Below are 71,694 nucleotides of genomic sequence, written 5' to 3' on the forward strand. Positions count from 1 at the left end.
GCCTCCCTCCTCGCTGGCCAGCAGGGAGGGAGGGAGGGAGAGGAGCTGCTTCCTTTGAAACCCGGGACATTTAAGGGACATCATCAATAAGGAACAGCAGCGGGACACGGCGCTGGGATAAGGGAGTTTCCCGCCAAATAAGGGACGGTTGACAGCTATGAGCAGAACCCCACATTTTGTTGTCAAAAGTGGCAGATATCACTGGTTTGTTTGCTTGTTGGTTTCCCCCGAAGGACTTCTCGCCCCCAAACCTGACCTTGTTTCCTGGCTGGAAGAAGTAGAAGAACCATTTGTGCCGATCTCAGAGGAAGGGAAGCGATGGGACCTGCTTAGGTGTGTGGTGACAACCTTTTCAGATGCCAAATTATATAATTTAGGTGCTAGAATTGATGGTTTGATAATTTACTTTATTTCTGCGTTCCAAAATCTTATTGCTGTATTTTTCCGTCTATGACACACCCCCATATATAAGACGCCCCTCGCCGCCAACAACCGCCATTTGACTGCCCCCTCGCCACGGCGACAGCCTATCAACAGCAGCCCTTGCCGCATGCACCAATCAACATCCCCATTGTCGCTGACAACCTCCTGCTCGCGGCAACAACCAATCACCAGTCCACCCTCAGCACTATCCGTGTATAAGACGCCCCCAAATTTTTGACATTATTTTTTAGGGGGAAAACCTAGTCTTATACATGGAAAAATACGGTAATTTCAAATACACTCCAGTCAAAATAACAATCCCTTATACAACAACTGTAATATTAACGACTTCCATTTATATTGGACATTAAATGATTTATAAAGTGACCAATTAGTTTTTCTAAGAAGTGTTATCCTTGCATGTGAAAGCCATTCTTTCCTGTGGTTTAATATTGAATATTCTGTTCTGTTTCCCATGTAATAAATATATCTTTTGCATGCCTGACCTTCGTATTAGGGTTTTATGTCTCTCTTTTTTTTAATGGCTATCTCCTTTTTTCTAAATTTCCCGTTGGTTTTCAAAGGCCTCTGGCATGCTTCCTTGCTGTGATGCTTTAATAAATATTCCAAACCCATTTTGTGAGTAGCATTGGGGCTCATTTCTTGTTCCAGCCTTTGGACCCCCAGAGGTGTGAGTGGGGAGGGGAGAGACCCACAGGGCTGCAGACACAACATATATTTAAAGCATGTAGCTTCCCCCAAAGAAATCTGGGAAATGTGCCTTACAGTTCCCCGCACCCAGAGCAAACTATGGAATATTAAGGGTATTCTCATTCTCATTCTCATTCTCATTCAGCCTTCATTGGCATAATTTAGACAATAAACTCAGAAAGGGGGGGGAACCAACCATACAACATTGGCAACCCAGACATATTAAACACATAAGACATATACAAGACTCAGGAGCCACCATCAAGTAAAATTAAGTGGTTTTAGATTTGACTTTCGAAATCTCGGCTAAATATCCTGAAACAATTTCAGTTGTTTCAGGAATATCATTCCTCAACAGATACTGGATTACAGATTCTTTGCAAGTAGGTACTTTGAGCTTCAAAGGAGTCGCCGGTAGAATGTCAAAGAGAGGGCAGTACAAAATTATATGGTACAGTGGTACCTCAGGTTGAGGCATCTGAATATAGACTGTATTTTTAATCAAGGCTTATATTGGCTTATATCTTGATCAGGTTCCTAAATTAAATGGGCTTAAATTCACAAATGTTTCATGCCAGGCAGAAGACCAGCTGCCTAAGTACTTTGGCAAGATGTTAATTCTCCTGGACAAGGGGGCCCCCTGATTTATAGCAGAAAACAATTCTCAAAGTCATAAAAAGGGAATTACAGGCTAAGAGCAAGGTTACACAGACCCAACATAATTAAGGGTTGGTAAATAGAAAAATAAAACCATTAAACTTGAGCCATATCTTCCTAAGGTTAAAGGCCAAGAGCAAATAGAAAAGAAAGCAACAGGCTGGAGAAGGGGGGAGTGTAAACAGGGGAAGAGGCTTTTTTTCCCTATTTTATTTTGAGGCTGTAAACTGTTCCTTCCTTTTACTTTGAGAAGGTTTATCCTTCTAAAAAGGCTACCTATGTTATGTATTAAATATATTGGCTTAAATGTAATTATGCAAAGGATTTAAGAAATGCTAGATTCTTATTTCATATAGTTGTAAGAGTTGTATTTATCCTGAAATTAAGTCAGCCACCAGCCTAGCCCCCCTGCCAGACAGGAGACGCCAGCGAGCACTCCTGATATATAGTTGTCAGGCATTTGTTTAGAAACCTTCAAATGAAGGAGATCTTTCAATGTTGATGTGAACTCAAGATCCTTGACATATGTTTAAGATAAAAATTTAAAATTATTAACCATCTGTTTTGGAGGGCAAGGAGGGCAAGAGGTGATCTGGTAATTAAGATTCCTTGTTGAGACAAATGTAAGATATATGACTACTTATTTGTCATTTATAGATAGAAGAATATATAGCTTTTTGTATCCCATAAAAGGCAATAGGAAATGGGTGTATCTTTTAGGATTGGATATAGCAGACAGCCAATAGGAATTTCAACCAGGCTGATTGGACAGAGGCAGCCAAAGGAGGAGCAAGGGAGCTGGGCTGAGGGAATATAAGTGCTGGCCATAATGGCAGGAGGCCAGGCCAGAGCTTGGTAACCATATACCACTGTGCCTCTCATTTATTTGTCTGACAAATAAATTATTATTTTAATTTCTCTGTTGCTGCGTTGAATATTTCATTCCAGCTAAGCGTTAACCACAAGCAGGGTGCTACAAGGTTACATACGCTTCAGGTTACAGACTCCGCTAACACAGAAATAGTGCTTCAGGTTAAGAAATTTGCTTCAGGATGAGAACAGAAATTGTGCTCCAGTGGCGCAGCAGCAGCAGGAGGCCCCATTAGCTAAAGTTGTACTTCAGGTTAAGAACAGTTTCAGGTTAAGAACGGATCTCCAGAATGAATTAAGTACTTAACCCGAGGTACCACTGTATATTACAGTGCTCCCCCCCCCTTAAAATATGTTTAGGGGTAGTCTAATTTTGACTCAAGAAAATCACCCTTTTATGGTTCAAACCAGGAAAAATAAGCAGAGTAAATGGATAAAAGTATAAAGATTCACAAAATGTTTAGGGGTATGCGTACCCCTGCACACCCCTAGAAAAAAGCACTCTTATATTGTATCTGGTGTATTCATATGACAAGAGCAAAGTCTATTCTGGAAGTGTGGTTTTTTTTTTGTTTTTTTTTAACTTCCAGACAGTACAAATGAGTGGAATGCATTTAAACTGGCTAACAAAAAGCCCCCTCTCTAATAGGAAGGGAAATCTAAAGTATAAAAATTGTTGGGTACCATTCCGTGAGGAGGCTACGTAAGCAGATAAAAAATACAGAGTAGTCAGTTGGATAAAGTTTTTGAAATTCATGATCTAACAGGCTCTGCTTAATGCGAGAGAAAATATGTAACTCATCCAGTAAAAGGAGACTATTGCAATCCCTATTTGTTTGAGTTTAAAGGTAATTGCAGATAACCATGTAAAATGACGCAAAGATCTCAGTAAATAAGTCAGTAAGCTTTCTGAGGCTGTACTGAAAATGAATTTTTAACCAGTACAGTGGTACCTCTGGTTAAGAACTTAATTCGTTCTGGAGGTCTATTCTTAACCTGAAACTGTTCTTAACCTGAGGTACCACTTTAGCTAATGGGGCCTCCTGCTGCCGCCACGCGATTTCTGTTCTCATCCTGAAGCAAAGTTCTTAACCCGAGGTACTATTTCTGGGTTAGCGGAGTCTGTAACCTGAAGCGTCTGTAACCCGAGGTACCACTGTATTTAAATGAAGGGTATGTTTTTATGTAAATGAAACCCTCAGCTCAGATGCTCAATGTCAGAGATTCAGGCATTTCTGCTACAGTGGAACCTTGGTTGTCGAACGTAATCTGTTCTGGAAGACAGTTCAACAACCAAAAATATACGACAACCGAGGCTCAATTGCCAGTCAGCAAAATCCTTTGAAAAATGGATAAAAAATGGAGAAATGCGCCTCAAAAACAGAACCATTCACTTCCGGGTTGTTGGCGTTCGGGTTCCGAATTGTTCAGCTTCTGAAGCGTTTGACAACCGAGGTTCCACTGTACTAGGAGGCCGAGCAACCCAGAGAGGTTTGCAGATGACTCCACCATCTCTGCCATCAGTGATTTTGGAGAAACCACTCGAAGCATCCATCGTGCCAAGCTACTTCAATTGCTTTTGTTTGGTTTGCTGATGGCAAACAGCTGAAAGTCTGTAAATTTTGATAATCTTCTCCTTCTTTGGCGATCACTTGCATCCAAGTAAGATTGTCTTCCATAAACATGGTTTTAGCAGTGAGTCCGTAAGTGACTGTGGAGGCCAGTTCTGGATCCACATATCCTTCCACAGTGGGGACATAGGTTTCCGGGCAGGAGTTTCTCCCTTTCGTCCTGACACCTTTTGGCTGTTCTCCAGTTGGAGCGCTCTCATTGTGGTGTAGTGGTTAAAAGCGGTCGACTCGTAATCTGGTGAACCGGGTTCGCGTCTCCGCTCCTCCACATGCAGCTGCTGGGTGATCTTGGGCTAGTCACACTTCTCTGAAGTCTCTCAGCCCCACTCACCTCACAGAGTGTTTGTTGTGGGGGAGGAAGGAAAGGAGAATGTTAGCCACTTTGAGACTCCCTAGGGTAGTGATAAAGCGGGATATCAAATCCAAACTCCTCCTCCTCCTCCTCCTCCTCCTCCTCTTCTTCTTCTTCTTCTTCTTCTTCTTCTTCTTCTTCTTCTCAGGCCAGTGTTTCCCAGCTGTAGGTGTTTATACAACAATCTCCTCTCTCCCCCTGACTTGGGAGAGGCATGACAAGGGCAGAGCAAAGGGAAGCGACACACAGGCGTAGTCTCTGACTGGAGTGGGGAGATAGATGGCTGTGGGAAGGTGGGGATCTTTAATCCTGGCAACTAATTTCAAAGAGTAAGATCTACGTTTCTCCCTTTCGTCCTGAGTTTGAGCATCTTCAAAGTTCATGACACTTTTGGTAAAGGCTGCTCTCCGATTGGAGCGCTCGCAGGCCAGTGTTTCCCAATTGTCAGTGTTTATACTACTTTGAGAGAGAGAGATTTGCTTCGGATAATAAACCTGATTTGCAATGGGGGTTGAATCATTTTGATTGCCACTGTATACAAATGTCAACAACAACGGTCTTAATCCTGGCATGGTCAGGTCCAGTTGTGACCGACTCTGGGGTTGCGGCGCTCATCTCGCTTTATTGGCCAAGGGAGCCAGCATACAGCTTCTGGGTCATGTGGCCAGCATGACTAAGCCGCTTCTGGCAAACCAGAGCAGCGCACAGAAACGCCGTTTACCTTCCCGCCAGAGCAGTACCTATTTATCTACTTGCACTTTGATGTGCTTTCAAACTGCTAGGTTGGCAGGAGCTGGGACCGAGCAATGGGAGCTCACCCCATCGCAGGGATTCGAACCGCCGACCTTCTGATCTGCAAGTCGTAGGCTCTGTGGTTTAACCCACAGCGCCACCCGCATCCCTCCTTAGAGACCAACTAAGTTTGTTATTGGTATGAGCTTTCATGTGCATGTACACTTCTTCAGATACCAAGGATATCTTCAGTGTGCATGCACATGAAAGCTCATACCAATAACAAATTTAGTTGGTCTCTAAGGTGCTAGGTATCCAAAGATCTGTGCATGCACACAAAAGCTCATACTAATAACAAACTTAGTTGGTCTCTAAGGTGCTACTGGAAGGAATTTTTTTGTTTGTTTGTTTTGACTATGGCAGACCAACACGACTACCTCCCAGTAACTAGAACTAAGAAATGAAGCCAGGCTGCTGCCCGAGGCCATCTCAAATATTCTCTTGCGATTCCTTTGAGCCGCCAACAAGGCAAAACTCCCATCTGTCAAATGCAAAAAAAAAAAAAGGGGGGGGGGGAAGCAGAGATCTGTCCTGGCAAGGGTTAAAAAGGCAATGAACTCGATTCCTAGAGAGGAGAGGGATTTGGGGACGAGGTCTTTGCCAAAGCGCCTCCTTCCGAAGCGCCTTCCTGCCTGCCTCTCCCTCCCCAGGGTGGCCTTGACTCGCCTTTGCAGCTGCCTCGAGGCGCCTCCTGCCATCCGGTGAGCTCCCCCTTTTGCGCATGGGGAGGGGGCAAAGGGGGGGCCCGGGGGTGGGATCGAGACAAAGGGAGGGGGCCCGGGAGGGGGCCTGCAGCCGATCCGGCCGGGATCTGTCACAGAAAGCCACCCGATCTGGGGAGGGAGGGGGAGATCCTTTCCCTGCCTTCCTGCGCGCAAAAGCGCAAAGCTAGCAGGCCATCCGGGAAGCGAAGCCTCCTTTGTGCTCCGGAGAGAGAGAGAGAATGGATTCTCCCCCCCACATTTTGGCCTGAGAATCCAGACAGGAGAATCCCCTCCAATGAAAATAGGGACGTCCTATTCTATTATTATTATTATTATTATTATTATTATTATTATTATTATTATTATTATTATTATACCCCACCCATCTGACTGCGCTACCCCAGCCACTCTGGGCGGCCTCCAACAAACACACATACACACACACAAATATTTTATAATAATAAAACATTAAACGTTTTTTAAAAATTCCCTATACAGGGATGTCTTCTAAGTTACTTATTTCCTTGCCTCGGGGGTCACATAATTCTGCACCCACCAACATTTCTCTGATGATAATAGGGACGTCCTATTCAATAATAATTATTATTTTATTTTATTTTCATACCCTGCCCATCTGACTGCGTTGCCCCAGCCACTCTGGGCGGCCTCCAACATAGATATAAAATATAAAAATATTTTATAGTAATAAAACATTAAACTTTTTTAAAAAATTCCCTATACAGGGATGTCTTCTAAAGGTTATATAGTTACTTATCTCCTTGGCTCAGGGTTCACGTAACCCCACCAACATTTCTGATGATAATAGGGACGTCCTATTCAGTAATAATTATTATTTTATTTTATTTTTATACCCCACCCATCTGACTGCGTTGCCCCAGCCACTCTGGGCGGCCTCCAACATATATACACATATATACATATACACACACACATATATATAATATTTTATAATAATAAAATATTAAACTTTTTTAAAAAATTCCCTATATGGAGATGTCTTCTGAAGGTTGTATAGTTACTTATCTCCTTGGCTCGGGGGTCGCATAACTCCACACCCACCAACGTTTCCCTGATGATAATAGGGACGTCCTATTCAATAATTTTTATTTTATTTTATTTTTATACCTCACCCATCTGACTGCGTTGCCCCAGCCACTCTGACCGGCTTCCAACATACAACAAAAAATATATTAAAATGTTTTATAATAATAAAACATTTAAAAAATTTAAAACTTCCCTGTACAGGGCTGCTTTCAGATGTCTTCTAAAGATTGTATAGTTACTTATCTCCTCAGCTTGGGGGTTGGATAACTCCAACATTTCTCCAATGGAAATAGGGACATCCTAAGGAAAAGCGGGACATTCTGGGATCAAATCAGAAACCTTGCAGGCTTCTGCAAATCCTGGACTGTCCCTGGATAATAGGGTCCCTTGGAGGGTCTGCAAGAGGAGGGGATCTTTGCAGACAAATCAAAACCAGCAGGTTTTTTTCATCTAAAGCCGTGGCTCTCAAAGCTGCCAGAATCCAAATTTGTTTGAGGGTTTCTTTCTCTTTTTTTCTTGACACTCTCTTTTATTTTAATTGTTTTTATTAAATATTTCCTTGGGTTGCAGAAGTACATACACCGTCTCTATTTTCAGATCATAAAGTCCTTTCTACAGATCAGTTATATTCGATGTGGGCCTTTAATGTATTTTTTATTTTTATTTTTAAAAATGCTTTTATTTTTGCTTGTTTCTAGTTGAAATAGCAACAGAGAGACCGTTCCATCTTTAATATATCCACAAGAGTCATTTGGTAAGTAGCCTTTGATTCCAGTACCCGGTGCTTTTTTTCTGGAAAAAAGGTGGGGGGACTTGTTTGTTTGTTTGTTTATTGTGGGCCCAGTTGCAGTGCCGCCACTGCCCCCCACCAGTGGCTAAATGTAAGATGTGATTAATAAACTCAAGCAGACAAGGATTTGGTGACAACTTTATTGATTACAGATACAGTGGTGCCTCGCAAGACGAAATTAATCCGTTCCGCGAGTCTCTTCGTCTTGTGGTTTTTTCGTCTTGCGAAGCACGGCTATTGAAGGCTTAGTGGCTATTAACGGCTTGGCGGCTTTAAGAAAAAGGAAACAAACTCGCAAGAACTCGCAAGACTTGCTGCAGTCTTGCGAAGCAAGCCCATAGGGAAATTCGTCTTGCAGAACGACTCAAAAAATGGAAAACCCTTTCGTCTAGCGAGTTTTTCGTCTTGCGAGGCATTCGTCTTGCGGGGCACCACTGTATAGGTGGATTTGGGGCTCAGGTATTTGGGTGTATATCTGTTCCAACACCCCCAGACAAAAGATAACAATTATTTAATTTTCAAAAGCTAAGGGAACTGAGTTCCCCCACATTCCTGCTAAAAACAAACAAACCCTGAGTAATTTCATAAGTACCCTTTGATTTCAGTGCCCCTTTCCCCAAATCACTGTCTGTGACAATGCCTTGGTATCCCAAATCTTCCCTGTCTGGATGAGGTTGTCACAACGCAAACCGTTTTAATTGTGTGGTTCTCAAAGTGTGTGGCAGGACAGGATGCCAAGTGGAGGATGGCAAGATAACAAGGACGATCAAATAAACATTTTAACATTTCTTCTTCTTTTTTGAATAACAAATTTTATTAGTATTTTCCACACAACAACATGAAAAATATCAAAAAATAACAATACACAAAACACAAAAACCAGCATACAATAAACCCCAAATCCATATCTTACAAGTTAATCATATAAACACTAAAAAGAAAAACAAACATTGACTTCCACCAATCCCACAGCACCTCCTTTATCTCTCATTAATGTCTTCCTGTTTTCCTTATCATCTCTATCCTAGCATCTAGATATAAATCCCTCTTTCTTATCCTTTCACTTCACAAGCTTATTCCAGACTCTGCCTGATTTCTGTCCTCGAACCCTGGCTTTTAAGGTATTCATTTAGCCACTCCCATTCCTTTTTCACTTCACTTTTGGGTTTTTGTCTCATTATATCTGTCACTTTGGCTAATTCTAAATATTCCGAAAGCTTACATAACCATTCTCCCCTTGTGGGTAACTGGTTCTCTTTCCAATACTTAGCCACCAGGATTCTTGCTGCAGACGTCGTGTATAAGAAAAATTTAGTTTTGTCTTTTGGAATATCATCATTTAAATTGACATTTTGGAGCGTGATCCACAAAGAAATAAAGAAAATACTAAGAATATCATATAGTAAAAGGCCAGAGGCATTCCTTTTAAGAATTTTAAATTTTAAACATTTTAACATTTCAGTGTGGCATAGTACAGTGTCGAAATGATTTATTTGCAGAATATGGATAGAAATCTTTTCAAAGTCTTTAACTGTAACAGAAAAACTTTCTGCAGTACATAAATATATAATGCAGCAGAAAAGGTTTGAGTGGGGAAAAACATCGGATGTGAAGATGGGAAGTCAATTTATGAAACAATGTAGTCATTTGAGATGCAGATTATTGTGAAAATGTTTGGAAAATTTAATACAAAATTATACACCAAACAGAAAAAAAGAAATATTGCCGAAACCAAAAACTATTAGGAGCTGTTTCTTTTGTTTCTCCCCAATGCATTTCTTATTAATAAAATGTTTGGAGTAGCATGAGGAAATTTTCATACTGAAAATGTGCCCCGGAGCATAGCTGTCAACTTACAGATTTGAAAATAAGGGACCAGCAGCCTCGAAAATAAGGGATCAGCAGCCAAAATAAGGGATCAACAATTACTTTGATAAAATACATATTTTGTTGCACGCAAATGGCTTGAGATACCTATTAGGTCCATAAATTACCATATAGCATATATTCAACACAAAAAAACAGCAACAATTTGTTGTTGACAAAGGACAGCTGGACATAGAAAGGGCCCCATTACCTTCAGTAGCTTATTTAAGGGACATCATCAATAAGGGACAGCAGTGGGACATGGCGCTGGGATAAGGGACTGTCCCGCCAAATAAGGGACGCTTGACAGCTATGCCCCAGAGGAAAAATGTTTTGAGAGCCACTGAAGTAAAGACTCAACTACGCAAGACTTCCTGGTGGAAATGAACTGTTCAGATGGAAATGAATGCAGATTAACCGAGCCATCCGACCCAAGCTAGCCAGGCAGAGGCAACAGGGGAGCATAGGAGTGATGTCATCACCACCTTTTATACCCCACCATTCTGCTCCCATATCCTTTCCCCACAACAGCCCTGTGAGGTAGGCTAGGCAGAAAGGCAGTGGCTGGCCCAAGGTCGCCCAGTGAGCTTCGTGGCTGAGTGGGGATTCGAACCCAGGTCTCCCGGCTCCTAGTCCAACATTCTAACCGCTACACCACACCTGTTCTCGTTGCACGTTGTTGCTTATGCCCATTAGAATGGAGGGAGCTGGGAAGAGAAAGGTGTGGGAAGGTTCAGGGAGGCTGGAGAGGATATATTATTTACAGTGGTACCTCAGGTTACATACACTTCAGGTTACAGACGTTTCAGGTTACAGACTCCGCTAACCCAGAAATAGTACCGCGGGTTAAGAACTTTGCTTCAGGATGAGAACAGAAATCGTGCGGTGGCAGCGGGAGGCCCCATGAGCTAAAGTGGTGCTTCAGGTTAAGAACAGCTTCAGGTTAAGAACGGACCTCCGGAACGAATTAAGTACTTAACCTGAGGGACCACTGTATTAATATCCTTCCTAACTTGTGCTAGCAAGTTCTATAACTTAGCAGAGTTTACATTCCCCTTTTAACGCATAGCAGGCAGCTGGTTGCAGGCTTGTTTAAGCATCTCGGGTGGCGCTGTGGGTTAAACCACAGAGCCTAGGGCTTGCTGATCAGAAAGTCAGTGGTTCGAATCCCTGTGACGGGGTGAGCTCCCGTTGCTCAGTCCCTGCTCCTGCCAACCTAGCAGTTCGAAAGCACGTCAAAGTGCAAGTAGATAAATAGGTACCGCTCCGGCGGGAAGGTAAACGGCGTTGCTCTGGTTCTCCAGAAGTGGCTTAGTCATGCTGGACACATGACCCGGAAGCTGTACGCCAGCTCCCTCGGCCAATAAAGCGAGATGAGTGCCACAACCCCAGAGTTGGTCACGACTAGACCTAACGGTCAGGGGTCCCTTTACCTTTACCTTTATGTAGCTGGTTGATAATCTGATCAACAAAAGATGAAATGTTTTCCTCCCCCCCACCCAGTGTCCTTTGAGGACGTAGCTGTGCATTTCGCAGAAGGGGAGTATCGGCTTTTTTCTGGATCCTGACCAGAGATCTCTGAATCGGGGAGTCATGGAAGAGATCTATAGGACTGCGGCCTTTCAGGGTAAGCAAGCAACCCGTTTAGATCCAAGTACCTATTTTTGAAATTTCTGTATGTGATTAGCTCAGGGGTTCTTAATCCACTGCAGTTAAGTTTGAATGGGCAGCTATCTATTGTGTTCTCTCTGAATATACCTCCTCCAGTTGACCTGACTAGTCTGAATAGGCCGGGCCTTTTGAAATGCAAGTTTCTGATTTGTTCGGTGGGTGAAACAAGTAATTTTCAATGAATATTAAGTGGAAAATACGTCTTGTGTAGTAATTTTTTGAAATCTGTAAATACATTTAAAAAAAAAGTTTTTAAGGATTGTAGGTTTGCCATATTTCAAAAAGTTGTTGACCTTTTCTTGCTAAATCTCCAAATAAATTGAAGTTTTTGAGCTTTTAAAAAGTAAATTCACCAAAAAATCTTCACTTCTGACATGGTTGCCATACATCTGGGTTCCCCCAGACATTTCAGCGATTTCTGGATATTCCACCTGGAAGCTAGTTTCTTTTTTTAAAAAAAAGTTTGTATTTATACTTTTCAAATTTATACATTTCAAAATTTGACTTCCTTCCCCTCTTTCTCCCGTTCTTTAAATTTATTTTTAATATCTTCTGCAGATCCAAATTCATTTAATTTTCTCATTTAATTATCTACTTTCAATATTTACTCTTATGAAACAGCAGATTACAATAATCCTGCCAGTGTTTTTTATCTGTTTGCAATTTATCTGTAAATATTCAATAAACCTTTTCCATTTTTTTATTAAAAGTTTGTTATCTTGATTTCTTATTCTTCCGGTAAGTTTTGACATTTCTGCATATTCCATAAGTTTTTTGTATCCATTTTTCCTTTGTTGGAACTTCTGCTTCATTCCATTTTGGGGCGAGTAGCATTCTTGCTGCTGTAGTTGAATACATAAATAAATTTCTATACAATTTAGGTCAGGCACCCTCAAACTCAGCCCTCCAGATGTTTTGGGACTACAATTCCCATTATCCCTGACCACTAGACCTGTTAGCTAGGGATGATGGGAGTTGTAGTCCCAAAATATCTGGAGGGCCGAATTTGGGGATGCCTGATTTAGGTAGTTCTGTCCCTATAATTCCCAAAAGAAAAGCTTCTGGGTTGTTGTTTTTTAAATAAAAGTTATTTTGAACATCCTTTTCAATTCCTTATATATCATTTCCCAGTAAGCTTCAACCTTGCTACTACGTCAGTGATTTGAGGCTCTATTTCTTCCTCAGGCTCTTATCAGTTTCTCTCTTCATTGCAGAAGGTGATCTATCTGAAACAGAGAATAATGGAGAACAAGATGTGACAGAGAGAGAGGGAAAAGGCTGCTGTACTGGAGAGAAACCATATCGATACATGGAATGTGAGAAGAACTTTGGAGAAAACTCCACCCTCTCTTCTCATCAGGAAATTCACCCGGAGGATGAACCATACCGGTCTTTTGAATGTGGAAGGGACTTTGGAGATGATAGCCTTTCTCCTCCTCCTCCGATAATTCCCACGAAGGAAAAAGCTTACAACTGCAAGGAATGTGGAAAGAGCTTCTCTCGGAAGTTGCGTCTAACTAATCATCAGAGAATTCATACAGGGGAGAAGCCGTTTCAGTGCCTGGAGTGCGGCAAATGTTTCATACACAACTGCAGCCTGTCGTACCACAAGAGGATCCACACCGGCGAGAAACCCTACAAATGCCTGGAGTGTGAGAAAAGCTTCACTCGGAAGATCATTCTCACCAATCATCAGAGAGTTCACACCGGCGAGAAGCCGTACAAATGTTTCGAGTGCGGGAAGAGTTTCACCCGGAAGGTGATCCTGGCAAACCATCAGACGATTCACTCCGGGGAGAAACCGTACAAGTGCCTGGAATGCGGGAAGAGCTTCACTCTGAAGGTGCACCTTACCGCACATGAAAGAATCCACACAGGGGAGAAACCGTATAAATGCCTGGAGTGCGGGAAGAGCTTCAGTCGGAACTCCAACCTCGCTTACCACCGGAAAGTCCACACGGGGGAGAAACCCTATAAATGCCTGGAGTGCGGAAAGGGCTTCAGAAACAGCACGAACCTGACTTACCACCAGGAAATCCACACCGGGGATAAGCCGTATAAGTGTCTGGAGTGCGGGAAGTGCGTCAGACGGGCGGCGGAACTTGTCAACCATAAGAAAATCCACACCCAGGAGAAACCCCATATGTGCTTGCACTGCGGGAAGTGCTTCACTCTGAAGAATTACCTCAGACGTCATCAGAGAATCCACACGGGAGAGAAACGGTACAAATGCTTTGAGTGCGGGAAATGCTTCACGGAGAAGACCACGCTCACGAAACACCACCGAACTCACACAGGGGAGAAACCGTACGAATGCATGGAGTGTGGGAAAACCTTCACGCAGAGCTACTCTCTCAGTCTCCATCAGAGAAGTCACACCTCCATGTTTGGAGTGTGGGAACAGCTTTCTTCACAGCTCCAGCCTTTGTTCCCGCCACAGAATCCGTACAGCGGAGAACCGATATAGGTGCTTGGAAACAGCTTCAAGAAAAGTCTCGCTTTCCCATCAAATACTTCCCGGAACAGAGAAACCGTAGAAATGGTAGCAGAGACCTTACGAAGAAGCAGAAACTTCAGTAATCAAAGGAGACACAGTTCAGGGTTGAGATTATATTAAAGCGTTGGAGTGCGGGAAAAGCTTGGATAAGAATTCTCAAAGGGTAGGATCCATATAAAGGCCAGAAAAATTGAAATCCTTCCACCACATTCATCTTCCCAACTCCCCCACAACCACCAGAAATTTCATGTAGCTATGAGATTTTGACCGTCGGTGCTTTGAAGCTGCAAAGAGCTTCAGAACGTTTCAGCCTTACCTGGTGCTAAAGAGTTCTCGCAGGGAGGAAACCATATAAACGCATGTGAAAACGAGGACTTTGATTTGCAAGATGTCGGTGACCAAACGGGATCCAAGAAGCTAAAAAAAAACCACCTGGAAAGTTTTATTTTAAATACATGCAGCAGAAGAACAATAGGTGTAGTTTTGTTTATGAACCATGGAAGTATAGAAAGGGAGAGCAACTGCAAACTAGATATAATTGAATCTTGGGGAAGGGAAAGATAAAAGGAGCTGTGGGTAACATAAAATACGATGAATAAAAAGGGAAAGCGAAGACTGAAATAAAGTGTATTAAGATAACCTGGTGAAGCGGCTATTACATGTAAAATTTAAATTGTCTGTGACTTCATGGGGGTCACCTAAACTCCCAATGGCCCTCTCTTTAAAACTTACCTAACTGCCCTAGCTACATACCCTCTTAGTTTAAAAGAAGAATATTGCTAGCAATCTAGAATGCAATTCTGTGGGGAAAGGTTCTGGCGGTTTTAGATGCTGATAGTAGATATAGAAATAGAATAAGGAAACTGTATATAATCGAAAGGTTTGTGAACTGAATCCCCCGCCTCAGAGGCCATCTTGTGGGCAGGAGACAGTCTGGTCTTATTTTCCCTGGTGAAGTTTGGAGAGGTCGGCGTGCGAATATCCCAGCATCTCCCCAAAGATCAAATGGGGGAGCAAAATCTGTGGGAATGTGAATTTGGGGAGGCCTCTCCACCTTATGCTTAGGCTGCATATATATGTATATAAAACCGTATATCCGAAACACAGCACTGTCCCCAAGTAGTCTTAATGCTCTTACACATTTTAAAAATGTCTTAAATAATCCTTTTCTAATGTAGACAGAGAGAACTGGATGTCTTCCCCCCCTTAATCTTTGGTGTTTCCTATAGCATGGGTAGGCAAACTAAGGCCCAGGGGCTGGATCCGGCCCAATCGCCTTCTAAATCCGGCCTACAGACGGTCCGGGAATCAGCGTGTTTTTTCATGAGTAAAATGTGTCCTTTTATTTAAAATGCATCTCTGGGTTATTTGTGGGGCAGAGGAATTCGTTCATTATTATTTTTCAAAATATAATCCGGCCCCCCACAAGGTCTGAGGGACAGTGGACCGGCCCCCTGCTGAAAACGTTTGCTGACCCCTGCGTATAGCTTTGCTCTCCTCCCTCCCTCTTTTTTCTCCTTTCCCTCTTTCCTCTCTTATATTCCCGATTCTGCTTGTTCTAGATATTATTTTATTGTATTGTGAAAACTTTAATAAAAATCCATTTTAGAAACTTAATTCTCTTCCACCTTTTTGCCGGGCTTTTTGTTTGTCAATTTTGGTCATTCCTGCTTCAAAATTTGTCTCCCTCTCCTGTGTTTCTTAAGCGATGCCCATGCATGTGGTTACTATTGGATTTTGGGCATTACAGCTGGAGATCAAGGGGAGCATAAGGAATTGTTGAAGTTCACCCTTCCCCTTCCTGTTCCTTGGACTTCCCGTTGCTCAGACGGAGATCTAGTGGCGAGGTGCGATGGCTTTGATACAAATCATTTGGCGCTTTCGGGAGGGCATTCCACAAATGAGGGGCTGCCACTGAAAAGGCCCTGTCAACACCAAGTGGGTGGCACTCCCTAGTGGCACTGATGTGCTCACCTGTCGCTCTTCAGGTGCGAGATGGTTGATATTGGGAAAGGCACCTTTTCAGAAACATGTGTCCCAAGCCGTTTAGGGCTTTATCTTTTCCCCCTTCTTAGGCAATCCCTTGTAGCCAAGTAAGATTGTCTTCCATGAACACAGTCTTAACAGTGAGTCCGTAAGTGACTGTGGAGGTCAATTCTGGATCCACACAGTGGGGACATAGGTTTCCGGGTGGGAGTTGATCCTAGTGAGGGTTTGCAAAGCATGCCTTCCTCTTAGCGCATTTCTCCCTGAGTGATGGGCTGTATTGAGGTGTGAGATGAAGGGATTTCTGGGTGGGGGGAATGGGGGGGCTGAACATTCACAGAAATGCTAAAACAGCTTGGAGTCTTCTCTGCCAGCTTCCTCCTCCTATTTTTGCAGTCTGATACCTCAGAAGAGCACCATCTCTCAGGAAGAACTTCCTGACAGTAAGAGCTGTTTGACAGTGGAATTTGCTGCCAAGGAGTGTGGTGGAGTCTCCTTCTTTGGAGGTCTTTAAGCAGAGGCTTGACAACCATATGTCAGGAGTGCTCTGATGGTGTTTCCTGCTTGGCAGGGGGTTGGACTCGATGGCCCTTGTGCTCTATTCCAACTCTATGATTCTATCTCTGTGCAATACCTGTTTCCTCCTGGAGGTCTGGTGGCAATCTCTCACGGGTGCTTTAGCGGTGGTTCCTGCATCGGAGGGGGTTGGACAAGATGTCCCTTGGGGTCCCTTCCAACTTTAAGATTCTATGATTCTATCCTTAAAATCATGGCACCCAGAACTGGACACACCAAGGCAGAACAGAGTGGAACTAGGACTTCCCTTGATCTGGACACTGTACTTCTGGGGATGCAGCCTAGAATAGCACATTCTAGGGCAAAAGATTCCTGCATTTCGGGGGGGGGGGGTGGACTGGATGTTCCGGCTCTGCAATTCCATGATTCATTGCCCCCTTGGCTCTTTTGCTTTCGGGGGAATGTAAAGAGATATGATACGATAATCTTTATTTTCATTGTCCCATACAGAACAACAGAACTGGGGGAAAAAATCTACATAAGACATTCAAAACCAACAAGCCTGCTAGCCCAGCTATCCCAACCTGGTTAGCCCCCTAAAAACTCTGATACCCCATTTTAAAAATACAATATACAGTGGTACCTCGGGTTACAGATGCTTCAGGTTACAGACTGCGCTAACCCAGAAACAGTACCTCGGGTTAAGAACTTTGCTTCAGGATGAGAACAGAAATCGCGCAGTGGCAGCGGGAGGCCCCATTAGCTAAAGTGGTGCTTCAGGTTAAGAACAATTTCAGGTTAAGAACGGACCTCCAGAACGAATTAAGTTCTTAACCTGAGGTACCACTGTATTCCCATAGAGCAGTGTTTCCCAACCTTGGGCCTCCAGCTGTTTTTGGACTACAACTCCCATCATCCCTAGCTAGCAAGACCAGTGGTCAGGGATGATGGGAATTGTAGTTCAAAAACAGCTGGAGGCCCAAGGTTGGGAAACACTGCTCTAGAGCATAGCTGTCAACTTTTCCCTTTTCTTGCGAGGAATCCTATTTGGAATAAGGGAATTTCCCTTTTAAAAAGGGAAACGTTGACAGCTATGCCATAGAGACTCCTTACACTGTGGTTAAACCACATAGCCTAGGACTTGCTGATCAGAAGGTCGGCGGTTCGAATCCCTGTGACGGGGTGAGCTCCCATTGCTCAGTCCCTGCTCCTGCCAACCTAACAGTTCGAAAGCACGTCAAAGTGCAAGTAGATCAATAGGTACCTCTCCGGCAGGAAGGTAAACGGCGTTTCCATGCGCTGCTCTGGTTCGCCAGAAGCGGCTTAGTCATGCTGGCCACGACCCGGAAGATGTATTCTGGCTCCCACAGCCAGTAAAGTGAGAGGAGCGCCGCAACCCCAGAGTCGACCATGACTGGACCTAACGGTCAGGGGTCCCTTTACCTTTACCTTTACACTGCGTTTAAAACCAAAATCACATTTGGATAGAAACTGTTTCTCAGGTGGCTAGTCCTAGTCTTTATAACCCTGTACCTTCTTCCAGAAGGCAGAAGCTGAAAGAGATCATTTCCGGGGTGCGCACTGTCCTGCGCTATCTCTGCAGCTTTCTTGTGACACCTGGAAGCATAGATTTGATCCATGGTGGGAATACTGCGCCCAATTATTCTCTCCACAATCTTTACAACCCTGGACAGCATTGTTTTTCCCCTGACGGTGCAGCTCCCAAACCACACACACAGACCCTAAGTTAATACACTCTCCACAGTACAATGGTAAAATGCCATCAACAGGTCCTTTGAGAGATTGTTTTTCCAGAGGCTTCTCAGAAAATATAACCTCTGCTGTGCTCTCTTCATCAGGTCTTTGCTGTTTTCTTCCCAGGTTAGGTCATCTCTCAACTCCATTCCCAGAAATCCAAACGCGGAGACCTGTTCCACGCACTTCCCCTCAATAATGAGTGGCTGAATATTCAATTTACATTTCCTGAAGTCCACAATAATCTTTTTTGTTTTCTTTAAGCTGTTTTTCCTGCGCCACTCCCCCAACTGCTCAACTTCCTTCCTATAGGCCGCCTCCCCCTCTTCAGCTGTGATCAAACCAACCACCCTTTTATCATCTGCAAACTTAATGATCTTATTACTGGGGTATTTGGGGAAGAGGGAAGGAGGGAGGTCCTCTCCGCAGTTTGGTGCTGTAAGGGTTAAAGTGAACCGGATGCATGCAGAGGGAGGAGATGTGGGGGAGAGGAGGAGGAGGAGGAGTTAGAGGCGGGCCCCGGAGGGGGTGGGAGATAAAGCACCTCTTTCCAGTCCGCATTCTCACGAGCGGGGCAGGACGCAAAGCAGGAGCCTTTGTCTGACCCGTGTTCTGCAGCAGCAGCATCCGTCTGAACCTGGTGAGTGTCCCTGATTTGGGTCGAAGGGGTTTCCCTGGGCAGTGGGGAGGGTGCACCGGAGGCCTCTGCAGATGATCTAAATTGGGGATACCCCCCCCAAAAAATAAACAACCCCACACCCAAGTCAGGGAGCGGCGCGCCTTGATTTCTTCTTATCTGGGAGGCGGGGATTTTAAAGCCGATCTGCAAGGCTGAGCTGCACCATCAAGTTAACCGGGCACCGACACGCGTCTGCGCCTTCACACGTGACAACAAAGGCGCGAGGCTCCGGTGGGAGCTGAGCGGGTTGCATTGTCAGGAAGGCTCTTAGGGGGTGTCGTGGCGCGCCGCTTCCAGACCTGCAATCCTGCGTCCGTGCAGGTGGGAGGCATGCGAGAGGAAACCAGCCCGACCGGTTCCTTTGTGAAGGCAAAGGCAGCTCCCCGGCCCTGCAAGCGAATGGCCTCGGATCTGCAAGTGCGAAGAGGTTGCCATGGAGACTAATGCGTGGGATGGGGGGGGGAGGGAGAGGGCGCCCTTCTCAGGTGCAGAACAATGGGTCGACGTGGGTGGTCCGTTTAAGGTGAGCTGGGAGATGCTGGAGGGAAGGGCTCCCCCATCCCAAATGCTCAGGGTGCAGAATAATAATAATAATAATAATAATAATAATAATAATAATAATAATAATAATAATAATAATAATAATAATAATAATAAATTAATACAATAATAATAAATTTATTATTTGTACCCCGCCCATCTGGCTGGGTTTCCCCAGCCACTCTGGGCGGCTTCCAACAAAGATGAAAGATACACTAAAATGTCACATATTAAAAGCTTCCCTAAACAGGGCTGCCTTCAGATGTCTTCTGAATGTCAGGTAGTTGTTTATCGCTTTGACATCTGATGGGAGGGCGTTCCACAGGGCGGGCGCCACTACCGAGAAGGCCCTCTGCCTGGTTCCCTGTAACTTGGCTTCTCGCAGCGAGGGAACTCAGCGTCCAGGCAGAACGATGGGGGTGGAGACGCTCCTTCAGATATACTGGACCGAGGCCGTTTAGGGCTTTAAAGGTCAGCACCAACACTTTGAATTGTGCTCGGAAACATACTAGGAACCAATGCAGATCTCTCAGAACCGGTGTTATGTGGTCCCGGCGGCCACTCCCAGTCACCAGTCTAGCTGCCGCATTCTGGATTAGTTGTAGTTTCCGGGTCACCTTCAAAGGTAGCCCCACCTAGAGCGCATTGCAGTAGTCCAAGTGGGAGATAACCAGAGCATGTACCACTCTGGCGAGACAGTCTGCAGGCAGATAGGGTCTCAGCCTGCGTACCAGATGGAGCTGGTAAACAGCTGCCCTGGATACAGATTTGACCTGTGCCTCCATGGACAGCTGTGAGTCCAAAATGACTCCCAGGCATCAGTGTGGAAGGAGAGACGTTGGTCGCCCCTGAAGTTCGGAGCCCCGGGAAAGGGTGGTGATGGGATTTGGCAGGTTTTAAATAACTCTTGCAGTGTTACACAGATTTTGGTTACAACGCCAGATTATAAATTAGATGGATTTACAATATGCAGTTTTAAAAGTTACTGGTTTTCCTGGGGCCACCCTCCTTATGGGAATGTTTCTGTCCAGCGTTTGTAGGGTTAAAGTGGGGCTTAGGAACCATAGATGAAAAAGACAGGATGATTTATTGGGTTGCATTGGAGGAAATACGATTTAAAATTATGATTTATATGGATCGAGAAAGGAAGATTAATTTGATTCGCTGGGGAAATGTCAGGTGAATGTCTGACCAGGAATGGGACATGCAGAGCCGGCGGGAAAAGGAATGAATAGGAAAGTATTAGAAATTAAGGGAAAGTGTTTTACTACGAGCAGCAAAGGAGGGAGGGAAAATAATCCTATTTTTGCGGGGTGGGGGGGAGATGGAAAGTCAATTGCTAAATTGGTGTTAAATTCCGAATTGATTTGTTGGTAATTTGTTTTAGAATTTAGAAAATGAATTGGAAATGAATTGGAAATAAAAGGAACCATAGATGATTACAGTCTTGCATGATACATGAATGTAATGTGTCATGATTGTAATGTAAATGATGAGGCTACATTTTAATATTTTAATGTTTCAATATTTTAATGTCGTATTTTAATTTTGTTTTTAAGTTGTATTCATTCAACTTGTTTTTATTATTGCTTGTTGGCTGCCCTGAGCTCAGCCTTGGCTGGGGAGGGTGGGGTATAAATTATTATTATTATTATTATTATTATTATTATTATTATTATTATTATTACTATTACTATTACTATTATTACTATTATTATTATTATTACTATTATTATTATTACTACTATTATTATTAATGGTAGAATGCAGCTGGCAGGCTTGGAAAAGTGGTGTGCGCTTTCCCAGGCTGATAGGAAAGGGACAAACACTGCAAATCAAAGGGAGAAATAAGCTTTAATCAGCAACGTGGGTTTTATGCAGGTGAAAGATGGAAGAGCAAGAGACGGATGCTGCTGAAGCAGGAAGAGGCACCGATCCCATCAAAAGCGAGAGCAGTGAGGGATTCTGGGAAAGGAACGCACAGGGGATCCTGGGTAAAGAGGACGCCCTCAGCTCAGATGCTCAGCATCAGGATTTCAGGCCGATCTGCTACCAGGAGGCCAAGGGACCTCGAGAGGTTTGCAGCCGACTCCACCGCCTTTGCCGTCAGTGGCTGAAGCCAGAGCGACACACCAAGGCTCAGATGCTGGACCTGGTGATCCTGGAGCAGTTTCTGGCTGTCCTCCCCCCGGAGATGGAGAACTGGGTCAGGGAATGCGGAGCGGAGACCAGTTCCCAGGCGGTGGCCCTGGCCGAAGGTTTCCTCCTGAGTCAGGCAGAGGAGAAGAAGCGGGCAGAGCAGCAGGTGAGAGCATCTCAAGATCTTGTGATGGCCTTCAGGTGTTTTTGAACTAAATCTCTCATTGCCCCTGAGCAACGTTGAGGTGGGAATATTGGCTACTCCTGGTCCAGATAGTCCAAATAGACTCTGAAAGAGAGGGAGGGCAATATTACGGACAAAATGGAGTGACTTCAAATACGGATTCCTGAATAATATGCAGTTGAAAAGGTTGACAACATGGAATAATAATAATAAAATAATAAATTTTATTTATTCCCTGGCCAGAGCTGGGCTCAGGGCGGCTAACACCAATAAAATTACAGTAAAAACATAATAGGACAAAACTAATTTAAAATGCAGGTTAAAATGTAATTTAAAATGCAGCCTCATTTTAAAAATAGCCCATGGATCAAAAACTGTAAGGGGAGGGAAACAGAAGGGTCAGACTGAGTCCAAACCAAAAGCCGGGGGAACAGCTCTGTCTTGCAGGCCCTGCGGAAAGATGTCAGGTCCCGCAGGGCCCTAGTCTCTTGGGACCAGTACTGAAAAGGCCCTGGCCCTAGTTGAGACCAATCTAACCACCTTGCGACTTGGGACCTGGGAAAGGTGGGAAGTCCAGAAATTCAGAGGAATCTCTAAATATGAATATGTATTTTGTATCGTTATGATTTTATATTTGTAAAACCAAATAAAAATTATTTCAAAAAAAGAGATGGAGGGAGGGCACCCCCAAAAACCTCTACTTTCATTCACCAACGTTCTCTGGAAAATCTTCCAAGTACTGTTCATGTTTTCCCCTGTGCCATTCTGTTTTCTAATACATCTCCCCATTCAATGTCCTCCAATCCTCGTCACTATTTCAGGTAAAGGGTCTGCTTGCAGAAATGAGTGATTTCCCCGACGCAGAGAGATCTCTGTTGGATGTCAAAGAGAAGCCACTGGGTAAGGATCCATCGACTGTGTCTCCATATGGTCTCCTTCTGTTGGTTTTGAAAGGGATCCGTGGCCTTTTTTGATCTGGCGAGGGAAGAGACTTCAGTGTGCACGCAGGAAGTAAACAACTACAGTGGTACCTCGGTTTAAGAACAGTCCTGTTTAAGAATGATTCGGTTTACGAACTCCGCAAAACCGGAAGTAGTGTCCTGGCTTGCGAACTTTACCTCGGTCTAAGAACGGAATCTGAACGGTGGAAGGGCACCTCATTAGGGAAAGCGCCCCTCAGTTTAAGAACAGTATTGGTTTAAGAACGGATTTCTGGAATGGATTAAGTTTGTAAACCGAGGCACCACTGTACAGTGGTACCTCAGGTTAAGTACTTAATTCGTTCCGGAGGTCCGTTCTTAACCTGAAACTGTTCTTAACCTGAAGCGCCACTTTAGCTAATGGGGCCTCCCGCTGCTGCCGCGCCGGCAGAGCACGATTTCTGTTCTCATTCTGAAGCAAAGTTCTTAACCCGAGGTACTATTTCTGGGTTACCAGAGTCTGTAACCTGAAGTGTGTGTAACCCGAGGTACCACTGTATCTGACTTTTAGAAGACATCTGAAGGCAGCCCTGTATTGGGAAGTTTTTAATGTTTGATGTTTTATCATGTTTTTAATATTCTGTTGGGAGCTGCCTACAGTGGCTGGGGAAACCCAGCCAGATTGTTGTTGTTGTTGTTGTTGTTTAGTCATTTAGTCGTGTCTGACTCTTCGTGACCCCCTGGACCAGAGCACGCCAGGCACTCCTGTCTTCCACTGTCTCCTGCAGTTTAGTCAAACCCATGCTGGTAGCTTCGAGAACACTGTCCAACCACCTCGTCCTCTGTCGTCCCCTTCTCCTTGTGCCCTCCATCTTTCCCAGCATCAGGGTCTTTTCCAAGGAGTCAGCCTTCTTTTTGGTCCAGCTCTCACTTCCATACATCACTACTGGGAAAACCATAGCTTTAACTATACGGACCTTTGTTGGCCAGGTGGTGTCTCTGCTTTTTAAGATGCTGTCTAGGTTTGTCACTGCTTTTCTCCCAAGAAGCAGGCGTCTTTTAATTTCGTGGCTGCTGTCACCATCTACAGTGATCATGGAGCCCAATAAAGTAAAATCAAATAATAAATTATTATTATTATTATTTAGCAACCGAGTTTTATTCATTTCCTCCACAACAGAGAAGAATGGCTGCCAATGCGCATGTGTGCTTAGACATGCTTTCATTCGCCTCTGAGATAAGCATGAGCCAGTGGCTTCACACAACCTTTGTCTCTCACAGGTGATGGGATGATGTGGAGAAGATCTACTCAGACATCTCTTCTCTGGGGAGGAGAAGGAGCTGCTGCAGAACCAGATCGGGTAGGGCAGGAGTGGGGGAACTTATTCAGAGTGGGGGCTGCATCTACTCTGTGAAAGATTTGGGGTTTCACATGCCACTGGTGGGTGGCACCAGATGTAAAAATGGATGAAGCTAGTTTGTATAAACCAGTGGTGGCGTACCTATGGCACGCGCGCCATTGGCCCATCCGCGCTGTTGTATTGTTGTTTTCTTCTATTTCTGCTCCTGCTCCTTCCCACACTACTGCGTGCGTCCGGTGCTTAAACCCGGAACTCCCCCCCCCCTTTTTTTCCCCTTTTGGTCAGTAGCTGGTGATTATGTTCCGCAATTGGTCTATTTTTCTTTTTTCTTTCCTTTTTCAAAATTTTTATTAATTTTCCAAATTTATAACAAACATAAAAAAAAAACAAAAACAAAAATCCTAACTGTAATTTCACTTTTGTTAACATTTTTAGGTGACATCCTCGAATCCCCCTAGCTGAGGTGTGGTGGTTAAGAGCGGTGGACTTGTAATCTGGGGAACCGGGTTCGCGTCTCTGCTCCTCCACATGCGGCTGCTGGGTGACCTTGGGCCAGTCACACTTCTCTGAAGTCTCTCAGCCCCACTCACCTCACAGAGTGTTTGTTGTGGGGGAGGAAGGGAAAGGAGAATGTGAGCCGCTTTGAGACTCCTTCGGGTAGTGATAAAGCGGGATATCTAATCCAAAGTCCTCCTCCTCCTCCTCCTCCTCCTCCTCCTCCTCCTCCTCCTCTTCTTCTTCTTCTTCTTCTTCTTCTTCTTCTTTGTATATCATTGTAACAGTTTTCCAAAACTAATTTCTCATAAAATTCACTTAATCAATTAACATCTTTCTTTTCAATTTAACTTTAGATATATTATTCTATGGGGACGCGGGTGGCGCTGTGGGTAAAAGCCTCAGCGCGCCTAGGGCTTGCCGATCAAAAGGTCAGCGGTTCGAATCCCCGCGGCGGGGTGCGCTCCCGTTGCTCGGTCCCAGCGCCTGCCAACCTAGCAGTTCGAAAGCACCTCCGGGTGCAAGTAGATAAATAGGGACCGCTTACTGGCGGGAAGGTAAACGGCGTTTCCGTGTGCTGCGCTGGCTCACCAGATGCAGCTTTGTCACGCTGGCCACGTGACCCGGAAGTGTCTCCGGACAGCGCTGGCCCTCGGCCTCTTGAGTGAGATGGGCGCACAACCCTAGAGTCTGTCAAGACTGGCCCGTACGGGCAGGGGTACCTTTACCTTTATATTATTCTAGAACATCATATATTTAAATCCTAAGCCAATCTGGTACTTGCAAGTGTTTCTATTTAAATTATGTTGTAATCTGTTCAGATTGTGCAGATAAAATATCACGGGTAGAATTCTACAGGGTGTGTTGTTAGTGTGTGAAAAGAGTGATCCAAGGAGCCCCAGGTATGCACTTCCAGATGGGGGAGACATCAGGTGCCATCCTGGCACCCGGGCATCTTCACTTGGTCGCAAGTGGCTGGTAGGCAGGTGCAAATAACACTGTATTACCTACAAGGAGAAAATGTTTTCTTTTTCTTTCAGGGTCCAATATCTTTTGAGGACGTGGCTGTGTGGTTCACCGAAGAGGAGTGGGCCTTGCTGGATCCTGACCAGAGGGCTCTGCATAACGAAGTCATGGAGGAGAGTGTTGGGATCCTGGCATCTCTGGGTGAGGCTCCCTCTTGGATCTTCATATATGCTTCATGAGTCAGAATTTATTTATGGAATGAATGGGATGCGGGTGGCGCTGTGGTCTAAACCACTGAGCCTCTTGGGTCGCTGGTTTGAATCCCAGCGACGCAGTGAGCTCCCATTGCTCTGTCCCAGTTCCTACCAACCTAGCAGCTCGAAAGCACACCGGCACAAGTAGATAAATAGGTACCACTGCGGCGGGAAAGTAAACGGCATTTCCGTGCACTCTGGTTTCTGTCACAGTGTTCTGTTGCACCTGAAGCTGTTTAGTCATGCTGGCCACATGACCCGGAAAACTGTCTGTGGACAAACACCGGCTCCCTTGGCCTGAAAGCAAGATGAGCTCCCCAACCTCAAAGTCGCCTTTGACTAGACTTAACCGTCCAGGGGTCCTTTACCTTTATTTCTTTATGGAATGAAATCCACAATTCCAAGGTGGGTCAACGGTGGCTCTCCTGCAGTATCTGAGCTTTCTATTCCTCTGCAATTAACCTTGAATAAGCACGTACCTGTCATTTTCTCCCTCAGTCTTCCACTCATGCCTTTCTAAACCATGGCCTTTGCAAGTGGAAGTGCCAGGTGTCTGTTTTTTGTGTGTGTTTAGGGCTTTGGGAAGGCAAATCCAAAGCTCCCCTCTTTGTTTGTTTTTATATATTAAAACAAATTTCCTAGAATGGGGTGGGAAGGAAGTTTCTGGGAAAGAAGGCTCAGAAACTCCCATGTACAGCTGGATAGACCAGGGTGCGGAAGGAAGATCATTGTAATAATAATAGTAATAATAATTTGTTATTTGTACCCCACCCATCTGGCTGGGTTTCCCCAGCTACTCTGGGCGGCTCCCAACTGAAGATTAAAGACTCGATAAAATATCAAACATTAAAAACTTCCCTAAACAGGGCTGCCTTCAGATGTCTCCTAAAAGTCAAATAGTTGTTTATTTCCTTGACATCTGGTGGGAGGGTGTTCCACAGGGCGGGAACTACCGAGAAGGCCCTCTGTCTGGTTCCCTGTTACCTCACTTCTCGCAGGGAGGGAACCGCCAGAAGGCCCTCGGCGCTGGAGCTCAGTGCCCGGGTTGAAGGAAAGGGGTGGAGATGCTCCTTCAGGTATACTGGGCTGTGGCTGTTTAGGGCTTTCAAGGTCAGCACCAACACTTTGCTGTGCCTGATAGCAACCTATTGTAATTGACAGGTTTGGAGAGGGGGCTGAGGACTCTTAAAATAATTTACTCCATCCGTGCCAGCTGTAGAGGCTCTTCTGTTCCTGCACCCATGATGAGCCGCTGTGCATAACACAGCTAAGCCTTTTCTCCAGGCCACTGTGTTACCCTGGTAACACCAATGCATAGTAAGTAGGTGCACGAATCATAGTTCTCAAACTGGGTTGGGTCGAGTGGGAGTGATTGGCCCAAGACCAGACAATGAGATTCATCCCTGAGTTGGAAGCTGAACTCAGGTTTCTATGGTTCGAAACCAATACTCTGTAGCACACCTGCTGCGTCAGGAGAGCTAGTTAAATGTGTAAAGGTAAAGGGACCCCTGACCATTAGGTCCAGTCGTGGCTGACTCTGGGGTTGCGGCGCTCATCTCGCTTTATTGGCCGAGGGAGCCGGCGTATAGCTTCCGGGTCATGTGGCCAGCAGGACTAAGCCGCTTTTGGTGAACCAGAGCAGCGCACGGAAACACCATTTACCTTCCCGCCGGAGCGTTTCCTATTTATCTACTTGCACTTTGACGTGCTTTCGAACTGCTAGGTGGGCAGGAGCTGGGACCGATCAACGGGAGCTCACCCTGTTGCGGGGATTCGAACCGCCAACCTTCTGATCGGCAAGCCCTAGGCTCCGTGGTTTAGACCACGGCGCCTCCCATGTCCCAATTATATGTGTACTTCCCTCTATATCCACTCAGTTTTGCCTTTATCGTAAGTATGGAAGTTGTTAAGCTAGATAAGGGTCTCTTTCTTTCTTAGGCTCTTATGAGTTTCTCAATTCATTGCAGAATGTGATGAATCGGAAATGAAGAATAAGGAAGAACTACACGGAAAACAGACCCAGGGCCGAGACAGCTGTAGGAAGCGAGAAGAGCAAAGGAGGAAAATCGAAGCAGAAAATAAAAGGAAGATGCTTCTAAAGGACAGTGGCTTTTATGCAACCTCAGTCCAGGAAAAAACAGATGACAGAAAGCAATGTGGTAACTGCCTCGTTCAATGGGAAAGTCTTGGTTCAAAACACCAATGTAAATCCTACTGCAAAAATTACAAAGGGGAGCAACCGCATAGATGCTCTGAGTGTGGAAAAGGGTTCAGAGACAGTTATAGCCTTTCTTGCCATCAGAGAATTCACACAGGAGAGAAACCATATAAATGCTCAGAATGCGGAAGTAGCTTCAGTAGCAAGCAAAGACTCGTTTATCATCAAAGAATTCACACAGGGGAGAAACCGTATCAGTGCCTGGAATGTGGAAAGAGCTTCAGAGAAAAGTTTACCCTTTCTTCTCATCGAAGAATTCACACAGGAGAGAACCAATATGAATGCTTGGAATGTGGAAAGAGCTTCAGTGACAATTCTACCCTTTCTTCTCATCAGATAATTCACAAGGGGGGGAAACCATATAAGTGCTTGGAATGTGGAAAGAGTTTCTCTCAGAAGTTACGTCTAACTATTCACCAAAGAATTCACACAGGGGAGAAGCCATATCAGTGCTTGGAATGTGGAAAGAGCTTCAGAGAAAATTCTAGCCTAGCTTCTCATCAAAGAATTCACACAGAGGAATATAAATGCTTGGAATGTGGAAAGAGCTTCATTAGTCATTCAAAACTTACTCGGCATCAAACCATTCATCCCGGAGAGAAATCATATCAATACTTGGAATGTGGAAAGAGCGTCATGAGTTATCAAGAACTTACTCATCATCAGACAATTCATACAGGGGAGAAACCATATAAATGCTTGGAGTGTGGAAAGAGCTTCAGACATAATTCTACCCTTTCTTCCCACAAAAGGATTCATACAGGGGAGAAACCCTATAAATGCTTAGAGTGTGGAAAGGGCTTTAGTCAGTGCTCCCCTCTCACTCGCCATCAGAGAATTCACACAGGGGAGACACCGTATAAATGCTTAGAGTGTGGCAAGAGCTTCAGTCGGAAGATACAACTCGGTTTTCATCAGAGAATTCACACCGGGGAGAAGCCGTATCAGTGCTTGAAATGTGGAAAGAGCTTCAGAAACAATTCTAGCCTTTCTTCTCATCAGACAATTCACACGGGCGAAAAGCCATATAAATGTTTGGAATGTGGAAAGAGCTTTACTTTAAAGATGAACCTCAATACCCATAAAAGAATTCACACGGGGGAGAAGCCGTATAAATGCTTGCAATGTGGAAAGAGCTTAAGCAGCAAGGACAGACTCGCCGACCATCGAAGAACTCACACTGGTGAGAAACCTTTTAAATGCTCGGAATGTGGGAAAAGCTTCGCTGCGAAGATAAATCTCACTACCCACAAAAGAATTCACACGGGGGAGAAACCCTATAGATGCTTGCACTGTGGAAAGACGTTCGCTCAGAGCCACCATCTCACTTACCATCGCAGAATTCACACTGGGGAGAAGCCGTATAAATGCTTAAAGTGTGGAAAGAGCTTCAGAAACCGTACTAGTGTCATTTACCACCAGAAAGCGCACGCTCCAGAGACACAATATAAATGCTCAGAATGTGGAAAGTGCCTCAGTCAGGAAGCAGATCTGGTCGATCATCAAAAAATGCACACCCAGGAGAAACCATATGTATGCATGGAATGTGGAAAAAGCTACGCTCTGAAGAATTGTCTTAGAAAACATCAAAGAATTCATACAGGAGAGAAACCATATAAATGCGCTGAGTGTGGGAAAAGCTTCACTGAGAAGTCAACTCTCACGACACACCAACGAGTTCATACAGGAGAGAAACCCTATAAATGCCTGGAGTGTGGAAAGGGCTTTAGTCAGTGTTCCCCTCTCACTCGCCATCAGAGAATTCACACAGGGGAGAAACCCTATAAGTGCCTGGAGTGTGGAAAGGGCTTCGCTCAGAGTTCCCATCGCAATCTTCATCAAAGAACTCACACATCGATGGGCAGCGTATGGGAGCAGCTTTCTTCAGATCTCCAGCCTTTATTCCCACCAAAAAATCCATACAGCGGAGAACCCATATAAAGACTTGGAATATTAAAGGAGCTTTAGGAGCAGTTCCTTCTTTCCACAAGAAGAAACCATATAAATGCTTGTAATGCGTACGGACAGGGCTTGTGCCAAGACACTTTGTGGAGGAATATTTTAAAAGTGCTTGGAAGGAGCTTCTGAAGAAGCAGAAATTTCCATTATCATCAAATAATTCACATTGGTGGGGGGGTCATATCAATGCTTGGAGTGCAGGAAAAGCTTGAGTAAAAAAATGCAGCTCTCATCTCATTGAAGAATTCTCAGGGGGGAGAATAAGCAAAGAATAAAGTTAGTAGGTTCCTCCAGACTTGTTTACAGATAACAAGGGAGCAAGATTTGTGTGACTCCTGCTCCCATCTGCCTGTATATTTGTGTAAATAAAACATATCCGAAAGACACTGTCTTCTCCAGTCTGTACCTTGACTCTAAAGAACCCAAACCGCTGTGGACTCATGACAATCTGCAGAGAAATCAGAGATTATTATTATTATTAATAATAATAATAATAATTATACCCTGCCCATCTGGCTGGGCTTCCCCAGCCACTCTGGGCGGCTTCCAACAAAATATTAAAATACAGTAATGCATCAAACATTAAAAGCTTCCTTAAGCAGGGCTGTCTTCAGATGTCTTCTAAAAGTCTGGTGGTAGTTGTTCTCTTTGACATCTGGTGGGAGGGTGTTCCACAGGGCCCGGGCGCCACCACCGAGAAGGCCCTCTGCCTGGTTCCCTGTAACCTCACTTCTCACAGCAAGGAAAGCGCCAGAAGGCCCTCAGTGCTGCATCTCAGTGTCAGGGCAGAATGATGGGGGTGGAGACGCTCCTTGAGGTGTACGGGACCGAGGCCATTTAGGGCTTTAAAGGTCAACACCAACACTTTGAATTGTGCTTGGAAACGTTCTGGGAGCCAATGTAGGTCTTTCAAGACCGGTGTTATGTGGTCTCAGCGGCCCCTCCCAGTCACCAGTCTAGCTGCCGCATTCTGGATTAGTTGTAGTTTCCAGACCACTTTCAAAGGTAGCCCCACATAGAGCGCATTGCAGTAGTCCAAGTGGGAGATAACTAGAGCATGCACCACTCTGGCGAGACAGTCTGCGGGCAGGGAGGGTCTCATCCTGCGTACCAGATGGAGCTGGTAGACAGCTGCCCTGGACACAGAATTGACCTGCGCCTCCATGGACAGCTGTGAGTCCAAAATGACTCCCAGGCTGCGCACCTGGTCCTTCAGGGGCACAGTTACCCCATTCAGGACCAGGGAGTCCTCCACACCTGCCCACCACCTGTATCCCCAAAACAGTACTTTTTTCTTGTCAGGATTCAACCTCGATCTGTTAGCCGCCATCCATCCTCCAGACACACACACAGGATATTCACTGGTTCTGATCTGAAAGAGGTAGAGCTGGGTATCATCCGCATATTGATGGATGAACAAACTTTTTACCTAATGTCCGCAACTGATTTCAATATTTACGAGTGATATGTTAAATAGCTTTACAGCCTCCTCCACACTACATTTCCTTACCAACAAGAGCAACAGCACATTTAATACAATACTGTATTACACTTTAGACTATCATTCAAAAACTTCCCTTCCTTTCTCCAGCAAAATGGGTATAATACTTCTGGACAACTTTGCAGGGCTGGCGTAACCCAGCCACAGACCTGCTCCCCTATTATATGGGAATAATAATGGTGGGAATTAAAAAAACAAAAACACGTTCCCTAACTGGGAACAAAATCATATCGAGAGAAAGAGAATATGAACTGCCTCCCATCTCAGGTTCTACGTTGCTCCCCTGTGAGGAAAGTTTACAACATTTGAGGCGGTTTATTTGGGGTAAAGAAAAATAAATTCCCTCAAACCACATCAACTGTGCGCAATCCCCATAGAAATACACAGGATGTGAATCTTGGTTGAGGACTATAAGGTGGCTTCTAGACTCTTTATATTTATCTAATTTTGCAAACCTGTAGCTCCCAGGGAGGTTCACAACATACTTCTGTAGATCATTTTGGGACGAATTTTTTCCTCTGAAACGGAGAGGAGGCAGAGATAAGGGAGTCTTCCTCTAGAGGAGGGTTTCCCCACCCTTTTTCAATGGATTTTATTAGAGTTAAAAAAATAAAAATCCACTCCAGGATAACACCCAACAATTAGCCTTTGCACGAAGAGGGAGCCAGGTTCAAGTCCAGACAGCGCCAGGCAAGAGCTATCCTTTCCAAATTCCAGAGGGGCAGCTTGGAAAAATTCCCTGCCCTTCTCTGCCCCACTGCTACTCCTTGCCCCACAAAGAAGAAGAAAAGCTTCGCCCCATTATTATTTCCCCCCACCTTTAACTCTTGCATTGCAGGGAATTGCACTAGATAAGACTCTACAGCTCTTTGATTCTATTAAACTCCTGGCCCCCTCTTTCTCCTCGCCAAGAAAAGAGGTGCGCATTTGCACTTGGGGCAGCAGAATCGCCCTGCGCAGTGACGGGAAAGGGCTGCTCTAACCGCTAGACCTCCTTTCCCCCATCCCATCCCTCTTCAAAGTTACTTTAAAAATGCTGCTTTCCTGCCCTGGCCACGTTCGCTTGGGAGCCCGAAGTGCCGGCGAGTCCCCCGTCCCCCCACGGGGGCAGGAGATGCCCAGATTCCCATCTGTGTGCGCGCAGGGCGCACGTTTCCTCTTTGGCACAGAGCGGCAATGCTGGTGCTTAGGCCCTGCAAGGGTTAAAAAAGAAGCGGATTCCTAGAGAAGAAGGAAATTTGGGGTGGGAGGAAGGGAGGGGGGCTTCCTCCAGAGCAGAAGCGGCTCCCCGCTTTGCAGAGGAAGGAGCCTCTGCGTTTCCCCACCGCGCGCTGCATCTGCGGCTCCTCCTGCAACCCGGTGAGATTTTGCAACATCTTTTGGTGCGTTTGGTGGAAAGGAGGAGGCGTCGCATGAGAGACACAGATCCGGAGAAACAAATAGGGAGAGGGGTGGTTCGTGTCTCCGCCCCCCATTTTCTATTATCCAAGATAGTATCACAGAATTGTAAAGTTGCAAGGGGCACCCCCGGGTCATCTTGTCCAACCCCGTGCAGTGCAGGAATATTTTGCCCATGTGAGACTCGAACCCACGACCCTGTGATGAAGAGTCTGTTGCTCTCCCGGCTGAGCTATTTGGGGAGGCTGGGGTTTAAAGTGGGTCTTGCGAGGTGGAGTTGATCAGTGGGAACGAATTGTCATTATCGTTGGAAGGGACCCTGAGGATCATCTAGTCCAGCCCCCTTTAACGCAGAAATATGCAACTGACCCGTATTTTATTTTGCTGGAAGCTGCCCAGAGTGACTGGGGAAACCCAGCCAGATGTGCAGGGTATAAGCAATAAAATTATTATGATGATTATCATAATAATTTAATAATCACCTGGAGTACTGTCTCCAGTTCTGGGCACCACAGTTCAAGAAGGACACTGACAAACTGGAACGTGTCCAGAGGAGGGCAACCAAAATGGTCAAAGGCCTGGAAACGATGCCTTATGAGGAACGGCTAAGGGAGCTGGGCATGTTTAGCCTGGAGAAGAGGAGGTTAAGGGGTGATATGATAGCCATGTTCAAATATATAAAAGGATGTCACATAGAGGAGGGAGAAAGGTTGTTTTCTGCTGCTCCAGAGAAGCGGACACGGAGCAATGGATCCAAACTACAAGAAAGAAGATTCCACCTAAACATTAGGAAGAACTTCCTGACAGTAAGAGCTGTTCGACAGTGGAATTTGCTGCCAAGGAGTGTGGTGGAGTCTCCTTCTTTGGGGATCTTTAAGCAGAGGCTTGACAACCATATGTCAGGAGTGCTCTGATGGTGTTTCCTGCTTGGCAGGGGGTTGGACTCGATGGCCCTTGTGGTCTCTTCCAACTCTATGATTCTATGATTCTATTCTATGATTAAGGAGCAAACATGCACTGAGGATGGGAGTTTGGGCATCTCCTGGCCTGCAGGCGACATATCTCTTGTTATAATTGTTTATGCACATCATGTAATTAAACAGCTATAAAAAGCTTTACAAAGAAAATAATTCAGAAAAGAGGCAAGCAGGCAGAGCACAGCCATGGCGGCCAGTAGCCATTGATAGCCCTCTGCTCCATGAGTTTGTACCATCCTCTCTTAAAGGCAGTGCGGTGCAGTGGTGAGAGCAGGCGAGGACCGTGAAGCTCCCGAGGGGACAACAACTTTGGCCCACTTCCTATCAGCATGGCCTAACTCATAGGGTTGTTGTGAGGATTAAATGGAGAGGGGGAGAGCCACGCATGCTGCCTTCAGCTCCTTGGAGGAAAGGGTGGAATACAAAAGTATAGAATCCTGGAGTCGGAAGGGAACCTGAGGGTCATCTAGTCCAACCCCAGTGATGTAAAAATATTCAGGTGGGTCAAGCCTGCAACCTTGGTGTTACTGGAAATATGCTGGAAATAGGGTTCTGTCCTCTCCCCCATGCTTTTCAACATCTACATGCAGCCGCTGGGAGAGATCATCAGGGGGTTTGAGCTGGGTGTTCATCAGTATGCGGATGATACCCAGCTCTACCTCTCTTTCAAATGAGAACCAGTGAAGGCGGTGAAGGTCCTGCGTGAGTGTCTGGAGGCGGTTGGAGGATGGATGGTGGCTAATGGATTGAGGTTGAATCCTGACAAGACAGAAGTACTGTTTTTGGGGGACAGGAGGCGGGCAGGTGTGGAGGATTCCCTGGTCCTGAATGGGGTAACTGTGCCCCTGAAGGACCAGGTGCGCAGCCTGGGAGTCATTTTGGACTCCAGCTGTCCATGGAGGCACAGGTCAAATCTGTGTCCAGGGCAGCTGTCTACCAGCTCCATCTGGTACGCAGGCTGAGACCCTACTTGCCCACAGACTATCTTGCCAGAGTGGTGGCTGCTGTGGTTATCTCCCGCTTGGACTACTGCAATGCGCTCTACGTGGGGCTACCTTTGAAGGTGACCCAGAAACTACAACTAATCCAGAATGCGGCAGCTAGACTGGTGACTGGAAGCGGCTGCCGAGACCATATAACACGGGTCTTGAAAGACCCACAGTGGCTCCCAGTACGTTTCCAAGCACAAATGTTGGTGCTGACCTTAAAAGCCCTAAATGGCCTCGGTATTTGTTAGTGATCCCTGAATATAGCAATGGGAGGGAGCTGGGACAGGATAATGATAATAATAATAAATTTTTATTTATACCCCCGCCCTCCCCAGCCAGAGCCGGGCTCAGGGCGGCTAACACCAATAAAATAAAAACACAGTAAAAACATAATAGGGGAAAAAGAGAGGGGGGGAACCAATTTAAAATACAGGTTAAAATGCAATTTAAAATGCAGCCTCATTTTAAAATAGCTGATAAATCAAGACCATAAGGGGAGGGAAACATAAGAGTCAGACTGAGGATGTGGTATGTTTCTCTCTGGTTGAAGAGTCTGTGTAATAGGGTATGGATACAAAATCTCAGAGTTGGAAGGGACCCGAGGGTCATCTAGTCCAACCCCTGCAATGCAGAAATCTCAGCTGAAGCATCCATAGCAGAAGGCCATCCAAGCTCTGCTCAAAAACCTCTGAGGAAGGAGAGTCCGCAGTCTAAGGGAGGCCAAGATGCGGTCTTGGTCCAGGTTCTTAGATTTGGGGGCAGGGATCCCGCAAATGGGCAATGTGATAGGAACATGAATAGCTGTGCGAGCAATAGAGCCTCCATATGCAGAACCGGTATACCGGATCTCAAATGGGGGGAAGAAATGTTGTGTATTGCATAATTCACAATATGAGGAATCAAAATGAAAAATACATTTTCGTCAGTGAATGTTTTCCTGCAGGCAAGAGATGGAAGAACAAGACTCTGCCACCCTCGAAGCAGGAAGACAGCCTGATAGCATCATGACTGGGAGCACTGGGGAAAATTGGGTTGGAAGCAGAGCCAAGACCTTGACGGAGAACATCCATGGCTCAGATGTGCACTGCCAACAGTTTAGGCACTTTCAGTACCAGGAGGCCAAGGGACCACGGGAAGTTTGCAGCCGACTCCACCATCTCTGCCGTGAGTGGCTGAAGCCGGAGAGATACACCAAGACTCAGATCCTGGATTTAGTGATCTTGGAGCAGTTCCTGGCTGTCCTCCCCCCGGAGATGGAGAACTGGGTCAGGGAATGTGGAGCGGAGACCAGTTCCCAGGCGGTGGCCCTGGCCGAAGGTTTCCTCCTGAGCCGGGCAGAGGAAAAGAAGCAGGCAGAGCAGCAGGTGAGAGTTTTGTCTGGATCAGGGAAAGTCAACCTGATGTCCTCTAGAGGTTGTGCAACTAAAACTCCCATCATCCCTGTTCATTCTAGATATCAACTGGGAATGATGGGAGCTGAAGTCCAGCAACTTTTGGAGAGCCTTATGTCAGCTACCTCTGAGCTAGATAATCCCAAGAGGCTCAGGGTGTGAGTGAGGGGATCCCAGAATTCTCTGCTTCTTCACCAACTTTCTGTGGAAGTCCGCCAAACAGATAGCCAAGTACCCCTGAGGTTTTTGCATTTGCTGTTTCCGCGCGATGTCTTCAATGCATATTTCTGTTTCAGGTAAAGGACTTGGTAACAGAAATGAGAAGCGAATTCTCCAGAGCAGAAAGGAATCTGTCAGTCATCAGGCAGAGGCCTCTGGGTGAGGATTTAGGGGTACTGTTTCAATATGGTCTCCCTCTGTTCATTCTGAAACTAAGCCATCAACTCAGGCGTCAGCAAGCTTTAAAAAAAAATTTATCCAATTTTTTTTATCCATTTTATAACACAAATAAAGAACACAAACAGAAAAACAAACAATACAAACAGATTCTTATCTTATCCTTATTTTTCTAAACATTGTTAGTTTAGTCCCACCTATCTGATTTTCACTTTACTTCAACTTTAGCTGTTTACATATATCATAATTTCCAACCATCTTTTTTTAATCACACTTACTTTAACCATAAAAAACTTCACATTTTATCACTTATAAATGATACTCTTTCAAAACACACTATCTTCTGCTTCTAACCCTACAGCCTATATCCACTTCCAAATCTAGTCTAAGATTTAAATATTAACATATTTTTTCAAATATTCCTTAAACTTCTTCCAGTCTTCTTCCACCGTCTCTTCTCTCTGGTCTCGGAGTCTCCTGGTCAGTTCGGCAAGTTCCATATAGTCCATCATCTTCATCTGCCATTCTTCGATAATTAGTAAAACTTGTTTCTTCCAATTCTTCGCTAGCAATATTCTTGCAGCTGTTGTGGCATACAGAAAAACAGTAACATCCTTTTGGGGGGTTTCACCCCCCCAGCAAACTTTTTCTGCAGCAGGCCGGTCCACTGTCCCTCAGACCTTGGGGGGGGGGGGCGGACTATATTTTGAAAAACAAAATGATGCAAGAGCACCACAAACCCCAGTAGCTGCTTACCTGTGTCTTGCGAGTGTCAGGGGCTGGCGGCAGCGGGGCGATGAGCGGCGTGCGAAAGGGCTCCGGAGAGGCCGCTTGAGCCCTGCTGCTGCTGCCACCAACAAAGCCCACCCCCTTCCTCCTCTAGGCAGGGCAGTGAGAAGCCAGGAGGAGGGAGGGAGGAGGCAGTGGCACTGCTGCCGTGTGAGGGAGAGGGAAAGAACATGCGCGCTGGCGATCATCGCAGCGATTCCCGGACGGTCTGTGGACCGGATCCAGAAGGCAACTGGGCCTGATCCAGCCCGCAGACCTTAGTTTGCCTACCCATGCATCAACTTCTTTAACCTTTTGCGGGGAGACAAATCTCTACCCTTCTCCAGGGCTTGAAAATACCCTTATTTGCAGCATGTTGTGCACATGGATTTGTGATCAAAAGCCCCAAAGGGTTGCTATGTGTTCACACACTGGAACTATCAAATAGATGCTCAGATCTCGAACTTGCTCAGCAGTTCAGACTTTCTCTAAGTATCAGTTTCTCACCCAAGTATGTGATGATGATGATGATGATGATGATAATAATGATAATAATAATAATAATAATAATAATAATAATAATAATAATAATAATAATAATTTATTATTTGTACCCCACCCATCTGGCTGGGTTTCCCAAGTCACTCTGGGCGGCTTCCAACAAAGATTAAAAATACATTAAAATGTCACACATTAAAAGCTTCCCTGAACAAGGCTGCCTTCAGATGTCTTCTAAATGTTAGGTAGTTGTTTATCTCTTTGACATCTGATGGGAGGGTGTTCCACAGGGCGGATGCCACTACCGAGAAGGCCCTCTGCCTGGTTCCCTGTAACTTGGCTTCTTGCAATGAGGGATCCGCCAGAAGGCCCTCAGAGCTGAACCTCCGTGTCCGGGCAGAATGATGGGGGTGGAGACGCTCCTTCAGATATACTGGACCAAGGCCGTTTAGGGCTTTAAAGGTCAGCACCAACACTTTGAATTGTGCTCAGAAACGTACTGGGAGCCAGTGTAGGGCTTTCAAGACCGGTGTTATGTGGTCTCGGCAGCTGCTCCCAGTCACTAGTCTAGCTGCCACACTCTGGATTAGTTGTAGTTTCCGGGTCACCTTCAAAGGTAGCCCCACGTAGAGCGCATTGCAGAAGTCCAAGCGGGACATAACTAGTGGTTTTGTCTCTGACAGGCAATGGAATGATGGCGGCAAGATGTCCTCGGCCATCTCCTCTTTGTGGTTCAGCAGGAGTAGCAACTGTGAGACCAGACCAGGTAGGGGGATGGATCACTTGAGGGGAGAGGCTGGGCCCCACTTTCCCCTCTCACCTCCCTGGTCCTGAGTGAATCTCTTTCCATCGATTTGCTCCTATCAAAAGCTGCCCTCAGCGAAGGCTGCGAATGCCACCCAAGAAGGTTTAATTCCAGAGAATAATAAGGAGCCACCTCAATTTAACTGGCCTTTTGAATGTCGCCAATAGACCATCTCTATGCTATCCATGAGGAAATGTTTCCCTTTTCTTTTAGGGTCCCATATCCTTTGAGGATGTGGCCGTGCATTTCACGGATGAGGAGTGGTCACTGCTGGATCCTGACCAGAGGGTATTGCATAAGGAAGTCATGGAGGATAACTGGAGGATCATGGCCTCTCTCGGTAAGATCCCGTTGCATCATAATATTGTTTTTTTAATTCAATATTTCTGTATGTGAGCAATCCAATATTCTGACATAGCTCAGCCATGCTGCTCATGCAGCATCTAGGATTTTTATTCCTGTTGTTAATCTTGAAAATTAATCTCTCCTGCATTTTCTCTGAGTATGCATTCTCTAAATCTGCCCTTCACAACTGTGGCTTGGTTGGTCTTATCTGGTCAGGTTATTTGGGGAATGTAAGTTTCAGAGTTGTGAGGGAGGTGGAACGATGTCATTTTCCAGAAGGCCAAAGAGATGGGTTCATGTCATCAGAAATTGTTTTGGGTTTTTTGGAGGTTTTTTTGTCATTCTTCATTTTTGCTTTTCTTCTTTTTTTCTTTTTAAAGTTTTTATTGTTCAAATAATTCAGCATTAATACACACATATTGCAGATATACAAGCATTCAAACATACATTTTATACAATCCTTAAAATGTTCAAGCATACCTACACTCAATCCCACAAATAATTCCTTTTCTCATCACCATCCACCACCCCTCACCCCACCTTTGTGTTAGACTTCCAATCTATTCGATTGCAATTTCTTTCCACTTCGATTACTTTCTTTCACACACCTTTAACCTAATTTCATGCTTCTTTTTTCTATTACACATTGTTATCCATCTTATTTAGTATTTCAGTATTTAAAACGGAACTTGTTTATTCTAATAGGAGTTCTGATTTTTCAATATGGTTTTGCAAGTATCCTTTAAACACCTTCCAGTCCCTGTCTATCCTCTCTTTTGAGATCCTTCCAATTTCTCCCATTGTTTGGATACATTGTAGTACTCCAATAATTTGGCAAGCCACTCTATTTTTGTCAGTATAATACCACTTTTCCAATTTTTCGCAATCAATAGCCTTGGGGCTACTGTTGCATATAAATATAATGTCTTGTCTTCTTCATTTAGGCTTCCTGGTACTTCCTGGTACACGTCATAAGAAATTGAGTGAATTTCATGAATGGGCCAAATAATAATCCACCTCACAAAAGAGGCTGGGGTTCACTGATTTCCATAAAAATGAGAGGCCTTTGCCTTCCTAGGAATGCAACAGTGCTCTCTCTTTCAGAACCAGCTTCCATTATTCTTCTCACCTAATGGCTTCCGAATTGGTTCTAAATCTGAATTTCCTGGCTAAAACTTTTCCTCATGTGCTAATACAGCATGGCTAAGCTCCATTTTCATGTCTGAAATGCTTCACAACTGAAGTTTCCCTCTTTGTTTATATTAATTCCAAAGATGAGGTGAAAGGAAGGGCTGGTGGCAGCTTAGTGTAATATGTTTTTTTTGGGGGGGGGGCACCTTTTTACGGCTGGGGTAGCCAATGTGGTTCCCTCCAGAGGTTGCAGGATTCCACCTTCATCATCCCTGACAGCTGTCCGTTCCAGCTGGAGCTGATGGAAAAGTCTAATAACATCTGGACGGTACCACATAAAAGGGTATTAGCCAGTAAGAACCCCACACATTTTCCAATTTACAAATTGTTCCCTTCTGAAAGAAAATTATATGAAAATGATGTATAGATGGTATATAACACCAGTACAGGTAGCAAAAATGTAGAAAACCGGCTCTAACATTTGCTGGAAATGTAAAGAAAAAGAAGGGACTTTTTATCATATGTGGTGGGAATGTAAAGAAATTTTTTAAAAATTGGGAAATGATACATAATGAATTGAAGAAAATGTTTAAAATGACATTTGTAAAAAAAAAACAGAAGCATTTTTGTTAGGGATTTTAGGACGAGACCTGTCAAGGAAAATAAGGAACTTGTTTATGTATGCTACAACAGCGGCAAGCGTCTTGATAGCACAAGGATGGAAGAATGAGGAAACCTTGACAAAAGAACAGTGGCAAGAGAAATTGATGAACTATGCAGAACTGGCTAAATTGACATACAAACTGCGAGACAAGGACAACTGTGACTTTAAGGAGGAATGGGAACTTTACACAAATTATTTAAAAGCACAACAAAATGAACTGGACTCCTTGGCAGGTTTTGAATAAACATACACAAATTTATTGTTGATAACATGATGGACAGATATGTAAGGATATATACAATTTTATAATATGGAGAGAAAATAATGTGCAGCGAAACCAGGGAGAGGAGCTGTGTGTGTGTGTGGGATTATGTAGGTGATTATATGGTTTGATAATTTGTTATGCGGAAATTGAGCAATAAAAATGTTTTTTAAAAAAGAAAGAACCCCACACATTTTCCCATTTCTTCTGTTTCAGCACAAGGAATCCACAGCGCAGAGAAACCATATAAATGCAGTGAGTGTGGAATGAGCTTTGGCTGGAAGATAATTCTCATGTACCATCAAAGAATTCACAATAGGGAGAAACCCTATCAGTGCTTGGAGTGTGGAAAGATCTTAAGGCACAAGACAAGTCTTGCTTCTCATAAAAGAATCCACTCTGGGGAGAAACCCTATCAGTGTTTGGAATGTGAAAAAAGCTTCACTCACAAAATAACTCTCATGCACCATCGAACAGTTCACTCTGGTGAGAAACCACATAAATGCTCACAATGTGGACAGAGCTTCGCTTTGAAGAAAAACCTCACTTCCCATCAAAGAATCCACACCGGGGAGAAACCGTATAAATGTTTGCAGTGCGGAAAGAGATTCAGTCAGAGCTCCCATCTCACTTACCATCAGAGAATTCACACAGGGGAGAAGCCATATAAATGTTTAGAGTGTGGAAAGTACTTCAGCCAAAGTACTAGTCTAATTTATCACCAGAAATCGCACACTGCAGAGACAAAATATAAATGCTTGGAATGTGGAAAGTGTCTCAGTCAGGAGGCAGATCTCATTAATCATCGAAAAATGCACATCCAGGAGAAACCACATGTATGTTTGGAATGCGGGAAAAGGTACACTCAGAAGAACTGTCTTAGAAAACATCAAAGAATTCATACAGGAGAGAAACACTATAAATGTTCTGAGTGCGGAAAAAGCTTCATTGAGAAGTCAGCTCTCACGACACACCAACGAGTTCATACGGGAGAGAAACCCTATAAGTGCCTGGAGTGTGGAAAGGGCTTCGCTCAGAGTTCCCATCGCAATGTTCACCAAAGAACTCACACATCGATGGGCAGCGTATGGGAGCAGCTTTCTTCAGATCTCCAGCCTTTATTCCCACCAAAAAATCCATACAGTGGAGAACCCATATAAAGACGTGGAATATTAAAGGAGCTTTAGGAGCAGTTCCTAGCTTTCTTTCCACAAGAAAAACCCAAATAAATGCTTGGATTGCATGTAGACAGGGCATATGCAGGAAAATTTGTGGAGTAATCGTAAATAACTACAACAACAACAACAATTTATTTATACCCCGCCCATCTGGCTGAGTTTCCCCAGCCACTCTGGGCGGCTCCCAATCGCGTGTTAAAAACAATACAGCATTAAATATTAAAAACTTCCCTGAACAGGGCTGCCTTCAGATGTCTTTTAAAGATAAAATAGCTGCTTATTTCCTTGACATCAGATGGGAGGGCGTTCCACAGGGCGGGCACCACTACCTGGTTCCCTGTAACCTCACTTCTCGCAGGGAGGGAGCCACCAGAAGGCTCTCGGAGCTGGACCTCAGTGTCCGGGCTGAACAATGGAGGTATATACAGGACCGAGGCCGTTTAGGGCTTTAAAGGTCAGCACCAACACTTTGAATTGTGCTCGGAAACGTACTGGGAGCCAATGCAGTGCTTAGAAGTTGGGAGGAGCTTCCAAAAAGGCAGAAACTTCTGTTGTTATCATTAATTAATTATTCAAAGATGATCAGAGCATCAGGTACAGTACTAACCTTACCTGACATCAAAGAATTCACACAGGGGCGAAACAATATATTTGTCCCAGTAGGCAAGATGTTGGAGACCAGGCAGGATCCAAGAGTCTAAAAATCCACTTGGATATATTTATATTACACTGGTACCTTGGTTTATGAACTTAATATTTTCCGGAAGTCTGTTCTTACACCAAAGTGTTCTTAAACCAAGGTGTGTTTTCCCATGGCAATGGGGGACTCAATTTACAAACGGAACACACTCAACAGGAAGCAGAACATGTTCTGCTTCCAAGGCAAAGTTCACAAACCAAAACACCTACTTCCAGGTTTAAAGGGAAAGTTATAGGGACCCCTGACTATTAGGTCCAGTCGCGGACGACTCTGGGGTTGCGGCACTCATCTCGCTTTATTGGCCGAGGGAGCTGGGGTACAGCTTCCAGCTCATGTGACCAGCATGACTAAGCTGCTTCTGGCGAACCAGAGCAGCGCATGGAAACGCCGTTTACCTTCCCGCCTATTTATCTACTTGCACTTTGATGTGCTTTCAAACTGCTAGGTTGGCAGGAGCAGGGACTGAGCAACAGGAGCTCACCCCGTCGCGGGGATTCGAACTGCCAACCTTCTGGTCGGCAAGCCCTAGGCCCTGTGGTTTAACCCACAGCACCACCCACGTCCCTTACTTCTGGGTTTGCAGTGTTCTTAATCCAAGTTGTTCATAAACTAAGCTGTTCTTAAACCAAGGTACCACTGTAAATACATTAGCAGAAGACCAGTGGGGGCATTTTAGTTTTTGAAAGATGAAAGCATCAAAGAAATCAACAGCAATGAGAAATAAAAGGAACAATATATGCAGGTAAGGTAAAGTGCAATGACTTGGTGTCCGTTCTGCCTTTCCTTCTGATGGAGTTGGGAGGGGGGAAAGCATGACTTGCTCTCTGTGTTGATTCCAATGCTGTGAATCTATGCCTCTCCCCAGACTCGGAACAAGAGAGCAAGATTTGTGTGAATGCTGTGAGTCCTCTCCGTCTTATATTCAGCCTCCATATATGTGTAAATAAAACATATCCGAAAGACACTGTCGTCTCCAGTTACCTTGATTCTGAAGGACCCAAACCGCTGTGGACTCATGACAATCTCCAGAGAAATCTGCCAAGACATTGAACAAGCTTACTGCCTAATGCCTGTAACTGATCTCAGTATTTACACGTAATTTGTTAAATAGTTTTCCTCAGTGCAAATTATCTACCCCAGAGGTTTTCGACCTTTTTGGGTCCACGGCTCTCTTGACCGTCATACCTCGGGTTACAGATGCTTCGGGTTGTGCGATTTTGGGTTGCACACCGCACTGAATCCGGAATTACCGAAACGGGTTACTTCCGGGTTTTGGCGCATGTGCAGAAGAGCTAAATTGCACTTTGCACATGCGCAGAAGCGCCGAATTGCAACCCGCACGTGCGCAGACGCGGGTTGCAGACGTGCTTTCGGAAGCAGAGATAACGAAGTCCTCTAGCTGAGGGTTTCCCCACCTTTTCCCAAGCCTCTAGAATAGCAGGATCAGTGGTTTTTTTCCCTTTTAGGGGATTGCCTCAGATGCTCACAAGGAGGTGGGCGACCTTTGGGACCCTCCAGCGGTTGCTGAACTACAACTCCCATCGCCTTGGCCACTGGCCATGCTTGCTGAGGCTGATGGGAGTTGTAGTTCTAGGAAGTGGCCTTGCAATATTTTTATTGATACATAAATCTAACCGGGCCTTTGTCCTTTTAGCTATCTGTGGCCTTTCAGAAGCAGGCAAAATGTTTTCATGTATTGAATAACCTGATAAAATACTGGCCTTGGTTCAGTATACCTGAAGGAGCGTCTCCACGCCCATCGCTCAGCCCAGACACTGAGGGTCTTCTGGGGGTTCCCTCACTGTGAGAAGTGAAGTTACATGGAACCAAGCAGAGGGCCTTCTCGGTGGTAGCACCCACACTGTGGAACTCCCTCCCACCAGATGTCAAGGAGATAAAAAACGACACAACTTTTAGAAGACATTTGAAGGCAGATTGGGAAGCTTCTTAACGTTTGACGTTTTATTGTGTTTTTATATACGCTGGTTTAAACACCCTGGTTTTGACTGCCAGTGAAAGGCGAGCTTGCCCCCTTCCCAGTCCCCTTAGGCTTCAGCCACAGCCATTACAAGGCCAGTTGCCTCGCTACAGAAAGGACCTTAGCCCAGTTAACCAAGCATCTCCCTTTGTACGAAGAGGGTGTCGGGTTCAAGTCCAGTCAGCACTGGGCAAGATCCATCCTTTCCAAAATCGCAGAGGAGTCGTTGGATTCTCAAAGGGGGCAGCTTGGAAAAATTTCCTGCCCCTCTTCTCTCCCCCACCGCTACTCCTTGCCCCTTTAACACTTTTTCTACCTTTAACTCTTGCATTGCAGGGGGCTGGACTAGATGACCCTTGGGGTCCCTTCCATCTCTACATTTCTTTGATTCTATTAAATTCCTTGCTCCCTCTGTCCCCTCGCCAAGAAAAGAGACAAGCAGCACTCTTGCTCAGGGGCGCATTAATAATAGTAATAATAAATTTTATTTATATCCCGCCCTCCCCGGCCAGAGCCGGGCTCAGGGCAGCTAACACCTGTAAAATTACAGTAAAAACGTCATAGGAAAGTTAAAATACAGGTAAAATACAGGTTAAATTGTAAAATACCATTTAAAATGCAGCCTCATTTTAAAAGTAGCCGATAGATCAAGACCATAAGAGGAGGGAAACATAAGGGTCAGACTGAGCCCACACCAAAGGCCAGGCGGAACAGCTCTGTCTTGCAGGCCCTGTGGAAAGATGTCAAGTCCTGCAGGGCCCTGGTCTCTTGTGACAGAATCATAGAATCATAGAGTTGGAAGAGACCACAAGGGCCATCGAGTCCAACCCCCTGCCAAGCAGGAAACACCATCAGAGCACTCCTGACATCTGGTTGTCAAGCCTCTGCTTAAAGACCTCCAAAGAAGGAGACTCCACCACACTCCTTGGCAGCAAATTCCACTGTCAAACAGCTCTTACTGTCAGGAAGTTCTTCCTAATGTTTAGGTGGAATCTTCTTTCTTGTAGTTTGGATCCATTGCTCCGTGTCCGCTTCTCTGGAGCAGCAGAAAACATCCTTTCTCCCTCCTCTATGTGACATCCTTTTATATATTTGTACATGGCTATCATATCACCCCTTAACCTCCTCTTCTCCAGGCTAAACATGCCCAGCTCCCTTAGCCATTCCTCATAAGGCATCGTTTCCAGGCCTTTGACCATTTTGGTTGCCCTCCTCTGGACACGTTCCAGTTTGTCAGTGTCCTTCTTGAACTGTGGTGCCCAGAACTGGACACAGTACTCCAGGTGAGGTCTGACCAGAGCAGAATACAGTGGCACTATTACTTCCCTTGATCTAGATGCTATACTCCTATTGATGCAGCCCAGAATTGCATTGGCTTTTTTAGCTGCCGCGTCACACTGTTGGCTCATGTCAAGTTTGTGGTCAACCAAAACTCCTAGATCCTTTTCACATGTACTGCTCTCAAGCCAGGTGTCCCCCATCTTGTATCTGTGCCTCTCATTTTTTTTGCCCAAGTGCCATACTTTACATTTCTCCCTGTTAAAGTTCATCTTGTTTGTTTTGGAGCGTTCCACCAAGTCGGGGCCAGTACTGAGAAGGCCCTGGCCTTAGTTGAGACCAATCTAACCACCTTGCAACTTGAGACCTCCAAAATGTTGTCATTTGTGGACCTTACCAGGAGAGGTGGTCCCATAGGTACGTGGGCCCTAGGCCGCATAGGGCATTGGCACGTGTGGCAGGAGAATCGCCTTGCGCAGTGATGGGAAAGGGCTGCTCTAACCACTAGACTTCCTCCCCCCCCCTTCAAAGTTATTTTCAACTGATTCCTCCCCCCTGGCCACGTTCGCTTGGGAACCCGAAGTGGAGGCGAGTCTCCCCGCCCCCAAGAAAAGATGCCCAGATTCCCATCTGTGTGCGCGCATGGCGCACGTTTCCTCTTTGGCACAGAGCGGCAATGCTGGTGCTTAGGCCCTGCAAGGGTTAAAAAAGAACCGGATTCCTAGAGAAGAAGGAAATTTGGGGTGGGAGGAAGGGAGGGGGGCTTCCTCCAGAGCAGAAGCGGCTCCCCGCTTTGCAGAGGAAGGAGCCTCTGCGTTTCCCGACCACGCGCTGCATCTGCGGCTCCTCCTGCAACCCGGTGAGATTTTGCAACATCTTTTGGTGCGTTTGGTGGAAAGGAGGAGGCGTCGCATGAGAGACACAGATCCGGAGAAACAAATAGGGAGAGGGGTGGTTCGTGTCTCCGTTCCCCATTTTCTATTATCTAAGATAGAATCACAGAATCGTAAAATTGCAAGGGGCACCCCCGGGTCATCTTGTCCAACCCCCTGTCCAATATTTTCCCATGTGAGACTCGAACCCACGACCCTGAGATGAAGAGTCTATTGCTCTCTCGGCTGAGCTATTTGGGGAGGCTGGGGCTTAAAGTGGGTCTGCGAGGTGGAGTTGATCAGTGGGAGCAGATTGTCATAGAGTTGGAAGGGACCCTGAGGATCATCTAGTCCAGCCCCCTTTAATGCAGAAATATGCAACTGACCCGTATTTTATTTTGCTGGAACCTGCCCTGAGTGACTGGGGAAACCCAGCCAGATGGGCCAGGGTATAAGCAATAAAATTATTATTATGATTAAGGAGCAAACATGCGCTGAGGATGGGAGTTTGGGCTTCTCCTTACCTGCAGGTGACATATCTCTTGTTATTATTGTTTAAAAAGGTAAAGGGACCCCTGACCATTAGGTCCAGTCGTGGCCGACTCTGGGGTTGCGGCGCTCATCTCGCTTCACTGACCGAGGGAGCCGGCATACAGCTTCCGGGTCATGTGGCCAGCATGACTAAGCCGCTTCTGGTGAACCAGAGCAGCGCACGGAAACGTCGTTTACCTTCCTGCCAGAGTGGTACCTATTTATCTACTTGCACTTTGATGTGCTTTCGAATTGCTAGGTTGGCAGGAGCAGGGACTGAGCAACGGGAGCTCATCCCATCGATGGATGAGCGATGGATTCGAACCTCCGACCTTCTGATCGGCAAGTCCTAGGCTCTGTGATTTAACCCACAGCGCCACCCGTGTCCCTTTATAATAGTTTATGCACATGTTTATGCACTTGTTCATTTCTCTCTTCCCCATCTGTATAGGCGAAAGAGGTCCCCGATCTAAGATACCACCACAAAATTGCAGTGTTAGAAGGGACCCTGAGGATGATTCATCTGGTCCAACCCCTTGCAATGCAGGAATCTTTTTGTGCACCGTGGGGGCTGGAACCCTGATATTTAGAGTCTCTTGCTCTCCCAGGCCTGTGGGGCAAAGTTGCTCAATGAGAGCAGATTGTCATACAATCACAGAATTGTAGAGTCGGAAGGGACCTCTGAGGAGCATCTAGTCCAACCCCGTTTAATGCAGCTCTCCCATATGGGGATCGAACCTGCATCCTTGGTGTTATCATCACCACGCTCTCCCCAACTTTGCTATCCACGCTGATGGTTCTCAATTCCCTGTTTGCCAGGTGGGCTTCCTGGCTTTGTAGCGCATGTGCGCATTCGGATGTGAGGGGATCTTCAAAACACTGCTCTGCTAAAAATTGGCAGCCTTTTCGTCCGAGGAGTCGATTATGCAAGAACCCAAGTGAAAAAGATGGAGAGGTAGAAGGTTTTGGATTATCACAAAAGGTGCAGGAGGAAATGATTAACAATAGGACCCACAAAGGGGAGGAGGGAAGTCCAAGAGATTCCTTGGAATCTTGTTTTTTGATGTTGTATGTTGGATATGTGACTGTAAAATTTTAATCTGAAAAAACAAATAATTTTTTAAAAATAAATAAAATGAAAGTGAATAATGAACAAGAGTGAGGCAATTGGACCTGGCTGAGTTAGAAAGGAGCAGTGGGGTTGCCACTACCACATTTGCAGCCTTGTTCCTCATGCTAGGGACGTGGGTGGCTCTGTGGGTTAAACCGATCAGAAGGTCGGCGGTTCGAATCCCTGTCACGGGGTGAGCTCCCGTTGCTCAGTCCCTGCTCCTGCCAACCTAGCAGTTCGAAAGCACGTCAAAGTGCAAGTAGATAAATAGGTACCGCTCCGGCGGGAAGGTAAACAGCATTTCCGTGCACTGCTCTGGTTCGCCAGAAGCGGCTTAGTCATGCTGGCCACATGACCCAGAAGCTGTACGCCGGCTCCCTCAGCCAGTCAAGCGAGATGAGCGCCGCAACCCCAGAGTCGGCCACAACTGGACCTAATGGTCAGGGGTCCCTTTACCCTTTACTCCTCATGCTAGAAGGGGCAGAGAGGCAAAAGTGTGCTTTGGGCTATGCCAGCCTCGAGCTGGTAGAAAATGATTGGGCTGGCATCCTGCCCCACAGCCATTGAGTGTCAGAAGTGGGGCACAGTTGGAGATCCACTGCAGCCTCTGCAGATTGATAGCTTACAGAATTAAAGCTGAGCATTAAAAAAGCATATACTCGTGGCCAAAATTGTGGAAACCTTTTGGGAAAAGTGTATTTGCTCATAACACCCGATTGGCTCTCTAAACACTCGTGCTTGTTGGCTTCATTCAAATGAATGAAAGCTACTGCATATCAACTTAAGCAACTTGTGTTTCCTTTTTCTGGTCATTTGGCTATAACTTTTGATAGAATACAGATAACTGAACAAACTTTGTTCCATTGCATTCTTCATTATATTATCTTTCCATTGCTATATAATTTTATGCTATTACTCAAAATAAAAGTGGTGTTATGAGCCATCAGACCTCAGAAATACACTTTTTCCAAATGGTTTCCACAATTTTGGTCGCTAGCGTAGATGAAAACAGTCCTTGTCAGTGATCCCTGAATATAGCAATGGGAGGAATCTAGGCAGGGATGTGGTATGTTTCTCTCTGGTTGATGAGTCTGTGTATGGATGCAGAAAGGAAGAGGATGCACTCGATAGATAATAGAATCTTAGAGCTGGAAGGGACCCGAGGGTCATCTAGTCCAACCCCCCCTCAGTGCAAGAATCTCAGCTGAAGCATCCATGACAGATGTCCCTCCAATCTCTGCTTACAAACCACCAAGAAAGGAGAGTCCATAACCTAAGGTAGACCAAGATGCAGTCTTGGTCCAGGTAGTTAGATTTTGGGGCAGGGGTCCCGCAAACGGGCAGTGTGATAGGAACATGAATGGCTGTGCGAGCAATAGAGCCTCCATATGCAGAAGCGGTATACCGGATCTCAAATGAGGGGAAGAAATGTTGTGTATTACATGATTCACAGTACAGTCATACCTCGGGTTACAGACGCTTCAGGTTGCGTTTTTTCAGGTTACAGACCCGCCGAAACCTGGAAGTACTGGAACAGGTTACTTTTGGGATTCGCGCATGCGCATAAGCACTAAATTGTGCTTTGCGCATGCGCAGAATCACAACCCGCGCATGGACAGACGCGCCGCTGCGGGTTGTGAACGTGCATCCCGCACGGATGACGTTCGCAACCCGAGCATCCACTGTATGAGCAATCAAAATGAAAAAATTGTTTTCATCAGAGAATGTTTTTCTGCAGATAAGAGATGGAAGAGCAAGACTCTGCCGCCCTCGAAGCAGGAAGACAGCCTGACCGCATCATGACTGGGAGCACTGGGGAAATTTGGGTTGGAAGCAGACACAAGACATTGAGGGAGAACACCCACAGCTCAGATGTGCACTACCAACAGTTTAGGCATTTCCAATACCAGGAGGCCAAGGGACCACGGGAGGTTTGCAGCCGACTCCACCATCTTTGCCGCGAGTGGCTGGAGCCAGAGAGACACACCAAGGCTCAGATCCTGGACCTGGTGATCCTGGAGCAGTTCCTGGCTGTCCTCCCCCCGGAGATGGAGAACTGGGTCAGGGAATGCGGAGCGGAGACCAGTTCCCAGGCGGTGGCCCTGGCCGAAGGTTTCCTCCTGAGTCAGGCGGAGGAGAAGAAGCAGGCAGAGCAGCAGGTGAGAATGTTTAATCTACATTAAACCTAACAAACAGGAGCCCCCAGAAGTTGTTGGAGTAAATCCATCATCTCTGAGCATTGGCTGAAGGCAGCTGGCGTTGAACATCTGGAAGGCACTGCTTTGACTGGCCCTGGTTTTTTGCTTTTGTGTTTTCCCCCCAAAATTTTTTATTTATTTTATAGCACAAATAAACAATACAAACAGAAATACAAACAATACAAATTCTTGTATTCTCCTTATTTTTCCTAAATATTGTTAGGTGAGCTTCCCCAAGTCCCCCCTATATGATTTTCATTTTACCTCATCTTTAGCAGTTTCATATATCATAATTTTTAACCATTTTTTATCACACCTACTTTTACCATAAAAATCTTCACATTTTATCACTTACAAATAATACTATTTTAAAATACACTACCTTCTACTTCTAACCCTACAGCCTATATCTACTTCCAAAGCTATTCTAAGATTTAAATATTCACATAGTTTTTCAAATATTCTTTAAACTTCTTCCAATCTTCTTCCACTATCTCTTCTCTCTGGTCTCAGAGTCTTCCGGTCAATTTGGCAAGTTCCATATAGTCCATCATCTTCATCTGCCATTCTTTGATAGTTGGTAAATCTTGTTTCTTCCAATTACAGTGATACCTTGCAAGACGTATGCCTCGCAAGACGAAAAGCGTGCAAGACGAAAGAGTTTTCCGGTTTTTGAGTCATTCCGCAAGACGAATTTCCCTGTGGGCTTGCTTCGCAAGCGTCTTGCGAGTTCTTGCGAGTTTGTTTCCTTTTTCTTAAAGCCGCTAAGCTGTTAATAGCCGCTAAGCCGCTAAGAGCCGTGCTTCGCAAGACGAAAAAACTGCAAGACGAAGAGACTCGCAGAACGGATTAATTTCGTCTTGCGAGGCACCACTGTATTCCCTAGTAGACTGGCCCTGATTTTGATTTGATTTAGTTTGATTTATTATATTTCCATGTCACTTTTCATTCAAATGAGTCTCAAAGCGGCTTGCAAACAATAAATAACAGTAACATAGCAAAACATAACGGAAAAACATTATGTAAAATAATTAGCAGAACATCAGTAACACAATTGCAATCTACATAACACTGGTAGCAAATCAGCCACGAAAAAGGTAAGCTGATAGCTGAACATCACAATTTTAGTAAATTTCATACTATATGATTGACAGGTTAATACAGCATTTAGAATCAATAAAACAAAAAATGGAAAACGAGCGAGGTCCCAACCAAAGAAGAATGGCAACTTAAGCTGATGGAATATGCGCAGCTTGCGGACTTAACATATAGAATAAGAGAACAAGACGAACATACGTTTAGAGAAGATTGGAAAATGTTTATTGAATATATAGAGGGAAATTGTGTAGACTTGAAAACGTTGGCAGCATTAAGATAAATTCAAAAGTGTAAATAAGCTTTGATGGAAGTAATAATGGAATACTGAATGGTTTAGTTTGTGTAAAATATGCAGGGATTTATGTTATGCAAAATGAACCATGGAAAGAAGAAGGGAAGTCATTGATATTTTAAGGTTGTTTAAATAAATATTTTAAAATGTAAAGCAGAAATAAAACAATATTAACTTTTTAAAAAGGTTAAGCGTTGTTACATGGTCCCAAGCAGGTCAGACTGTGGGTGCAAAATTCTGTACTCCCTGTCCAAATTTATTTAGAAAACACCAAGGTTTTCAGCTGTGTCATTTCTCCCCATTTAATGTCTTCTGTCCTTCTTGCTGTTGTTTCAGGTAAAGGGTCTGTTTGCTGAAATGGGAGGTGATTCCCCTGCGACAGAGACGACTCCATCAGACCCCAGACAGAAGCAATTGGGTGAGGATCAGTGCGATGTATCTCAATTTGGTCTCTCTCCATGTTGTGAATTGAACTTCTGTGGAAGTAGTTGCTATTTGGAGGTAAAGAACTGGAACCAACTTCTTCTCAAATGTACTGAGGAAATTCCACTGACATTCTGATAGTCTATCAGTGCTATTTTTCTAGAAAAATAGGCATCAGAACTCACCGTGAACACCTCCAATAATAATAATAATAATAATAATAATAATAATAATAATAATAATAATAATAATAATAATAATTTATTCACTAGCCATTCTGGGCAGCGCCCAACAGAATATTAAACATGTTAAAAGATCAACCATTAAAAACTTCCATAAACAGGGCTGCCTTCAGATGTCTTCTAAAAATCAGATCGTTGTTTATTTCCTTGACATCTGATGGGAGGGTGCCACTACCGAGAAGGCCCTCTGCCTGGTTCCCTGTAGCCTCACTGAGAGGTGCCGGAACTGAGTTCTGTTTAGGTCCAACTGAAAAAAAAGCCCTGGTCTTAATACTGAGACTTGGCCTAATTTCTTTCCCACTAGAGTGAATCTGATGTTTCAAGACTACTGCAATGCACTCTACGTGGGGCTACCTTTGAAGGTGACTCGGAAACTACAACTAATCCAGAATGCGGCAGCTAGACTGGTGACTGGGAGCGGCCGCCGACACCACATAACAACGGTCTTGAAAGACCTACATTGGCTCCCAGTACGTTTCCGAGCACAATTCAAAGTGCTGGTGTTGAACTTTAAAGCCCTAAACGGCCTTGGTCCAGTATATCTGAAGGAGCGTCTCCACCCCCATCGTTCTGCCTGGACGCTGAGGTCCAGGTCTGAGGGCCTTCTGGCGGTTCCTTCATTGCGAGAAGCAAAGCTACAGGGAACCAGGCAGAGGGCCTTCTCGGTAGTGGCGCACACTCTGTGGAACACCCTCCCATCAGATGTCAAAGCGATAAACAACTACCTGACATTCAGAAGACATCTTAAGGCAGCCCTGTTCAGGGAAGTTTTTAATGTGTGATATTTTAGTGTATTTTTGGTTTCTATGGAAGCCGCCCAGAGTGGCTGGGGAAACCCAGCCAGATGGGTGGGGTACAAATAATAAATTATTATTATTATTATTATTATTATTATTATTATTATTATTATTATTACTACTATTCAAGAGGGAATTTCTTTCTACTTTAAGTGATGGGGTTTTCATTCAATCACACAAGTGTCTTATTCATATTGGTGCCCATTATAAAAAAATACATTTTTTCCCTGGAAATATTTTATCACCCTTACCGCTGCTCTAAGAAAAACCATTTGCAGACCTTAGCTCTCCAGGGGACACACTTTTTTGCATGGCAGGATTAATAACATTTCAAGCTGCCCAATTTGTGAACCTGGTGGAGTTGAGAAGGTCTTCAAAGTTGCCTCTTCTATTAACTTTCTAGGCAAAAATTCCTTTCTTGTTTTCTCCCCGGACCTGATATGTACCTTGTTCATTCATTACCATCCAAGTACCAACATTTCCTCCAGTAGTTAAGAAAATACAAGCCAGGTCTCCGAAAACTTAGGAGAGGTGGGGACGGAGGACAGGGGTGTTTTGTTTTGCTGTATTTTAGAAGTTCTTTCCATTTTTGGGCGAGCAACATTCTTGCTGCTATAGTCGCATACATGAATAAATTTCTGTATATTTTAGGTAGTTCTGTCCCTATAACTCCCAAAAGAAAAGCTTTTCGGGTTTTTTACAAAGGTTATTTTAAACAACCTTTTCAATTCATTATATATCATTTCCCAGTAAGCTTTAACCTTACTACAAGACCACCATATATGAAGCTAGGATTTTTTCTAAGTTAGGCATGCATTTCAGAGGTGAGGATGTCCTAATGGCTCTCTGGCACGTTTGTTTGTCTCCTTCAGGCGAGGGAATGAAGCGGCCAAGACGTCCTCATTCATTTCCTCTTTGTGGCGGCGGAGAAGGAGCCGCTGTGGAATCGGATCAGGTGGGACATGGGTGGGGAAACTGGTTCAGGCTGAGGGCCACATTCTTATCTGAGCAACCTTCCAGGGGTGGGTGAGAGCAGAGTTCAAGGTCATATTCCAGCAGGGCAAAAACACTCAAGGTCGGTATGAATTAGGGTTGGGGATGTCAGGAGCTCGCCCTACACTCGGGTAGGACCCTGGTAGAGACACATGCCCGACTGGCATGTTCTCTCCCTCCTGGTTGTTCATTCGGGAGCTTCATAAGCTTTCTTAAGCCTGAACATCACAGCGACCAATGCCAACAGACATTGGCACACTTAGGGATCCGCAGAGTGTTCGCAGCTTGCGTAACAGACCTCAGCAACTCAGCATTTTGGCTAATCTACTTTATTTGCATATAAAACACACACGGAGCACTGCAACATGGCTCCCTCTCTCTCTAGCATCAGACAGCAAAGAGAAAAAGGAACAAAGGACAATAGTCCCACTTCACGGAACACAGTAACACAAACATCCTGTTTTTGTCACTTCACACTCTGTGGAGTCAAAATATACACCGTCATGTGATAGACAACAATCCCATGACTGCAACCATGGAGCAGGAATTCTAACAGGGGAGAGGTGTTGCCGGGGAGGGGCAGTGTCACAGGAATGTGCCGGTCAGTAATCAATAATAATAATAATAATAATAATAATAATAATAATTTATTATTACTTATACCCCGCTCATCTGTATATTATATGCAAGGAGGTGTTTCCTTTTTCCTTTTAGGGTCCAGTGTCCTTTGAGGATGTGGCTGTACATTTCACAGAAGAAGAGTGGGCTGTGTTGGATCCTGACCAGAGAGCTCTGCACAAGGAAGTCATGGAGGAAAATAGAGGCATTGTGGCCTCTCTGGGTAAGGTTCCCTGTTGGATCATAATGCCCATTTTGAAATTCTGTACTTATAAGGGATGCGGGTGGCACTGTGGGTTAAACCACAGAGCCTAGGGCTTGCCGATCAGAAGGTTGCGGTTCGAATCCCCGTGACGGGGTGAGCTCCCATTGTTCTGTCCCTGCTCCTGCCAACCTAGCAGTTCGAAAGCACTTCAAAGTGAAAGTAGATAAATAGGTACCGCTGGACCTCAGTGTCTGGGCAGAACGGTGGGGGTGGAGACGCTCCTTCAGGTCCAACGACTGTGAATTTGTTAACCCTCTCTCTCCCAGTGTTTCTTCTCCTAGCTGTGCCCCATCCAGTATTTCCCAGCTTCGGCCTTCTGAACTATGCCCCTCTGCAAACCACTGTTCCAAATCTACACTGTCCTCCTGTTCCTGGGAAGATTTGGGGTCAGGGGGAGGGAGAGGCTCCCACCATTCCTCCTCATTGCAGCCCCTTCTCAGCACGGTCCCCGACAAAAGGTTGCAGCCTGGAACGATCGCTGACTTGATCGTCCCCACGGACATGTCCTTTCCCAGATTGATCTCTGGTTCATTCTGGTGGTTAGAGACGTTCTCCTCCTTCTCCAGGCCCTGAAGCCCTCTGCAGTTTACAGTGGTGCCCCGCAAGACGAATGCCTCGCAAGATGAAAAACTCGCTAGACGAAAGAGTTTTCCGTTTTTTGAGTCGTTCCGCAAGACGAATTTCCCTATGGGCTTGCTTCGCAAGACGAAACGTCTTGGGAGTTCTTGCGAGTTTGTTTCCTTTTTCTTAAAGCCATTAAGCCGTTAATAGCCGCTAAGCCATTAATAGCCGCTAAGCCGCTAATAGCCGTGCTTCGCAAGACGAAAAAACTGCAAGACGAAGAGACTCGCGGAACGGATTAATTTCGTCTTGCGAGGCACCACTGTACTTTGAACTGACAGTTATCTAATGTATTCTCTCTGAATTTGCATCCTTCCGTTGTTCCCTTCTGAACAGTGACCTGACTGCTTTGAACTGAGCAGACCTTTCGAAATGTAAGTTTCAGAGTTTTTAGGGAGGCAGAACTACCCATTTTCTGTTGGGGCAGAGAGCTGACTGGCATAAGAGACAGAGCAGATTTGGTTTGACTGAAATAATAATAATACCCCCCCTTATGGAGAAAAAAGTTTGGCCAGTAACTAAAAAGGGCCCCCCACTCCTGATCTTTCTCAATATATCTAATATTTTCTGCACATTTCCTCTATTCCAGCACTTGAAGTCTCCATCTTCCAATCTTGGAGTATTTACTTATTTTTCTTGATTAAAAACTTTTATATCCTAACACTGCATTTAATAAAAATCTAAAGGGGGGAATTAATGCTTGTATAGGCCTTGCAAACCTATAAGATGGGGGAAAGTTGATTAGACCGAGAGAGTGTGATTGGCTGAAGACCATCCAATGAGATTCACCTCTCTCTAGGAGCTGGACATACATCTCTATGGCCCAAATCCATAGCACTCCAGTTGTCAGTTAACACCAGTCAACAGGGGCAGTTAAAATCTGCCTCCCATCCAAGTCCTTCCAGCTTTCCCGTTATCACAAGCATTGAAGTTGTAATAATAATAATAATAATAATAATAATAATAATAATAATAATAATAATTTATTATTTATACCCCGCCCATCTGGCTAGGTTTTCCCAGCCATTCTGGGCAGCTTCCAATACAATATTAAAATACAGTAGTCTGTTAAATATTAAAAGCTTCCCTAAACAGGGCTGCCTTCAGATGTCGTCTAAAAGTCTGGTAGTTGTTTTTCTCTTTGACATCTGGTGGGAGAGCGTTCTACAGGTTGGGAGCCACTACTGAGAAGGCCCTCTGCCTGGTTCCCTGTAATTTGGCTTCTTGCAGTGAGGGAACCACCAGAAGGCCCTCGGCGCTGGACCTCAGTGTCTGGGTAGAACGATGGGGGTGAAGACGCTCCTTCAGGTATACTGGGCTGAGGCCGTTTAGGGCTTTAAAGGTCAGCACCAACACTTACTGGAAACATACTGGAGTCAATGAAGATCTTTCAGGACCAGCCTTGGCGGCCACCCCCAGTCACCAGTCTAGCTGCCGCATTCTGGATTAATTGCAGTTTCCCAGTCACCTTCAAAGGTAGCCCCACATACAGTGCATTGCAGTAGTCTAAGTGGGAGATAACCAGAGCATGCACCACTCTGGCCAGACAGTCTGTGGGCAGGGAGGGTCTCAGCCTGCGTACCAGATGGATTTGTTCAGTGATTGTATTCAGTGATTTGAGGCTTCTGTCCACAGGCTTTTAGCTATTTCCCTCTTCATTGCAGGTGACAAATCGAAAACCAATAATAAAGGAAAACGAGTTGGAAAAGAGTCACTGGAAAGATGCACAAAGAATGAAAAGCAGAGAAGGAAAAGTGAAGCAGAGAAGATGGGAAGGAATACACCCCCAGCCTCTCAGGGTAGTAACTACAATGAAATTGCAGTCAAAGGAAAAACAGATATAAGAAACAAAAAGAAGTGTCGGGATTATTGGAAAAGTTTCGGTTCTAAAAGAAAATATAAAGCACATCGCCAAAACTGCAAAGGGGAGAAACCATATAAATGCTTTGAGTGTGGAAAGAGCTTCACGAGAAACTCCACACTCATTTTCCATCGTGGAATTCATAGTGGAGCGAAACCATATAAATGCTTAGAATGTGGAAAGAGCATTAGTTGCAAGCATGGACTCAGTTATCATCAAATAATTCACACAGGGGAGAAACCGTATCAGTGTATGGAATGTGGAAAAAGCTTCACTCGGAAGATATATCTTACTAATCACCAAATGGTTCACACAGGGGAGAAGTCTTATAAGTGCCTGGAATGTGGAAAAGGTTTCACACAGAACTCCAAGCTCACTTCCCATCAGAGAATTCACATTGGGGAGAAACCATATAAATGCCTGGAGTGTGGAAAGGGCTTCAGCTGCAAAAAGAGCGTCACTTACCATCAAAGAATTCACACAGGAGAGAAACCATATAAATGCTTAGAATGTGAAAAGAGCTTCATGCATAAGGCAAGCCTCACTTTTCATCAGAGAACTCACACAGGGGAGAAACCATATAAATGCTTGAATTGTGGGAAAAGCTTCACCCATAAGACAAGTCTCACTTTGCATCAGAGAACTCACACAGGGGAGAAACCCTATACGTGCTTGGAATGTGGAAAGAGCTTCCCTCGCAGTGGTGAGCTTTCTTCCCATCAGAGAATTCATACAGGGGAGAAACCGTTTGAATGCTTGGAATGTGGAAAGAGCTTCCGTCACAGTTCTAGCCTTTCTTCCCATCAGAGAGTTCATACAGGGGAAAAGCCACATAAATGTTTGGAGTGTGGAAAGAGCTTCACTCGGAAGGTACATCTTACTAATCATCAGAGAATCCACACTGGGGAGAAACCATATAAATGCTTGGAATGTGGGAGCAGCTTTATTTCCAAACACAGGCTCACTTCCCATGGAAGAATTCACACACAGGACTTACCCTATAAGTGCATGGAATGTGGGAAGAGCTTCATCTTGAAGCAAAGTCTCACCTCCCACCTACGAATTCACACTGGGGAGAAGCCATACAAATGCTTCCAATGCGGAAAGAGCTTCGGTGGGAAGGCACACCTTAGTTCTCATGAAAGAATTCACACAGGGGAGAAGCCATATAAATGTTCTGAGTGTGGAAAGGGCTTCAAAGACGGTTCTAGCCTTCTCTTCCATCAAACAATTCACACCGGGGAGAAACCATATGAATGCTTGGTGTGTGGAAAGGGGTTCAGAGACAAATCTCACCTTACGAAACATAAAAGAATTCACACAGGGGAGAAGCTGTATAAATGCTTAGAATGTGGAAGGAACTTCAGCTGCAAGAAAAGTATCCGTAATCACCAAAGAATTCACATAGGTAAGAAACTATAAAAAAAAAATGTTTGGAAAGAGCTTCAGGAGACGTACACGTTTTTGTTGTCATCAATGGATTCACAAAGGGCGATACCATATTAATGTTTGAATATAGAATGGGGTTCAGAAAGAAGATACAACTCACTTCTCAAAAGGATTCACACAAAGGATCATTTATGTAAATACTTAAGAAGGTGTGGCCTTTACATTGCCACAGAAGAGACGTCTCACTGATCATCAAAGAATTCACAATGGAGAGAGACCGTATACATAAATGCTTGGATTATGGAAAGGACTTCATCTGCAAAGAAGGTTTCAGTTCCCATCAGAGAATTCATACAAGGGGAAAAGTACAGTGGTACCTCGGGTTAAGAACTTAATTCGTTCCAGAGGTCCGTTCTTAACCAGAAACTGTTCTTAACCTGAAGCACCACTTTAGCTAATGGGGCCTCCTGCTGCTGCCGCGCCGCCGGAGCACGATTTCTGTTCTCATCCTGAAGCAAAGTTCCTAACCCGAGGTAGTATTTCTGGGTTAGCGGAGTCTGTAACCTGAAGCATCTGTAAATGAAGCATATGTAACCCGAGGTACAACTGTACAGAGATGTTTGCTGTGTGTGTTGTCGGGGACTGGTTGGAAGCAGATGAATGGTGGAGGAACCGGCTGGGGAACCATCAAGGGAAGAAGGCTCAGAGCCCAGGGATTGGTGGTGGGACAACAATGAGTGGTCAGAGGGAGAAGGGGGAGAAGTCTGGGAGAAGGAGATGTGGGAAGCTGAAGAGGTAACCGGGCTTAGTGAGCTGGGAGAGTCTGTGGCAGAAAGAAGACCAGAATCAGGGGGGAAAGCCAAAGCAGGTGAATAGGAGGAGGGAGGTAAAGAGATAGAAATGCGAGGAGTCACAACTGTCTTCCCCTCCTGCTGCGACAAGCTCCTCTCACTCCCAGAACCAAAAGAGGCATGAAAAGGGAGGAGCAAAGACAGACACGCAGGCACAGTCTCTGATTGCTTGGGAAAAGCTCTGGAGGTGGCTGCCCACATAGATAGCTGTGAGGAGGCAGGGACCTTTGGTCTCAGCAACTGGTTTCATGGGTTTAAAAAAAAAAAAAGGTAAAGCACTCCTGGACGATTAAGTCTAGTCATAGGCGACTATGAGGTTGCAGCGCTCATCTCGCTTTCAGGCTGAGGGAGCCAGCGTTTGTCCACACACAGCTTTCTGGGTCATGTGGCCAGCAGGACTAAACTGCTTGTGACGGAAACCAGAGCGCACGGAAACACCGTTTATCTTCCCACCACAGTGGTACCTATTTATCTACTTATAGTGGTGTGCTTTCAAACTGCTAGGTTGCCAGGAGCTGGGAAAGTAGAACGGGAGCTCACCCCGTCGCGGGGATTTGAACTGCCAACCTTCTGATCGGGAAGCCCAAGAGGCTCAGTGGTTTAGACCACAGCGCCACCCGCGTCATGGGGCAATGGGGTAATACATACAAGGAATGAACTGCTGTGCTCATTAAAGCTGACACTCAGCCCAGTCTGTGAAGATCATGTTTTGCTAATAAAGAGATAACTCCAGCTTTGAACTGTGTGATTTCCTGGCCGGTGTTTGCTATGTGACGTCTGCAGGAAATGTTTCAGAAGAAGGCACAAACTCCAGTCGCCATCCAAGAATTTATAAAGTGGGAGAGAGAGTGTATTATAATTTGACATTGTTATTATGAGGCTATTACTGGATTATTGTAATTGGAAAACTAATAAAATCAGTATCACATATAAAAACAACAAAACGCCAAATGTTAAAAACTTAAGGGCAGGATGTGAGGAGAGAAGGAAGTGACTGTAAGGATCCAGTGCTGAGTTTAAAGACGTCTGGATGTCAGGTCCCAGAATGTAAGTTTCTCAGAAGTCAGGTATGTTGAGGGATCTCCCAGCTCACTTTGCCAGGTCTGCCCCAAACGGTAGACCTGTTGCTGGCTGGTAGTTCTTTTTGTTCACTACAAAAAGGTGTAGCCTTTTCAGGTTTTGCCTTCAGGTGGGAAGAGCATTGCGCCCGGGAAGGGAAGTGGGAGTCAAATAGACACTCAAGGGATAATCCAGAGAAAGAGCTTTATTGCTACCATCCGGGCTGGTAGAAGGAGCAAGCGTGATAACTCACAAGCTTAGCACAAGTTTTGCAGCCATTTGCACAGAGCATATATCCCCTCCAGTTCCCTCCCCTTTCTCCCCCTCCTCAGGAGCCCTGCCCCATGATGAGTTTTCCTGAGCATGAACAGAAAGCTCCTCTCTTGTGACTCCTGGCACCCTTCCCAGGAAAAAGGGGGGTTGAGAAGCCTGTGCCTCTGCTTGGCATTGACAGAGCCTATTCATTAGCTTTGAAGCTTTTTGTGCTGATAAAAATACCGTATTTTTCGCCCTATAGGACGCACCGGCCCATAGGACGCACCTAGATTTGGGGGGGGGGGAATAAAGGGGAAAAATTTATTTTCCCCCTCCCAGGCGCGGGGCTGGGGAAGCTCAGGCTTCCCCCGACGCCAGCCCCCAGAACAGGACCCAGAGCGATGCCGAAGCTGCGTGCGTTTGGCCTCCAGGACTGAGGTTCCCCCACCATGACCAGCTACAATTTCAAGCATGATGAATTCATTCAGGACTTTTATGGCTGGTTGTGGGTGTGTGGTGCAAAAAAAGGGGGGGGCGGATAGAAGGAAACAGCCAATCTGGAGGTGCAGCAATCCCTACTTTACTTGTTTTAACACCTCCCCTAAAGTTCTTACTGTTCAAAATCGTTAATGTCAGAGCTGAATGATGGGGGTGGAGACGCTCCTTCAGGTATTCTGGACCAAGGCCGTTTAGTGCTTTAAAAGTCAGCACCAACACTTTGAATTGTGCTCGGAAACGTACTGGGAGCCAATTAAGATCTTTCAGGACCGGTCTTGGCGGCCACCCCAGTCACCAGTCTAGCTGCCGCATTCTGGATTAATTGCAGTTTCCCAGTCACCTTCAAAGGTAGCCCCACATAGTGCGCATTGCAGTAGTCTAAGTGGGAGATAACCAGAGCATGCACCACTCTGGTGAGACAGTCCACGGGCAGGTAGGGTCTCATCCTGCGTACCAGATGGAGCTGGTAGACAGCTGTCCTGGACACAGAATTGACCTGCGCCTTCATGGACAGCTGTGAGTCCAAAATGACTCCCAGGCTGCGCACCTGGTCCTTCAGGGGCACAGTTACCCCATTCAGGACCAAGGAGTCCTCCACAACAGCCCGCCCCCTGTCCCCCAAAAACAGTACTTCTGTCTTGTCAGGATTCAACCTCAATCCGTTAGCTGCCATCCATCCTCCAACCTGACACACTAACCACTGCACACCACTGCTTTAATAGAGGACTGGAGGAACTCATGGATGACCAGGCCATCTGTGGCTGCTACTGGTGATGCCTCTGGGTGCCAGTCACTGGGAATCTCAGGAGGGTTGGAGTCCAACGCTCTAACCACTACACCGCACCACACGGGCTCCGTGAAGCCAGCTCCTTGCGTCGGCAGAGAACGAGACGCTTAATCTCAGAGCCGTGGGTTCAAGCCCCACGTCGGGCAAAAAAGACCCCTGCATCGCAGTGGGGTTGGGCTAGATGACCCCTGGGTCCCTTCCAACTCGACAGTTCTATGGCTCCATGACAGGCATCCCCAAACTCAGCCCTCCAGCTGTTTTGGGACTACAATTCCCATCATCCCTGACCACTGGTCCTGTTAGCTAGGAATGATGGGAGTTGTAGTCCCAAAACAGCTGGAGGGTCAAGTTTGGGGATGCCTGCTCTATGACATAAAATGTGGCTCACGGCCGGCCTTTTCCACGCCTCCCTGACTTGACCCAGTTGATGGTGGAGTTGTTGTTAAAACCTGATTATGCTTTGGGCACGCCCCCCCCCCCCCCAGTCCTTGCTCCCTGGATAGCTCAGTTGCTTAGAGCGTGGTGGCGATAACGGCAAGGTTGCAGGTTCCATCCCCGTCTGGGGCAGCTGCCTGTTCCTGTGTTGCAAGGGGGGTGGACTGGATGACCCTCAGGGTCCCTTCCGAGGCCACCATTCCACGACACTACGATTCTACGCATGGCTACGGCCCGGCCTACCTCACAGGGATGTTGTGAGGATAAAATGGGGAGGGCAGGAGAACCAAGTGCGTGGTATGGGGGGTCCTTGGAGGGAAAATCCTTGGATATAGACTGTATTTTTCGCTCCATAAGAATCACCTGACCATAAGATGCATCTAGTTTTTAGAGGAGGAAAACAAGAAAAAAAATATTCTGAACGAAACGGTGGATGTATGATTTTTGTGGTTCATACTGCGACCACAGACATGTGATTTGACGGTGAGTTTGGGGTGAACCAAAGCAAAAATCCTGAGGATCCATGTAGGTCTATGTATTGTAACCACGTTTTTGCGCCATTACAGCCCCACGAAACAGTGGATGCAGGCTGTAGCCATGGACATGCTCTGTGATCTGATGGTGAATTTGGGGTGACCCAATGCAAAGATCCTGAGGATCCATGTGGATCCGTGCTTTGTGACCACGTAACAAACCAACAGCCTTGTGGCGGGGCTGTTTCCATGGGCTATGTTCGTTTGGGAACCTGAAGTGCGCCTGCAAAGCACCCATCTGCCTTTCCTCCTTGGCGGCGGCTGCTTTGAGAGCAAGCCGTGCAGAGGCTGGGCTTCAAAGGGTTAAAACGAAGCGAGCTCGATTCCTAGAGAAGAAGTGAATTGCGGGGGGGGGGGGGGAGGAGGCGTCCTCTGCAGCCAAAGCACCTCCTCTCTGAAGCCCCTTTTCCTGCCTGGCTTTTCCACTTGGGAGGGTCATTTCCAAATGCTGCAGCTGAAATCCGGTGAGCCCCCCCCCAGCCCGCACCCATTGCACAGGGTGCCCCAGGGAGAGGGTGCACACTGGGGTCCTGTTTATCCCATGCCCCCCCCCCAAATCAGGGAGTGGGGCTCCCTCCAGCAAGGCCAGGAAGCCGCTGGGGGGTGCGCTGTGACTGCATCTCTTCAGGCGGCCAATGCATTTCCGGGGCTTGGTCTAGATCAGTGTTTCCCAAACTTGGGGCGCTGGCTGATTTTGGACTACAATTCCCATCATCCCTGACCACTGGTCTTGCTAGCTAGGCATGATGGGAGTTGTAGTCCAAAAACAGCTGGCGACCTGAGTTTGGGGAACACGGGTCTAGATGACACCAAGGGGACCCTTTCCAGCTCTGCGGTTCAATGAATTGTGCATTGCACTGCGATTAGAATTAATGCCCCTCCAACAACACGCACGGGACGCGGGTGGCGCTGTGGGTTAAACCGGCTTGCCGATCAGAAGGTCGGTGGTTCGAATCCCCGCGATGGGGTGAGCTCCCGTTGCTCGTCCCTGCTCCTGCCAACCTAGCAGTTCGAAAGCACGTCAAAGTGCAAGTAGATAAATAGGTACCACTCCGGCGGAAAGGTAAACGGCCTTTCCCTGCGCTGCTCTGGTTTGCCAGAAGCAGCTTAGTCATGCTGGACACATGACTCGGAAGCTGCACATCAGCTCCCTCGGCCAATAAAGCGAGATGAGCGCCGCAACCCCAGAGTCGGCCACAACTGGACCTAATGGTCAGGGGTCCCTTTACCTTTATTTAATAACACACACATGATGGCAATTCAGACATCAGCTCCTGAGATGCGTGCGCGGGACTTTCATTCAGATCCCTGGGGTTGGGCTAGATGACCCCCAGGGTCCCTTCCAACGCCACGATTCTACGCTTCTAACAGAAAGCACTTAACTTGAAAACTGGCAAGCCATCAAACCCAGCAAAGGAAAACCCAGCTGAAAATCAGCAAGCGTTTGCTTACTTGCTGTTGTTCCATTTTGTGAAGCGCAAACGCCGGCCTTCAATCCCAGTATCGCAAGGCGGTTTATATTTGATTTAAAGGAGAATGGGAAGAAAATAGGGATCCAGCTGGGAGCAGCATCCTGTGACAGAGCAGGATTGCAGGAAAGGCCAGGAAACCCTCTTTCCCTCCCACCCACCTATAGGTGCTGAATTGTAGGAGATCTATGAGTTTTCCAGCTTCTAAACCATAGGTGGGAAGAGTTGCTGTTAGTGAGATGTACCATATTGGCCCGAATATAAGCCACACTCCCCCCACCCCAATTCTGATCGTGAAAAGTTAAAAGTGCAGCTTATATTCCAGAACTTACGCTGCTGGCAAAGTGGCTCCCCCCCAAGTAGCCTATATTCGGGTGTGACTTACGGTATATTTGGGCCAATATGGTAAATATAGATTTGGAAAGGAGGTGGATGTATGGATGGATTCAGTCTAACTTACCTCACAGGGAAGGGTAGGCAAGATCCTGACCCAGACCTTTCGGTGAGCTGTTTGGCCTCTGCATTTGTTCTTAAGGGGTTTATCCGTTATTGCTGGTGTTGTATTGCATAATTAAAAACATGACTGTTATCTTTCTTTATTACAATTCCATGCCGTCCTTCCTCTGAGGAACACAGGGCAGTTTACAATAGAAAAACACACAAATGCATAACGTAATAGCAAAATAAACCATAAGCCCCTCCCCCCATGACTAAAACGGGGAGGGGGTATATCTTCAGCAGCAATTTAGGTTTTAAGCATGTGTGGAATAAGCAGATTAATCAGCTGTGTGCAAGCGATGCAGTGACTCCGATTGACATTGCTTTTGTTGAGTGGCAAGTTTGGTTTAAACCAGTGGTTGCCAATCTTTTTTTGGCCATGCCTCACCTAAGCATCTCTAAAATCCTGATTCCCGCCCCCCCATGACATATAATTCTTATTATTCAAAAAGTGAACTCCTATTCACGTGGAGGAAGTCTAAAAGGCGATTGACTGTTAATAACTGATTCTTGAATTGCCCCCCTTAAAATCAAATTGCCCCCATGTTGGGAACCACGGGTTTAAGCCAACTCCAGTGTTATTTACTTACTCTATATCAGTGGTGTCCAAACTTTTTTCAAAGTGGGCCAGATTTGATGAAGTGAAGGGCTGTAAGGGCCGACCAAAGTTGTTGACCTTTTTTTAGGATTGAAGTTGTTTACCATTTTTTAGGAATTTACCTCAGTGTTGTTTGCGAGTTTTTTTTATAGCACTGAAGTTATTGAGGTTTTTTTAGGATTTTACCCCAAGAAATAAACTGCCACAGGGGGCTGGATTAAACCGACCGGCGGGCCAGATTAGGCACCCGAAATGGACGTGCCTGCTTTAAGTGAAGCTGGAGGAGAAGATGGCGACAGTCATGGAGAATACGAGGGGGGGGGGGGATATCTTATTTTCCCTTTCTGCCCTCCAATCTCTTTGAATGTCAGCATTCATCTTCCTTTCCTTCCAGGAGAAAGAAGACCTGGTTGCGAATAGGATTGGGCGACATCTGGTTTTTAACATCATGATAGATCACCAGCTAAAAATTGTGATATACCAATATATCAGGATGTCTGAAATAAGGATGGAGCTACGTAGAGTCATTGGCCGGCTTCACGGTTTTTCCTGCATCGTGATTTTTGCAAAGCACACACACACACACATCATGATTTGTGATAAATTGCCAGGTCAAAAATTATGAATCATGATATGGACCTGAAAACCGGGATTGGACGATATATGGCCCTAGTTGAGAGCCATGCTCCTTTAACTAATACAGGGAATCTTTTTACTGACAACGTGATAATTCTAACACGGAAAAAATGTCTTGGCTTTGCAGGACTTGGTTGCAAAGAGACTAATGAGAACAGCCTTTGTCCTGAGAAATAGACCAAAAAAGGCTGAGGCTTCCTTGGTGCCCAGATCAAATATGGCTGCCCTTGAAGTGGGAAGAGACCACAATTCTATCAAGATTTGGAGCAGTGGGAGAGTCTGGGAAAGAGCCATGCAAGAGATCCTGGGCGAGGAGAATGCCCTCAGCTCAGACATACAGTGCCAGCGTTTCAGGCGATTCCGCTACCAGGAGGCTGAGGGACCCCGAGAGGTTTGCAGCCGACTCCACCACCTTTGCCGTTTGTGGCTGAAGCCAGAACTTCACACAAAATCTCAGATGCTGGACCTGGTGATCCTGGAGCAGTTCCTGGCTGTCCTCCCCCCGGAGATGGAGAACTGGGTGAGGGAATGTGGAGCGGAGACCAGTTCCCAGGCGGTGGCCCTGGCCGAAGGTTTCCTCCTGAGCCGGGCAGAGGACCAGAAGCAAACAGAGCTGCAGGTGAGAGCGTTTCATCTTGATTATGGATGTGTCCTCCAAAATATGTTGAATTAAAAATTCCCATCATCCCTGATAATAATATTTTATTTATACCCCGCCCATCTGGCTGGGTCTCCCCAGCCACTCTGGGTGGCTCCCAATAGGATATTAAAAAATGATAAAACATCAAACATTAAAAACTTCCCTAAACAGGGCTGCCTTCAGGGCTGCCTTCTAAAAGTCAGATAGTTGTTTATCTCTTTGACATCTGGTGGGAGGGCGTTCCACAGGGCGGGCGCCACCACCAAGAAGGCCCTCTGCCTCGTTCCCTGTTACCTCACTTCTTGCAGTGAGGGAACCGCCAGAAGGCCCTCGGCGCTGGACCTCAGTGTCCGGGCTGAATGATGGGGGTGGAGACGCTCCTTCAGGTATACTGGACCGAGGCCATTTAGGGCTTCAAAGGTCAGCACCAACACTTTGAATTGTGCTCGGAACGTACTGAGAGCCAATGTAGGTCTTTCAGGACCCTGAACATTGTCTGTTTTTGCTGGGGCTAGTGGTGTTTGGAATCTGCAGGGAACCCTTGAGTTTGAAACTCCCATGGGTCTTGGAATGGAAGGGTTGATATAAAAAAACCTCTGTTCATTTTCCTACTTTTATTGGAAATCAGCCAAACAGGAATATCCTTCAGGTTTCTGCCTTTGTCGTCCCCTTTTTTAATCCTTCTCCCCATGTGATGTCTTCTATCCCTATTGCAGTTACGGGTAAAGGATCCAGCGACAGAAATGAGGACTGATTTCCCTAAAGCAGAGAGGGCTCCGTCGGTCAAAGGTCAGAGGTCACCGAGTACGGATTCAAGGCTTCTATTTCAGTTTGTTTTCTCGCTGCATATTTTGAAGGAAACTCTTTTATCTTTTGGGGGAAGGCAAACTTGGTTTATTTGCAACACTTTACACACCTGATTTCTGGTTTGGGACCAGAGACGGGTTTCCACACGATCGAAATATAAAGAGTATAATCTGCTGGAATGCACTCATCATATAGGACCTTTCCTAAATGAGACATGCAGTTGCTCAATCTCCGAGGTACACGTGTTTTAATGGGATCGTGGCTCATTTGTCTCTTGCAGGTGACAGAATGAAGCCACACATACCTGCTCAGACATCTCTTCTTTGCGGTGTTGAAGAAGGAGCAGCTGTGAAACCAGATCAGGTGGGAGGATAAATCACTGGGGGAAAGAGGCTGGTACCTTTGCCACCTGCTCCCCTCTCGATCCTAAACAGATCTCTCTCTTCCTCTTAGCTTCTGTCAAAGCTGCCCCTAATGAAGGCTTGTGTCTGCCCCCCCCCAAAAAAAACCCCATTTAAATATTGAGAATAATGACCAGCCACTTCACCACAAGTAGTATTTTGGTTGCGGCTAGTCGATAATCTTTGTGCAATGTGCAAGGAGAAAAAACATTTTCTGATTCTTTCAGGGTCTGGTATCCTTTGAGGATGTGGCTGTGTGGTTCACAGAAGAGGAGTGGGATCTGCTGGATCCTGACCAGAGAGCTCTGCATAACCAAGTCATGGAGGAGAGCCTTTGGATTCTGTCCTCTCTCGGTGAGGCTCTCTCTTGGATCATAACCTCTGTTTCAGAATTCAGAATTTATATAGTGAAACTCAGTGAAACTCCCTGCCTGTGCGGTTAATGTTGAAATGACGTTCTCTGAATACACATCCTCCACTTTTGCCATTCTTAACAATGGTTTAACTGGTTAAAACTGGCCAGGCTTTTTCAGAATGGGAGTTTCAGAGCTGATACGAAAGTGGAACTAGAATCTCAGCTATTTCCTGGTTGGCTGGAAAGATGACGGATGTCAGAAGATGGAGCAGGTTTCTTGACTGGGCCAAACAGCAATCCATGGCAGAAAAAAGGCTGGGATTTCTGGTTTCAAGTGCCCACAAATAAGAAAATATTTTGCCTCTCAAGAAACATCTGACCAGGAGTCAAGTATGCTCTCTTTCAGAGCCTACATCCATTTCCCCCACTTCTCCCCAATAAAAAAGTTATATATGTATATATTTCCCCACATTTGGCTTTAAAGACCCTTGTTTGGAGTTCTCACTAAACCTTTTCCTCACATGCTCATATGCCGTATCTAACCTCCATTTTGGTTGCATCGTACATTGCCAGGTTTCTGTACAGCTTTTTATTTTGGGCCTTGGGGTGGCTTTGTTTATATTTTCCCTGTAGGTGGTGTGGAGGGAGGAGTACCAAAAAGGGGATTCAGATACTCCCTCCTACAGATGGGCAGACCAGCTTATGGAACGAGGATCTTCCTCGCTATTGGGTGCCTATTGCGATTTTTTTGGGGGGGGGAGAGGAGGTTTGAGGACCCTCACAGGACCGGGACAGCCAAAATAGTGCCCTCTTAAGGTTTTTGGATTCCAGTTGCCATCATTCCTGAGCATTGCGATTGTGGCTGGGGCTGAGAGGAATGGGAGTGGTTACCCCTATTTTATGAAAAAGGGTTTGGCCTAAAAAAGTCTGGGATGCTCTGCCATTTCCCCCCATATCTATCCTCCAGTTGCTTCTTTTGCAACTAACAATTTGGAAGAGATAATAGTCATAATATTTTTTTATTTGTACCCCGCCCATCTGGCTGGGTTTCCCCAGCCACTCTAACCGACTCCCAACAGAATATTAAAAACACAATAAAACAGCAGACATTAAAAACTTATCTAAACAAGGCTGCTTTCAGGTGTCTTCTAAAAGTCAGATAGTTGTTTATTTCCTTGACATCTGGTGGGAGGGTGTTCCACAGGGCGGGCGCCACCACCGAGAAGGCCCTCTGCCTGGTTCCCTGTAACCTCACTTCTCGCAGGAAGGGAACCGCCAGAAGGACCTTGGAGCTGGACCTCAGTGGGCTGAACGATGGGAGTGGAGACGCTTCTTCAGGTATACCGGGCTGAGGCCGTTTAGGTCTTTCAGGGTCAGCACCAACACGTTGAATTGTACTCAGAAACATACTGGAAACCAATGTAGATGATGCATGGTTCTTCCATTTACCTGTACAACAACCTTGTGAAGTAGGCCGAGGTGAGTGTGATTAGTCCCAGATCACCCCACGAATTTCCTATCTGAGCTAGAAGCTGAACTCCACAGCATATATAGCTCAGCAGCTGTCAAGTGAGGCAGTTAAATCTGTGGTCAGGCCTGCTTCCCATCTAAATCCTTCCAGCTCTTCCTTGATCACAAGTGTTGAAGCTGCTCAGTGATTTAAGACTATGTTTTCCCCTCAGGCTCTTATCTGCTTACTCTCTCTCTTCGTTGCAGAAGGTGACGAATGGGAAACCCAGAATAAGGGAGATCTACTTGGGAAAGAGACATCGGAAAGGGTGGGACGTGAAGGGAAGAGGATAAATAAATCGTCTGCTTCTCGGGGATGTGACTACCGTGAAATTGCAGCCCGAGAAGAAACGGATGAGAGAAAGGAAACAGGGATACCCCGTGTGAACAGGGGGAGTCGCAGTTCTAAAAGGGGACGTAAACCCAGCGTCAAAACCCACCCAAGGGAGAATTCTTACGAGCACTCGGAGTGCGGAACAAGCATCATTCGTGGCGCTTCCCATCAAGGAATTCACGGCACGGAGAAACCCTATATTTGCGCCGAGTGTGGGAAAAGCTTCCCTTACACTTCTGGCCTTATTTCTCACCGAAGGATTCACACAGGGGAGAAGCCATACCGGTGCTTGGAATGCGGAAAGACCTTCAGCCAGAAGAAACACCTCACCAACCACCGGGCGATTCACGCGGAGGAAAAACCGTACCGGTGCCTGGAGTGCGGGCGGAGCTTCAACTGCCGCTATAATCTGATTCGGCACCAGAGAATCCACACCGGGGAGAAACCGTATCAATGCC

The 71,694-nt window shown here is 45.7% G+C and overlaps 2 protein-coding genes across 2 annotated transcripts in view; both read left to right on the forward strand.

The window, feature by feature from the left end:
• Positions 1-6,003: 6,003 nt before the first annotated feature.
• On the forward strand, positions 6,004-30,342 carry LOC114592311 (uncharacterized). The gene is made up of 9 exons (XM_077923618.1): positions 6,004-6,137; positions 7,904-7,959; positions 11,365-11,488; positions 12,747-13,996; positions 21,394-21,810; positions 22,650-22,728; positions 24,030-24,109; positions 25,645-25,771; positions 27,792-30,342. Exons 3-9 carry the CDS (start codon positions 11,455-11,457, stop codon positions 29,981-29,983), a joined length of 4,179 nt encoding a protein of 1,392 aa, XP_077779744.1. The 5' UTR covers positions 6,004-6,137; positions 7,904-7,959; positions 11,365-11,454; the 3' UTR covers positions 29,984-30,342.
• A 6,016-nt stretch (positions 30,343-36,358) lies between these two features.
• LOC114591092 (uncharacterized) overlaps positions 36,359-71,694 on the forward strand; it is a 37,922-nt gene continuing 2,586 nt past the window's right edge. Inside the window, exons 1-6 of the mRNA XM_077923430.1 lie at positions 36,359-36,635; positions 38,603-38,685; positions 38,938-39,064; positions 41,343-42,206; positions 58,247-59,590; positions 71,410-71,694. The exon at positions 71,410-71,694 is cut by the window's right edge and continues 2,586 nt beyond it. Coding sequence (XP_077779556.1) covers positions 36,575-36,635; positions 38,603-38,685; positions 38,938-39,064; positions 41,343-42,206; positions 58,247-59,590; positions 71,410-71,694 — 2,764 coding nt within the window. The 5' untranslated portion in view covers positions 36,359-36,574. The remainder of the gene's footprint in view (positions 36,636-38,602; positions 38,686-38,937; positions 39,065-41,342; positions 42,207-58,246; positions 59,591-71,409) is intronic.

The sequence above is a fragment of the Podarcis muralis genome, chromosome 2 (genome assembly GCF_964188315.1).
Source record: "Podarcis muralis chromosome 2, rPodMur119.hap1.1, whole genome shotgun sequence".
Classification (NCBI taxonomy): Eukaryota; Metazoa; Chordata; class Lepidosauria; order Squamata; family Lacertidae; genus Podarcis; species Podarcis muralis.

Bases quoted from the DNA above. Each gene is read 5' to 3' on its own strand.
- LOC114592311 (XM_077923618.1), top strand. From the start codon at position 11,455: ATGGAAGAGATCTATAGGACTGCGGCCTTTCAGG. The intron at 13,997-21,393 runs TAGGTGCTTGGA...TGCAGGTGAAAG, and splicing joins CGTACAGCGGAGAACCGATA to ATGGAAGAGCAAGAGACGGA. The intron at 25,772-27,791 runs GTGAGGCTCCCT...AATTCATTGCAG, and splicing joins TGGGATCCTGGCATCTCTGG to AATGTGATGAATCGGAAATG.